The sequence below is a fragment of the Centroberyx affinis genome, unplaced genomic scaffold (genome assembly GCF_046629955.1).
Source record: "Centroberyx affinis isolate AG114_WGS23_722 - 3 ecotype Tasmania unplaced genomic scaffold, CSIRO-AGI_Caff_v1 ptg002853l_1, whole genome shotgun sequence".
Classification (NCBI taxonomy): Eukaryota; Metazoa; Chordata; class Actinopteri; order Beryciformes; family Berycidae; genus Centroberyx; species Centroberyx affinis.
Window position 1 is genome coordinate 526,019 of NW_027280989.1, and position 71,469 is coordinate 597,487.

At 40.6% G+C, this 71,469-nt stretch overlaps 4 protein-coding genes across 7 annotated transcripts; 3 read left to right on the top strand and 1 right to left on the bottom strand.

Annotated features, from left to right (window-relative positions):
* Nucleotides 1-9,813: 9,813 nt before the first annotated feature.
* smad3b (SMAD family member 3b) lies at nt 9,814-22,999 on the top strand. 4 transcript variants are annotated; one of them, XM_071536255.1, is made up of 9 exons: nt 9,814-10,193; nt 15,070-15,263; nt 15,367-15,501; nt 16,205-16,279; nt 16,386-16,436; nt 17,707-17,919; nt 18,043-18,224; nt 18,308-18,474; nt 20,979-22,999. In XM_071536255.1, the coding sequence occupies exons 1-9, from the start codon at nt 9,991-9,993 to the stop codon at nt 21,100-21,102; spliced, it is 1,344 nt and encodes a 447-aa protein (XP_071392356.1). In that variant the 5' UTR covers nt 9,814-9,990; the 3' UTR covers nt 21,103-22,999. The 4 variants fall into 4 exon arrangements, with proteins under 4 accessions (XP_071392356.1, XP_071392357.1, XP_071392359.1 ...); XM_071536256.1 differs by having other exon boundaries at nt 18,043-18,180; nt 18,330-18,474; XM_071536258.1 differs by lacking the exon at nt 18,043-18,224 and having other exon boundaries at nt 18,330-18,474.
* Nucleotides 23,000-23,186: 187 nt separating this feature from the next.
* On the bottom strand, nt 23,187-26,831 carry aagab (alpha and gamma adaptin binding protein). Its single transcript, XM_071536294.1, has 10 exons — nt 26,683-26,831; nt 26,145-26,335; nt 25,957-26,053; nt 25,760-25,849; nt 25,554-25,637; nt 25,374-25,453; nt 25,120-25,216; nt 24,804-24,908; nt 24,555-24,604; nt 23,187-24,122 (listed from the first exon to the last, which is right to left on the bottom strand). The coding sequence occupies exons 1-10, from the start codon at nt 26,774-26,776 to the stop codon at nt 24,045-24,047; spliced, it is 966 nt and encodes a 321-aa protein (XP_071392395.1). The 5' UTR covers nt 26,777-26,831; the 3' UTR covers nt 23,187-24,044.
* Nucleotides 26,832-27,214: 383 nt separating this feature from the next.
* Nucleotides 27,215-52,007, top strand: iqch (IQ motif containing H). Its single transcript, XM_071536307.1, has 20 exons — nt 27,215-27,265; nt 27,677-27,799; nt 27,924-28,021; nt 28,197-28,272; nt 28,420-28,539; nt 31,913-32,006; nt 33,135-33,337; nt 33,504-34,049; nt 36,915-36,981; nt 37,948-38,031; nt 38,161-38,342; nt 39,273-39,545; nt 39,706-39,894; nt 45,134-45,254; nt 45,577-45,863; nt 49,044-49,202; nt 50,558-50,680; nt 50,830-50,891; nt 51,581-51,689; nt 51,921-52,007. The coding sequence occupies exons 1-20, from the start codon at nt 27,215-27,217 to the stop codon at nt 52,005-52,007; spliced, it is 3,054 nt and encodes a 1,017-aa protein (XP_071392408.1).
* Nucleotides 52,008-54,200: 2,193 nt separating this feature from the next.
* Nucleotides 54,201-55,584, top strand: cunh15orf61 (chromosome unknown C15orf61 homolog). Its single transcript, XM_071536299.1, has 2 exons — nt 54,201-54,990; nt 55,116-55,584. The coding sequence occupies exons 1-2, from the start codon at nt 54,648-54,650 to the stop codon at nt 55,241-55,243; spliced, it is 471 nt and encodes a 156-aa protein (XP_071392400.1). The 5' UTR covers nt 54,201-54,647; the 3' UTR covers nt 55,244-55,584.
* Nucleotides 55,585-71,469: the final 15,885 nt, after the last annotated feature.

Below are 71,469 nucleotides of genomic sequence, written 5' to 3' on the forward strand. Positions count from 1 at the left end.
TCTTCAGTTTGTACAGATCCAAAAGTCAGATTTAAAAAGCTGTTTTAGTGTTCCAGTGCTCTCCATTGCAGCCAATTGATCCAAGACGTTTCGAGGGCCAGAGGTTGTACTGCAACAACAAGGATATACAGTGTAGACTTCATCCATGGTTATTCTTACTGTAATATACTGCTTTGCTGCTCAAGAAACATATTTGCGCATCTTGCTAAGGGGAGCCATTCAAGTAATGCAATGCCAGTTTTGTCTTCCTCTGATAATATTGTTTTAAAGTGTTTACAACAGTAGTATGTCCCCCTTTGTGTTTGAGGGTATAGATGGAGAAGATAGATAGGATAGGATAGGATAGCAGAGGATAGGATAGCGAGGATAGAGAGGAGAGGAGAGAGAGTTGAGTTGAGCGGCTGCTGGATGGATCTGTTGTCCCGTGTTTGGGATGAGCCAGCCTGCCTGCGCTCAGGAGAGCAGAGTAACTTTTGTGAGTGAGTTATTCCAGCTGAGGCTTCTTTGTAGCCTGCTGGGCTGTTTTTGATTTCACAGTCCATCCCCCTCCTCTCTCCTAGCCAGCTTCTCAGAATAGATCCACTCTATCCATTACCCCCCCCCCACCCCCCCCCCCCCCCCCCCCACACACCACACACACCTCCTGCCACCCCTATACTACACGCTGATACTCACTCACATTTACTCACACACGTTAAAATAGTGACACGCACCACAACAGGTGTTTACACTTGCTTGTCAGTTCACACAGGTTCCACGGTGATTTATGAGGGATGAGAGGAAATTAAGCATGAAGGATTACATTGTGTTTAAGACATTGGCAAGACCTGCGGTGTGTGTGGTGTTCTTTCTGAGAGGCTGGTAGCTGCTGTTGCGCACATTTGAGTCTTCTGATAGATTGATTCAGTCTGAACACTGATTGGAGCATGCACACACACAAGCACAAATATACACACAGTGACATGCATGTCTTTCAGAGGTAGGGGCAAAAAACCCAACATAAAAGCACATTCCCAAGGTGTTGTGGTGTCCAGGTGAACAAACCATGCTCTAGCAAGAAATGTTTTTCTTTTTATTTGAAAAACTGATTTAAATAATTTGAGTGAGTTAAAAGAGGGACGATGAATGTATGGATATGTCAGACTTAAATTTTAACCCTTACTCTCCCTTCCCCTAACTTTTCTCAATCTGACAGGGCACCAGAATTGGGGCGCTTGTATCAAAAAATCCAAGTGTCAGATAATGTGTGGTCCAGATTTATAAGAAAATATATCGGCTTGAGACCAAGGATTTGGCCGGAAGAACAAACAAATCTTCCATTTCAAACTGAGAAGTCTACAGCGCATTCTCTAGAGAGGCAAATAGCAGATACATCTCAGCTCTAAAATGTTTCCTTTTTTCCTCTCCTTCCTCCCGCTTGGCCTGCTCCCACTCTGCTTTTTAGTCCATCTTTCCCTCCTATCTCCTTCTCTCCTTCTCACTCACCCCCCCATTTTTTTTTTTTTATCTCTGTCTCTCCCTCTCTCTGAATGAGTTGCCCTCGGATTACTGGGGCTTGTGGAGGTCTATCAGAAACATGTGTGGAGGGTTGGAGGCGGTTGCTGGGAAGTCCTTCGTCAAACGGCTCGCCCTCATTTCTCCCAAAGAGCCCAAGCCAATGGAGAAGAAAAACTCTCATTGAGTTCAAAGACAGAAACTTATTGGCTTTTACAGGATATTATTTTCCACTGAATGGATAAACAGGAAAAAACTTCTCACCCCAAACCACTTTCTATAAAATACAGGAGCCAGTTGGAAAACTGGATCCTCCACCCCCTCCTTCGGTCGTCTCTGCTCCCCCTCTCAGCCTGTCCTTCTCCTGCCCTCTGCCTCTATCTCTGCCTGTCTACCTCCTGGATGTCATTGTGTGCATACAAAACATCACAGACATGACATCTTGGGATTTTGGAGTGTCATAAATGATCTTGGATGATCGAGGCGTACCAGTAAATATCAGCTACTTTAAAGATGCAACATAATCTCTGTCCGCCCTGACAGACTGTGTTGATGAACTCTCTCTGCTGATTCTAAATTTGTCATCATGATAATATTAATATGTGACTATGACAGAGGCAGCACTTGAAGGAAATTACTCTTTCATATTTTGGAGAGCATTCAAACCCGTGTCGCACTGCCACCTTGTGGTTCCTAATCTGTATTGCCACAGCAGATGTACTCTTAGAAGGTCCATTTTATGTTTTCAAAAGGAAATACATACAGAAAGTAAGCTTTGTGAACAGTATGTGTGCAGTGTGTTGTCTATGTGTGTGTTTTCTTTGTGTGTGCAGTCTGTGTGCCCCAGTGTGTGTGTGTGTGTGTGTGTGTGCCCAGCCTAAGTGTGGGTGATGAGAGTGAGAGGGTTGGGTGGCAAGGCGTCCACAGCGGTTGGCACTATGAGCCCAGGCTTTGTCTTGGGTCCCAGGAAGCCCCTCATTAGGCCCAGGCAGCCAGGCATCCTGTCCGCCCCCCTCAGCCTGGGGGACGGGTGCACAGAATGGCTCACGGAGGCAGGGTTACAGGGGACCAGCTAGCCTGCACTGGGGGAGAGGAGAGGAGAGGAGAGGAGAGGAGAGGAGAGGAGAGGAGGAGACTGGAGGCAGGTTGTCACCTTGCTTTTATACTTTTTCTGAAAGGCTGCTGTTTAATCATGTCACTTTGAACATGTACCATTATACCTGCCATGCTTATCATAGCCTTATCAAGTGATACTGTTTTTTTAGGCATTATATTTTTGGTATTTCTGCGTGACAGTCTACAGAGAGGGGATGACATGCAAAAAAGGTCAAAGGTTGGATTTGAACCAAGGACATCACCCTTAACTAAATGAGCCACCAGGACACTCTTTTTGGTTTAAATTCACAACAAATGGAGTGCAATGCATTACAAAGCTTAAGACCAAGTGTTAGGGCTTAAGCATAAAAGCTGCAACCACAGCGGAGGAATGCTGCTTAAGCAAGAAAATGTCCTCATGGGCGCTCTTTTAGCTACTGAGCACAGTCTTAGCCTGTGAGTGGGCCAGAAAGGGAATGGAAAAATCCACGGCATTTAGGTAAAGCCATGTCATAAAGGCAACACTAATGAGCCGGAGGTTTTAAGACTGGGAGAGGAGGAGGGAGGAAATGGTTTACATATGGATTTGAAAGAGCACAGGCATCAGAGCTATGTTGTGTATTTAATGAAGCAGTGATCCTGGTCCACATGCCTCTCTCCACTGCTACTCCACCGCTCCACTTTCACACTCGCTTCTGTCTCTGTCTTATGCTAATGTTATCATGCCATTCACATAGATAACAGTTTTATACGCATACATATACATTTGTTGTGGAAAAGTCATCTTATACTCCGGTATTAAACTGATAATGATACCATACTTTGAAGAAGCTGGTGTGGGGAAAGAATGTCACTGTTGTTACACATTACATTTTATTATCGGTTGGTCAGTGTTTGTTGGCATTCATTAGAAAATAAAATCACGTCTTTCCCCTGGAGCTATTCACAGTGGTGAGGTAAAAAAAAATCCTGCACCATTGGGCTCTATAGTGAATTCTGGGCCCCCTGACAACATGTGATATAGGGTCCTCTACTTATGATCGTACTGTCTCTAACTCACAGTTCAGTAGAAACTCACCTACCTGTGCCAAAATGAATCTATTTTGTGCCTCTGTATGGACTGACCAGAAGCTATGTGCCGATGCACAATAGATAAATGTAGACTATTGTTGAGGACTCCAGCGATCCTGATTGCTTTCTTTTCCTGAAGCCACATTAAATCATCTTCCAAGCCACATCAAACTCCATCCTCATCACAAAGATAATAATGAGATTGCATTTTTAATGAGTGATGGGTAGTACCTGCTAGGGAGAAGGCAATCCCCATAGACATTATAGATGGTTTAGGTTTATTCAATTGATTCATCTACACATAAAATACAAGAAAAGAAAAACCCCTATTCACCCCTATTAAAATTAATAGGGGTGAAAATAAAGATAACCTTCATATAGTTGTGGCACCTTGAAATGAGTACACCCTCTACTTAAAGTGCTGTAGATCAAATATGAATGAAATAGACAAAAATTAAAGCTGACTATGTGTACATTAATCTCATAATCATACAGTATTCATACGATCCAAATGGATAAGAGTACTTTGCCAAAAACACCAAACTAGTGTCACTGTCCAAATATTTTTGGAGTTTGCAATACATGTCTTGCTCAAGCACACTCTGACAGGAATGGCCTTGGGCTGTCCCAGGGACGTACGGCCAGTCACAGCGTCTAGGAAAATGTCTGTAAGCCAAAGATCTCCCTGCCAACCCCAGAAGTATGTTTGGTCAAATAATTGACAGGTTTTTGGTTAGACACAAATGTACAGTAGCCTTTAGTACAATTTTGATCAGAGGGTTGGGAGCTGGAATTTTGTTTTCATAAAGACTAGCTTCATCTCAATTCATTTTTAAAAAATGCCGAGAGTTTTATGTGGCACATAATTCTAGGATGTTAGGAAAGCCGTTTGGATCCCCATCTGGTTGCGCCCCCCTAGATTAAATCCCATCTCAGCCCCCATGCACTTCTGGAGCCCCAGTATGCATCCATTATTGAGTCTGACAAAGAGTCCAAGTACATATTTGACAGATAACTAAAGCTTATGCAGCAATTACATTACTTTAGTTGTAGTCTTTCATCCAGTGCTTACTGTCATGCCTGTACACATATTTTTATTCTTTCCCAAACCACAGTCCAAACACAGTCATGTCAGCATTTTCTCAAACCATATCCTAATTCCTCATGCTAACCACACACCTGCTGCTGCCCCCAGCACTCTCCCTCATAGGCAATGTGACTGTGTAACAGTGTGTGACTGTCTCTGACCTTGCTACCCGTGCTCATCTCGGCTCAGCGGTGCAGGCCCGCAGGTACAGTATGATGTGCTATTAACCCCCTGTGGGGCGGATGGTAGGCAGAGACTAGGACTGCTGGAGCAGAGGAGAAAAATGATGCAGAGGAGGTTTACCCAAACACAACAGCGGAGGGAGAGGACTGGTCTCTCCTGTCATCGTCCAACGCTGTGTTGGTATGTGTTTATTTACTTCCCTGAAACATGGCCTCCCATCGCTAATGCAGGTCAGCCAGCTCAGATGGAGCGCCTGAAGGTTAGTTTGCACCAGCTTCTCATTCCTCAGAATAACAAAAAATATGGGTTGGATATAGAAATAGTCTCTGTGCAAGACTGTCTCTTGCCTTAAATATTTTGTTAACAGTGATTTGTTACCTAATATTATACAAACATGTATAAACAAAATACAAACAAACAAAATAATAAGACACTCGGATTCCACTTATAAAATATCCACACCCAATGATCATGGTAAAATATTTTTCTTAATAGTTAGTTAATTAGTTTCTTAATATTTCATCATATTGACTGGAGGATCAGAGGACCATAAAAGAGAACACAATAAAAAGCCATACAATGAATATACTAATATATTTTTTCATCTTTAGGCGATATTAAATATCACTGAATTCCTAAATAATAAAAAAAAAAAATACAATCATTTTAGTCAGGTGCCAAAGGCAGATTGATTGAAGCTAGGACAGTATCAGCATATAGTACCTTTGTGTAGAATTGGAATATGGGCTACTGAATGGCATAATAAAAAAAAATCTAAAAGTTTACAATTGCTAGAATACTCATACTAATGAAAACACATTATCAGGATTCAATAACGGCGATCAAAAAGTTTACAATTGCTGGAATACTAATACTAATGAGAACACATTATGAGGAAAGACTAACACCTAAAATAGTGCTGTAGTCCAATGAGAGACCTCCACTGCCTGCAGCTCTCTGAAATAAGCAAGTTTTAATGTTCAAGAGTAATGCTTAATTATCCATACATGGCCATTTACAAGCATATTGCCACAGGGCTCCAGCTTCACAACAGTCCCCAATCTAATAGAAAATAGCATTATTGCGTGCAGTCAGAATTATTCACTGCATTACCCACGATTCATAGCATGTATTAACAGAAGCAATTTCATGCATATGGATACAGTGGGTCTTAGCAGGGGAGCTCCTGATTGCGCTGAAACTAATTTCACAATCATTAGTTTTGGTGGTGGTGTGAGTGACAGAGTGTATTTACCAGATTTTAAAAAATGACAAGTAAGATTTGCGGAGGAAGTAATAAAAATGATCAAGTCTGATCGATGGTAAGCTAAATGTTATTAATGTTATGTACGACTGCAACATTGTCAATAAAAGGCAACATACTTTCATTATCAAAACTTTCCCAGTCTGTCTTCAATAAAATGCTATTTCAATGTGTCTCTTTTTCTAAGAGACTTTGCATAGCCTGCCAAATTGATAAAAGGATGAATAATAATAATAATAAAAAAACAACAACAATATTTCCTTTGTGTCCATCATTGATGATGACAATGCCCACTCCTGAAATAAATATTAATAAAGGAGTCAAGGAGGGGGATTACCTTCGCAAATACAGGGCCAAGTGCTTGAGGTACAGGCCCAGTACAAAGCCATTTAGCCTGGAGGTAAAGTTAATGAATCATGGCCAAGTGCTGAATTCCATCCATATGTAAGATGAGGAGATATTTTGCAAAGCCTCTGAATCACGTAAATGCTGTTATGGGCCATTATTCACAATAAACATGTAAATTGTGTTTATGGAATAGCCTATAAATCTATGGTGTTGATTCCCTAATAAATTATACTTACAGTGAGTGTTATCCCTACTTGGGAGGAGACATTCAATGTAGATGAATGCTGCTTGCACTGACTAAGTTTGAATTGTATAAGGAAAGGAGGATATGGAAATAGAAAAAAAAACAGGATTTTGGGAATTACTTTTTTTACACAAAGCCAAACTTGACCTATTTCTGTTAGTTAAGATTTGTGAGTGTTACATTTAAGAGTTGGGACATTCAATATTTATACAATGTAAAATATTAGCCTTAAGTCCACAAAAAGCTGCTGATTGTTGCCTCTGTGTATGAATGGAAATCATATTGAAATCATCAATATTGTAGTAATGGAAAGAAGCCACTAGGTGGTGATACATTATCTTAATTGTTGCTAGTTGCTGTATTTCATGTAGTGTACCAAATTGTGAATGTAATGGACTGTTCACAAAATGTGGCACATCAAACTTACCGGTATTATATGCCTCAAATTTATATTTAGAGTTTGCAACTTTGGACAACTTAACAGGATAAATGTACATAAATGATAGATAAATGTCATACATATTGCATGAAAACAGGATTGTAGTTCACATTCCCTGAAGCATCTTAATGGTATCATCGAGGAAAAGTAAACTTATATCAGCCTATCAGATGCGTGAGGGATCTGAGAAGCAGAAACTGAGGAAAGGGGATATGTGACCTAAAGGGAAGGGAATATACTGGACAGAGGGACACACAATGAGGAGGCAGGCAGGGAGGGAAGTCTGAGGCGAGAAGAAGAGGATTTGAGGGTGTTTTGGTTTAGGGCAGAGAGAAGGGGAGGGGGGGCTAGAGGTCACTGCTGCCCCAGATTTGGAGGTGTCACTGTCTGGGGAGAGATTGATGGCTGCAAGCAATAGATAACAGCTTGCAGTGTGAAGGCAGATTAAAACGGAGGCAGAGATTGTAGGGAGAACCTGACCCCACCCTGATTGGGCTGTGCAGTCTTTGGCTGAACAGCCACTTCTTATTCTAACACACTGCAATTAGCTTCTGGGGCAATTATAGTTTTCTAGAGGATAAATGTAAGCTGCCCTGAAACTTTTCATCATACAATATGCTGGCAAGCTATTATTCAGCACAGACTGTTGGTATTTATAGCAGAACCGGGGTTGTAACTGGACAAACAGTTTCAAATTTTATGTGCTTTGATTATGATAAGAATTTAGTGTTTGGTGTCCTGACGGCTCAGTGGCCTGAAGGATGTAACCACAACATCCTGGGTTTGAATCCGGCCCAGGACCTTTCTTCCAGTCTTTCCTGTCTCTGCCCACTTTCATGTATCCGATAAAGCCAAAAAAATCTTTACAAAAAAAATCAAGTGTTCTCACTCTAAGGTTTTCCCATATGGATACACAAAAGCCATACTTACTCTAATTGATACCCTTTCCCTGTGACAGCAGTCCAGCTGATCAGGCCCCTGCGACCCATCCTGCTTGTTTCCCATGTACCCCATGAGTGGTCTATCACAATGCCATTGTTATCCATCAGATTGTCTGCAGTCATTACCTATTCAGCCAGCCGTCGTGCCTTTTGTCCAAAATCATTCTTCACTCTGTCCCTAAGACCTTCCTCTGCCTGCTGCGGCCCATCTGCCCCCCGTCTGACACATTCTGCACGAGCCCCCCATTTCTCTCACACACTCTTTCTCACACACACTTACACACGCAAAAACACTCCACACCAGCTGTCCAGCTCATGTCCCTTGGGTGTAAAAAGGTGCCGGCCTGGAGCAGGCCCGCACATGGTCGCGGTGCACACCACTCTCCAACCTGTTCCAGAGGCTCTGTGGAGAAAGAAGCATCAACTTGCTGCTGTCATTCCCTTTTTGGCCTTCATCTTACTGCATCATGTTGTGTAATTTGTAATAATTTGTGTAAATCTATCATTTAGGAATTCAAGACAGCAAATGTAGTCTAAACAGACGGAGAGGATGTGTACAAGTAAATGGAGGGAAAAGGTCATATTTAGCTATAAAGGGGTGTTTATCAATGATTACTACTATGAATAGCATATCCATTTAGACATACATAGTTATCAACTGACTGTACTCCAGAGAATGATGCAAAATGCCCCTTAATATTACTTTTCAGATGTCACTGCCAAGATTGCTATAATATTTATTTAAGAAGAAGGAAGTAAGAAGCCATGCCAAATGCTTGCGTAAAAATAGACACTAGTAGTCATTGAGGGAGGTTATAAATAGGGAGAAGGAAAAGGGGCTGCTCCTGGGCAGAGATATTTATAGCACAGGCACACTGCTGTTCACCAGGAGGCGACAGCCAGGGGTGCACTTATCAATAACACCATAAAACCCAAACCACAAATAGCACTGAATGCCCGGTCACCTCGTCCATTTCTGGAAAGATGCATCCAAGGTGAAATTAAATCACTTTTATGAGGGGATCAAAAGGATTACTCTTAAGGGTGTTCTATTTATGGGCACAGTAAATGTAAAATTTGGATCACATTTCAGTGTTGACATATCTCTGATTGCAACATTTCATCCCTTTCCTGCCTCTGAAGTTCAATGTTAAATGAGTAGATGCATAAAGTGTAAAGAAAAAATAGGAATGTATTGTGTTATGACTAGGTGGAACAGATTTTCTATTCCTGGGCCGTCATAACTGTTAGGAGGTTTTTTTTTATGTACCATGACACACCATGTGCAGCTTAATAAATAATTTGAAGTTGTTGTAGAGTGTGTAGTCTATATAAATACTCACTCTGAAGGTGAGTTGTAGGCAAAAACTAATGATCAAAAGCAATTGTTTGTGTAAAATATTAGAAGCTACTTTGAACATGATCATTCAATGGTGATACTATCACCATTGAAAATAAAATATTACCTACACGTCTTACACTTATTTGCTTATACATTACTTTCAGTCAGTTTTTTCCGTGGAGGATAGTCCAACGACAGCATCCCACTCTCTGCTCCAGCTGGCTGAGGAGGAGGGGCAGAAGACAGACCTGCTGGCTGCTGGAGGAGCTCCTGCACTCCGAGAGCCATTCAACTTGAACGGAGTATCTGCGACGCAAGCCGCCGCTGAGCCCCGGCAGCGTCTAGCCATTTGTTTCTCTGGGAGTTTAGCTGGCCGGCTAGCTCACTTGGCTATTATTATAGGAAAATAATTTTATGATTTTGCAATTCTCGAACGTAGAGTTAAAAAGGAGTACTGTAAGTAGTTGTTTTAAAAGCATAAAATGTCTATATTACCATTCACTCCCCCAATCGTGAAGAGGCTTCTTGGCTGGAAGAAGGGAGAGCAGAACGGACAAGAGGAGAAATGGTGCGAAAAGGCTGTCAAAAGTCTTGTGAAGAAGTTGAAAAAGACGGGACAGTTGGACGAGTTGGAAAAAGCCATTACCACACAGAATATCAACACAAAATGCATAACCATACCCAGGTAACGCCATTACTAGGAGACAGAGCTGTCTCGCAGTTAGCCAGCTAATGCTAATGACAGCTAACGTTAGTCAAATAGTTAGCTAGCTAATATTAGCAAGCTCATATTTTGTCAGTGAACCAGCTTGCGTAGTTAATCAAAGTTATCTTGCTGACGTTAAAAAGTAAACGTTGCATAGCTGTGAAATTCAGTGGCGAGACAAACAGAGTTTAATGTTAAGCAGTGGGTTACAATTGCATTGTTGGTTGGTCAGCTTGCTAGCTGCCACAGCCATGTTTTAACAAGCCGACTAACGTTACAGCTAACGTTAGTTTATGGGCGCTAACTTCACCTGCTCTTCAGCTCAAATCTGTTATTTTGTTGTCCAAAGAGCTAACAATCAACTGACACTTTTTCCAGTTTGAAACATTGATGCGACGCAAACTATATGGGTGGTTGAGTGGTGTCTCAGTAACGTTAGCTACTGTATAAAACCTCCTTGACTGTAGCTTGAAGTGATGCGCCTCTGTGGCTGTCATCCCCTACTTTTAAGCCTGTTATGTCATAGCTTCCCATCCTTTGCACAACTAGCCAGGTTCTGTCGAGTTGATATGACTGGTAGACCAAACAGTAACTGATAACTGTGAATCAATGTGACGTAAAGTTGTAGTCTTTCAAAAATGTCAAGCAAGCAAGTTTCTTCCGCTGCTTTGTTAGCTGTGGTGGGTCTCCTACTACCACACAGTACTGTAAATGTTGTCTACTCAGTTCACGCATGTGGTTGGGCGAAGAAGGGGTGGTTGGATGAAGCAGAGCTCTGACTCACAGAGGGCTGGGACAATGTTTAGACTAGAGAGTGTGTGTACTCAGGGAAAGTTGGAATGAATGCTTTCTGTGGGATTCCCCAGATGGGATAGCTATCTAACACCAATACCGTTTGTCTGAAAAGTAGTTTTTTCAGGTACTGTGCAGGAGTGTTTGTGCATGCACATATTCTGTGTTCTGAATGAGTGTATAAATGTGCTTGGACGTTTGGCCAAAATGCCTCGTAATTTGTTTACTGTATTGCTGCTGTTGGTACCATTTATCTGCCTCATTTTTTCCTATTGTTAGTTTACTGTCTCTCCCCCCTTTGCTACTGCATAAAACGAGACAGGCCCATATCTTGGCCCGGCGAATGTGTAATGCACTAGAAGGAGCTTGAACACTGCCCAGTTATTCCTTAGATCTTCAAAGATCCTGCATCTGTAGTAGTTTTATTTATTCAAAGGAGACACAATTCAGACAACTTGTAGGCCTAATTGCTAATGAGAGAGAGAGAGACTCTCCCATCATGGTGTGTGTGTATAGCAGTCTGAACATGGGTGGCAACCTACATTGAAAGGTTGTTGCTCAGTGCTTGGGAATGTGCTCCGGGCCCAAGGGAGGGCGTGGGCCACTGTTTAGTTTGTGGTCTAATTCCAGTGGGGCCAGAGGCTGTAGGTTTACAGAGTAACGGCTGCCTTGCTATCTGTGGGGGATAATAGTGATTCTGTACTTAAACAACAAGCCTACTGTATGCTGTACTGTCATCACCTCCTCTAATGTGGCACAGGGAGAAAGAAGTTCTCAGCATTTGAAGTGGCTCAGTGGTGCTTGCTTCTAGAAGGGAGCCAACCAACAGGAAATCTATGTAATAAAAGTTTGCACTGTGTTCACTGAAGGCAGATCAGTTCTGTGCTTCCTTCCTGCACTGTTTGGATTATTTAGTGTAGAGAGTTTGTAATAGCAATGACATTATCTTCCTTTTTGATTAGTTTCTTTTAAAGGGAAGCCATGTAGATTTTCTCCATATGTATCAGTCAAATGAACAACTATCGGCACAACATTCTGTAGCCTCCCTCAATTTGCTTTCTATTGGGTTATTTTGTCATTTCCCATACAAGTAGATAATATCCTAACAGTCTGCCAGCTACGGGAAATGATTTTTGTTGTTTGGTGTTTCCATTAGGTCATACTCAGTAGTCTGGAATTTTGTCAGGATTAACTATTTGAAATGTGCCTAGGTTGCTTTTTGTCCTTTGAGCACACTGCAGTGAAGGAGGCAGTTAAGGTATCTCCTTTTGTAAGATATTATATAAACTCAATGTTGTCATGTTGTCATTTGCCATAGCATCACTACACCTCTGAGCAAACCATACTATAGGAGAAAGTGGACAATATTGATAAACATACTACTTACTAATACTCTGCTTTTTCAGTTTCCACATGTTGTATTTGGGCTACATTCCATACAGGCCTTTTTTTTTTCTTTTTTTTTTTTTTATAAAAGTTCCACTTATTCTGTATACGTACTTATTATATGTTTTTTATTGTGTGTTGGTAGTGTTGGCTCTGGAACCAAACTCCTTGATAAGGATAGTCTCTGTCCTACTCAGGAGTTGCCTGGGGTTAAAGGTGCTGGGCGGATGTGGGGATACTCACGGGTCCCTGCCTGGCTGCTGTGCAGTTGGAGTTTCTCTCGATGGATGAGAGGATTCCACTTCAATGCGACTGTGTTGTAGAGAGGAAAACTCTGATTGTTGTTTGCGCGTAAGCACCTAACAGCAGATCAGAGTACTCTGATCTCTTCTTGGGACAAATGGCCTTCCTGATCTGAACCCGAGCGGTGTGTTGTTAGTGGCCTTTTTTTATGTATGTATTTATTTTTTTATGTACCCATTTTTCTCTCTGTTTTGTAAAGCACTTTGTAACTGCGCTTTGATAAATGCTATATAAATAATGTTTATTGTTATTGTTATTAGGCTATTATTCTTTTCTAGTTATGGATCGTCGATTAGGGAATACCATGTTCAGGCATAAGGAGGTGAAGTGTACATGGTACCAGAGCACCTTGGGCCAAAAGTTAATAATCGACTGTCTAGTTGTTTTGTCAGACCTGAGACCAAATGTTCTGGACACTCAGGTGAATCTTTCGCTTTGTGTTTTTAGGCTGTGTTTTAGCCTACATTTTTTTTGTCAGCTTTGTGCCTATAAATGAATACATAGCCTAAAGTAACCCTTTTATTGTGCCAGGAGTTCAGTTTCCTTATCCAAGCCACAGACTGAAACAGAAAAATGTGAGGTGATGCTAAGCCTTCTCAAAGCACCAAACTGGTTACAGCTAATCATCTTCGAATTATTACTTTTACACATACTTTTCAAACATAGAAAAGTGGAGCAGAGCTGACAATGAGATCCCTAAGCATTCACATTCAGAATCAGTGAACGCTTCATTCATGAAAACAATAAATGTACCAGAGTCTTCCATCATGTAATGATGGTGGGTGGTGGAGGTAGGGCTGAAAATGCAGTAAGAAAGCATTTAATAATGGTAATGGTGCCCCTGGTTGAGTAGTCTAAGTTCAAGTCTTGGTGTGATTCCGGGGAAGGCCAAGTCATGGTGAAGAATGAGAACCATATGTTGCTTGTCTGACAGGTCAACAATGAGCTGAACTGTTGTGGAGTTCAGCTGGGATAGAGTCGTCACCACCCTGGGCTTTAGGAGTATGTGAGGGGGAGGGGGGGGGGGGTATCAAGGGACCTGGACAGCCTTTCCTTGACCTTTTTTAGTTAGCCTAGGTGTGTGGATATTTGAGTTCCATGGCACTGCCTTTGGTCCTGCACCTCACAGCTACATCAGCCATGTGGAAAACCTGTTATGATATGAGGTTTCATCACTCTCTTTAGATAGGCCATATACAGTCACAGCAATTTTAGCTACTTTTCAGTAGGTCTGCATCATATTATCATGGTTAACACCCTTTGGCCTGTCTGCTAACCATTGCTTCACTAAAAAGACCTTTTCCATTTGAATATTAGTAACACCCATTTCAGTAGTTTTTGGGCCTAGCCTTTAGGCATAGGCCTACTTTTGTTTGTATTCCAAATTACCTTATTAGTTGGCATGTGGTGTTTGCATTTGAGGATGGTTCACATGTAAGCTAATGTTGCCCTGGCCTGACTGGTGCTCCTGTGTGGGAAAGGCTGAGGTACGGCTTGGCATAGAATACTCTCTTTCATACTTTCAAAAAGTGAACATTACGGAAAAAGCATTATATTGAACTGGTCTGAGGTGAATAAAACACCTTGGTGTGTTCTGCCCTCTGTTAATGTTGATCTTCCTTATTGGAGATCACTGATACATTATGAACATGAATGTAGATCAAAACACCAGCACAACTTTCTCCTCTGAGCCAGTTTATATAAAAGAAAACTAAACCACAGCAATCATTTCTAAACATCCCTTCCTCTTCTCTGTCAAGTGTGACTCAGCTTTAAAGGTAGTTGCACATCAGACATGATTTCATAAGGTGAACAGTTTGCCTCCAAAGTTGAAGTTATTTTCAGTTACACTGATGCTGGCCGTATTTACCAACTTCACCAAGAATGATGGTCGTTTTTGACCATGTTGGTTAAGGGGTGATTTCAACAAACACTATTCTGCCGAAACAGCATTGAAAAACAGTTGCACGAACGGTTCAAACTTTAGTCCCGCCCACAAAGGAGCTGATTGGCTCAAATGTTTCTCCGAGCTAGAACATGCCGTTGACTAGAGCAACACAAGACTCTCTGAATTGCTCGACCAAATCTGAAGAGTGGGCAGCACAATTGAGGAGTCTGGAACCAGCCGACTAAAATACATTAGCTGCCATGAATTATAGCTATTTGGGCAAATTGAAATAAAGAAAATGATAAAATACAAAACGGGTCTCCATAAACAAATGATATTAAACATACTGTGAATTTGCTCAGATGCTTGTCCCCAAAATACACCCAAAATCCCTACAAGCGATAACTTTTGATAGAGTGAAGCGACGCAAGCGAAGAAGTCTTGATCTGCATGTACCATAACTGTCCTGTTGGTGGTTTCCCTCAGGTCTCTAGATGGGCGTCTACAGGTCTCCCACAGAAAAGGTCTTCCCCATGTGATCTACTGCCGCTTGTGGCGCTGGCCAGACCTGCAATCCCACCATGAGCTGAGGGCGGTCGACCTCTGTGAGTTTGCCTTCCACACCAAGAAGGATGAAGTGTGTGTCAACCCATACCACTACCAGAGAGTGGAGACACCAAGTGAGTGCAGTAGCTTGCCACATGACCCAAGTTGTTTTACTCAATATGCTTTTGCCATATCGGGAACTGAGCTTGACCTTAATGATTGTCTGTGTGTCTCCAGTTTTGCCTCCTGTCCTAGTACCACGGCACACAGATATCCCCACAGAGTTTCCACCGTTGGATGACTACAGCCATTCCATCCCTGAAAACACCAACTTCCCAGCTGGCATTGAGCCCCAGAGTAACTATATCCCTGGTGAGAGAAACCGTACCACTAATTCTGAACGCAGAACTAATAAGGATGTGCACAAGTAAATTTTCTCATGGTCAACTATTCAGTGCGTGGTCTAAATGAATATTTAGATACAGCAGATTATGGACAAAAACAATCACATCACTTTCTGTTCTCTACAGTACTGATTGGTTGCATATCTAAAAAAAAAACAAAATTACAAAAGTTAATGTCGATCCCGTGAACAAATATTTGGGTAGTTGGTTTTTATCAGCTAGCCATAACAAATAACATATCTCCTAGGTTTCTAGGAAATTGTTTATTACAGCAATAATACCAGAAAGCGCTGTGTACTGTGGTTATGAGTGTGACAGTGATGCAATAGGTACGAGGTACTGCACTGAATCACCAAAGTTCCCATTTTCACAGTTAAGAACATCAAGTGTATTATTGCTTTTATACAACAGTTACCAAAGCACAGTTCAAACATGTGCAGTATAAACTCATAGGATTAAAAAACAGGAGAAAACAAGAAAGATCATTAAAACACTCCTTAAACCACAAACCATAGCTAGCTGTGCTTAATGGGAATTATCAACTTGCCTCAGCAAGGTTTGTGCTGAGTGTAAAGCACATGACCAACCTGTGGTCTGCTGAGATTAGGAGTGTGTGTGTGTGTGTGTGTGTGTGTGTGTGTTATATCTGTGTGTGTATGTGTGTGTTTCAGAAACTCCTCCACCTGGGTATCTGAGTGAGGATGGAGAGACAAGTGACCACCAGCTCAACCACAGCATGGACACAAGTGAGACACGCATGAATGTACACACATCACAAGCTGGTCCTGTTCCAATTATGCCTTGTCCTGACCCTGAACCTGACCCAATCCTCTATTTCTCTTCTATTTCAAGGTTCACCCAGCCTGTCGCCCAATCCTGTCTCACCAGCAAACAGTAACCTCGGTAAGCAAAAACAAGGGGGGGCAGCTTTATCTACCAAGAGAGCATATTATTTATTATGCGCACTCATATGGTTGGAAGCCATGACACTTTATTTAAAAACTAATTTAGGTAGCGTCATGGTGGCTCAGTTGGCTAAAGGTTAGAAATCGGCCTGGGACCTTTGTTACATGTTATCCCCCCTCTCTCTTCCCCAGTCTTTCCTGTCTCTCTCTACTTTCAGCTGTCTAATAAAAGCAAAATGCCCAAAAATAATATAAAAAATAATAATGACCATTATTGAACAGCATTGAACTACAGGTATAGTTAGATTATGCTATAGATGTTACAGTAAAAACATAAGGCCAATCCTGTACCAGGCCTTTTAACCTGAATCATCCTGGAACAATGGACTCCCCTGCCCTGCGCTGTACCTGATGACCCATTGCCTGTCCTCTTAACACATGTTCAGTCCTGCCACATCTCCTTGTCATCGCTATAAATGCCTCCTGCAAATGGATCATCCTCCCCCGCCTGGATGGATTTTAATCTGCAGCAGGATTATATCTGACATGTTCTCTGCATAACTTCAGTCTACTAGCTCTGCTGTACTCAAGGACATTACAGCTCACCAGCATGGTGATGGTGCCTTCTCCCATTGCTGAAGCCACTGAATAGATTAACAGGCAAAATATCACTGACTTCTAGCCATGGTGTTGTTCACATGAAGTCCACACGCTATGTATTTAGCTAGGGGTGAGTGGGTGTATGAGTGCGTGAGCAATGTGTGTGTGAAAGGGAAAAAGAGAGAGAGAGACAGATGAGCAATATACAAGAGCAGTGGACTGGGTCTGGGAGGCTTAGCCTCGGGGCAGTAACAGAGGAAGTATGGTATGAATGGAGTCTTTGTCTATGGCCTATCGTAGTCCTGTGGCAGGGCCAGCTACAGACAGCTCCAGGTAATGTAATAATAATAATATCCTGTTGCCTGGTTATTCTATCTATGTGGAAAGCCACCAGGGGGGTCATTGTTGAAAAAATAAATAGGCACGTCACATGTCTTGCCCATTCCTGGCTGGAGCCATGTGGGTCATGGGAAAGAGCCAATGGAAAAGGTTCAAAGGGAGCTCTTATCAACATTGTGGATCTTCACAGTCAACTGATTGTTTGTCCACAGACCAGATTACCTGTTTTCATGAACTTCTTAATTCCTTTTTCAAAGACCTCACTGTAGCTTTCATCTCTGTTATTGTCTCTCTATCGAACCCCCTCCCCTCCTCCCCCGCTCCCTCAGACTTGCAACCTGTGACGTACTGCGAGTCTGCCTTCTGGTGTTCTATCTCCTATTATGAGCTGAACCAACGGGTAGGAGAGACCTTCCACGCCTCACAGCCCTCGCTCACAGTAGATGGATTCACAGATCCCTCCAACTCTGAACGCTTCTGTCTGGGCTTGCTGTCCAACGTCAACCGCAACTCAGCAGTAGAGCTGACACGCAGACATATAGGTACTGGCTTTATTTCATTGGGATCACATGAACCCTATATTTAATATGGCTTTTGTATTTGCACTTAACATATACAGCAGCTGGAAATGCACTGAGCTGGACTATTCTCTCTTCCCCCTCCAGGACGGGGCGTGAGGTTGTACTACATTGGGGGAGAGGTGTTTGCAGAGTGTCTCAGTGACAGTGCCATCTTTGTCCAGAGTCCCAACTGCAACCAGCGCTATGGCTGGCATCCTGCCACTGTCTGCAAAATCCCTCCAGGTCAGCATGAGAGGATACACCCATGTACAAACACACGTGCACTCGTAAGAGGCAGAATGACATGGGTATTATTGCGTGCCAATGACCCATTTGCACTGACATTATTTTGACATGGTAATCTGAAGAGTGGATCTGTTATTGTTTCTCAGGCTGCAATCTGAAGATCTTTAACAACCAGGAGTTTGCTGCCCTGTTGGCCCAGTCAGTCAACCAGGGCTTTGAGGCAGTCTACCAGCTCACTAGGATGTGCACCATTCGCATGAGTTTTGTCAAAGGTTGGGGAGCAGAGTACAGGTAAATATACTTTTTAAACAAATTCAACTGCTTATGGCAACAAGATGAAGATAATATAGTTATTTGGTACATTTAAACTTTAAAAAAAACTTGACTTTTTGACTAAATATGCGCTTATTTCCTTAACAGTTTAAAGATAAAAAAAAAGAAGATAAAAAGACTACGAATCATCTAGAGGCTATTTTGGTGTGCCAAGTCACACATAAATAATACACAGCTTGCTGTGTTTTATGATATGCTGTAAAACATGGCATTTTCCAAGTGAAATGAAACAAGAGAAACAATGCAGAAGAAATGATGCAAGTTCAAAAAAATCTTTGCATTTGTACCCAAGGGGACACAGTGCAGACCTGCCAGACACAGCATTTCATTTTGAAAGAAATTTGTATTTGTGTACCCTTTGATATTCTATTCAAGCAAGGAACACCTCACCAAATCCCATTAATAATGACATAGTAAACCATAGAAAAGACCTAAACATTTTCAATGTTTTTCCATCCAATAAAACATTTAGTTTTTTCCGTTTTGTAGCAACATTTGCAAAAATTATCCATCACCAGGTTTTTGAAAATTAAGCCTGCAGTGTCTGTCTTGTTTATGTATGCAAGCTGTTGGTCGTTTACCAGGTTTTAGGAATGACCGCATACATTTTCACCGTTCTTGGCTCAGGACTGAGAGCAAAAGACTTGAGTAGGACATTGCCTGACTCAAGCAGTCCCATTGCTGTTTTCTCTCTCTCTCTCTCACACTACTTAGATAAACACAGAGTGGATGTTGAGGCAAGCTGTCAGGCCTGAGTAATCCCCTGGGTGTGGGTGGGGGGCAGGGGGTCTAAGGGGGTCTGAAGTGGGCCCTCTGTGAACCTGCCCTTCTCTGCCCAGGGCTCTCCTCTTGAGAGAAGCCGTCATTCTGCAGACACCACAGCATGTGGAGCCACTTACAGCCTGGCTCTGATTACACCAGACACCCACTCTACCTTTCTCACGCCTACATCATATCTTCTCACTTATATTCTGTCTTTCCATGTCTTTCCAAACACCCTATCCACCGTGAACTCTGCCCAGTCAGCTTTTCTTATCCTTCTCTTCAAACATTTACCTTTATTCCTTTATCCATACTTAAACATACCTATTTATGCCCATAGCCTTTTTGATAGCCCGCTTTCATCTTTTCAAGGTAGGATAAAGCACCTGCCTTAACATCCTGGCATGTTTACACACAGGCCATATACTTTTGTCTTTGTCCCAGCCTGCTTGAACTTCTCCAGGGTCCAGACCCTCCCTTTGTTTCATTTGAGAAGAAAGTGCATTCACCCTCAGCACTGGTAGTCTGGGGCAGTCCCTGCTAGTAAAGTAAATACAGAGACATTACTGGTGTGAACATATTGGGATGTGTTTTTTTTTTCTGATAATGGATCATATCAAGACATAAACATGGCTTTGAATCAAATTTATAAGTACCTTTCACTGAAGGTGAGGAGTAGTTGGCTGCTGTGGATGTGTTTGTGGAGTTCGCTGCACTGCAGTAAAGATGGTGGGAACATGGCTTCATTGAGCTGTGGACCCCAAGTTTGGCCAGAGAGGGTGAGGGGGCTTTGATGTTTATGGTCAGAAGGACAATTAAATCCAATTTGGGGGTGAAAGAGGGAAAGAGGACAAAGAGTGAAAGGGTATTGTGCACAGGCGGCCAGCAGACTTGGAAAGGGAGAGAGGAAGATGATGGGGGGAGGGTGCAGCAGTGGGACGGCTGGAGAGAGTTGAGTAACAGAGGAAGAATGCAGGAGGCATGCAGTGGTGTGGGGGACGGAGTGGGAGGTGAACACATTCAGACACCCTGTACATGGGGGATTCCCACCGGACTGTGAGTCGTCCGTGTTATGTTTCTGCCACCAAATACCTTGTAGAAAAACATTGCTGGTAGAGATTTAAATGATTTTAGAAACAGCCTGTGAAGTTGGCTTCATTATGCACCCCATTGGTGGTGCCAATTAAACGAAAAGACACGAAAATACTGGATCACACTGGGTCATATTGGGTTTATTTGGATTGTCCAATGTTGATACTCGGCTTTCTATAAAGTGTCACAAGTCATACACATAATTGTGTGAAAAGTAGTCTATAGATATTCAATGTCTGGGCTAGGGTTAAGGTTTGGGTTGGGGTTAATGTTAGAAATAGGGTCGGGTTAGGGTTGGGTTTAGATTTAAAAATGGGGTTGGGGTTAGACTAATGTCAGGGTTAGGTTTACATAGTCTGGGACTATATACTTTCTGTATAATAGTCTGAGACTTAGCTGAGTATCAACATTAGACTATCCAAATCAAGTATTACCAAATACAGAGTAGCCAGCATTTTTACAGTGACAGAATAAAAAATACAATGAGGTTACATGTAATAGAGTAACATTTGTCAGCAAGTGATATCCAGTTTATGGGGCCATGATGTATTATAATTGTCACAGTAATGACATGCTGTATCTCCCCCTCTGTCCGCTGTCCTCTGCAGACGTCAAACGGTGACCAGCACCCCCTGCTGGATTGAGCTGCACCTCAACGGCCCTTTGCAGTGGCTGGACAAGGTGCTCACACAGATGGGCTCCCCCAGCATCCGCTGCTCCAGTGTGTCCTAGGAGCAGCACACACATCCAAGCAGCCCCGATCCTATCCACACATTTATACACAACCCACATAGGAAAGCAGGAGCTTCTCTCAATGATAAGGAAAAAGATGTGGTTCATCAAATCACTCTCCTCCCTCAACAGTCTCTAACATTTCACCTCACACACTGTAAAGCACTTTCCTTAGTAGCATTTAGTGTCTCCATTTGATGGTTGTTTTATGACTTGTATGTTGTTTTGTCGTCTTGTGCTCAACAGTCAGCCATAGCATATTTGCAGTAGGTTTCAAAAGACTGAACACATTTTAGTTTTCTTCATTATACATTCAGACAGTGTCATGTCTGTGCTTTTTTTTAGTGTTGTCAGTATCATATTTTGATAAAGAAGATTGAAATGTTTGTTTTTCCAAGTTTAGGTCATAGAACAGTTTCAGCTCTGTCATCTCTCACATGTTTGAAAACATGTTTTCCTCTTCTAAATTATATTTGGCTTACAACTAAACCTTTGAGTATTTGGCGCTGCAGATGCTGGTGTTTCAGTGTGTCCCACTACCACTATCTTTGTCATCATTGTGAATTGTGAGTGAATATTTATCAGTTAAGCCTGATTTAGGAGAATTAACATGAAAAACAACATCATTGTGAGTAGTGATGAAATAACTTATATATTTAATTATATTTGAAGTACAAGGTACTTTGCCCATACTGCTTTCTGTCTATATTGATGAAATTGTGAAATATCTAATGAATCCTTCAATTGGGATTTTAACTATTTTTAAGCAAGGAAATAGACATTAGTGCCATTGTTTCTTGAAAAGAATCCTTGTATGAAAACTATTTTGCTCAATGAAAGAGACATTTTATAAGTTATTTTTGCATACTGTCCTGCATGGGGAATATATTTTTTATTATCGCCTCAATATGATCATTGTACATAAATATTTATAGCTTGTGATTTATTGTAGTCATGCATTGCTTGATACAGTGGACCTGACTGACCCCTGGCATGTACACATTCACCAACGTAATGTACGATTGGGCTGTTACACTTAGGGGACGAGATTTTGAGTTTAGTAATCCAACCTATAGTCTGTTTATATGAGGTGTGCCACAGCAGGCATGTGAGATATATTTTTGTGCAGAAAAACAAAGAAGGAAGCTCAATGGTAGCCCATACAGCCCATCTGCTTAACTATGGGCCTTTCTAACCCAAGTTGATTAGGTCTGTCTGTTATTACGTGTTAGACATAGGATGAATTTATTTGAATCATACAATTACTGTACCAACTGTTATTGGAAAAGTTATTCCATAATAAGAACATTTTGACACAGAATGAGCGACTGTAGTGATTGTATTTAGGCTTTAGCACTGTGTGACTCCAATGGCTAGAGTACTCACCAGCAGCGACCATAGAAGTGGCACTTAGAGTGGAAAAAAAGTCTTTTCACCTCTTACCAACTATTAGCCAGCAGCACACTATATGCTCCTCAAGGGTAAATGATGCACCTCCAATTTACTGTAATGATCAGTGTAAAGCTTTGGTGGTAGTGGTATTTTGCTTGTCAAGTAAATACTGTATATCTCACATGTGCATTGCTACAATATAAGGTGTGTGTAATATGCTCGATGTCCTTGATTAGTGTCTATGAAATCGCCATGTTAATCCTGCACTTACAGTACAGAAGACTGAGTCATCGTTTAATCTATTTAAAACAGTTACACGGTGCTAAACGGAAATACTGTGTATCTGTGTCAGTACTTATATTCCTTTGTACTCTTACGTTGTTTCTTAGTTGGTGGTTTCTGTTCCAAGTCTTATGTACATGTTTTTTCATGTTTGTTATATTTGTTCTAAAATGACCATTGTTTTGTTATCTGTGAAAATTTAATAAAATGCAACTGAAGAAAATTAATGTCAAGTCATTACTGGTAAATAATTGTTTTTCTCAAAGCCGATGATTGTTGATATTGCTTAGATTAAGGATCAGAACTGTATTCATCCAAGCAGTGCGACAATCTCATGTTCAAATTAATTTAAAAGCAAAACAACAGCCTCAGTAAACGGCAGAAGAAATTAAAATCATTTGAGTCTTTATTTATGTTGATTCAACAGAATGTGCACTAAATGTCTTACAAATGCTTCTGATGGTAAGGCACATTATGTCACTTAAAAAATGTGACAACTGTACCTAAACACAAAGGACACACACATATATATGTGTGTGTGTGTGTATATATATCTATCTATATATATCTATATATCTATATATCTATATATCTATATATCTATATATCTATATCTATATCTATATCTATATCTATATCTATATATATATATATATATACACACACACACACACACACACACATATACATATATACATACATACACACACACACACATATATCCATAGTGAGCATACAAGTGCTCGAGTCCACCCTCGCTGACTTCTCTCCCCTAGTGTGTTGGCTCAGGCGGATCCCAGTAGGCTATACATATGTGTATATATGTATATATGTATATATGGATATAGATATATAAAGGTTTGAAAACAAACCCCACACAATTCTATTAGATGTTTTTTTCCTCCTGTATTACCATCAAGTCTTCAAATTCACTCAGGGCTTAAAGTGCAGCCAGGGACCCAGGGAAGAGGAGACTGAATTTAGGGTCAGAGCTGTCTGTTGGCTCCCGTAACAGTGCCTTTCCTTTCCGCCAAATGGCTTTCTGCCCCTAATAAGGAAATCCAACTGCTTTTCATTATACAGCAGCATTGCATTAATTTCATTTGAAGAGACAAGGGTTCATAAACATTAATATGCCTATACCATCGTTCAGTGTCTCCACTCTCCCGGTGCTAGAAGCAGGTCAAAGGGCGCTGGATCTTGAAGGAGCCCCAGGATAGGTAAGAGGGATCAGGAGAAAGGATGACTCAGTCACTGGTATTTATTGCTTAGCTTTCCTCCCCTGATGACAACCCCTCTATCTCATCTTCATCACCACCGATGGCCATCCAAAATGCTTTTGCTACCTGGAAAGCAGATTTAGCATAATGTAATCAGATATGCAATATAATCTCAAATTGCATAAACAGGTTTCTTGTTTACCAACACAATGGGCTGAGCCAATCAATGATTCCCACTGAAACATAACCAAGTCACTCATGCTGTTGCTCCAAAAATGTCATTGTCAGATAATTGTAACGTTTTAATCTGCCACATCATTAACTTGGGCATGGATTGAATAAACTGCTAGAAGTGTGACGATACTGTAGTCTATATATATTTTCTGTTTTGTGTCACCCTGTTTTAAACAGTATAGCTAGCTTTCTACTCCACTGATGCACACACAGACATTATCAGGATACTCAGATATACATCTCCAAGTCACAAACTATGAAAATCAACAGGTCCAATTACTACTCAACATCTCTGTCTTGTATCAGGGGTGGATGCAGTCCTACCTTTTCTGCATGAACTTTTCTCTGCTCATGAGGTAATGATGAGGCTTTGTCTGCAGATTGAAATCAGAGAAGTTTTCCATATTAATGAACAAAACAACATAAGGGACACCAGCTGTACAAGTATTTGACTTCCTCCACACCAACAATAAAAGCCAGGTGTCAAGATACCGGTAATCCTGCCAGTCCCCCCACCCCGTCTTCGCTGGCAGACTTGTGTGTATGTGTGTTTGTTCTTCATTCCCTGATTACCTTTCATCTCTTTTAATTTAGTGAAGAGGCGCTCAAAGTTCTCCACGTCTGCATCTCCAGCAGTGAGATTAGCGAGTTCCTGAATGTCCAAGTCAGTCATTGGATCTGAGAAGATAAAACACAACTGGTGAATCTTTATGACTTAACATCTAATGCCATAATGTCTATAATCATCAAGATAGTCATGTTTCAGGTGAATATACTGATTCAAATCTGCCAGAAGCAAGATTTATCTAAATTTTGAAATAAAATATTTGCATTTCTTCAGATTTTTAGCAAGAAGTCGGTTACATTGGACCAACAATCATTCACTCACCAACTGTTGTGTCCGCCTGCGTGCCTGTATTGCCACCACTTTCTGTACTGTTGGCCTCCTCACTGTCAAGTGCGCCCTCTATTGGCAAACTGGAAGACTGACACACAAAAGGGAACCAAGTAAGCATGCCTCCATGAAAATTGATGGATTTAAAATCACATATAAATGAAGGATGGATATAACATAAAAGATAATTACATGAAAATATAATTAAATTAGCAAATGATAACAATAACAACAAAAATGTCACTCACCGGTGGGTCTTGGCAACTGCGGGGGTTGTTGTGTCTAGAAGCCACCAGACTACTCATCAAGCCAAAGCCCTGATTGTGTTCTAGGAGACAGAGAGAAAGTCAGATCTCTACACATTGCCAAATAAAAATAGTCTGTAGGAAGTGTACTGGAGAAATGTACTATATGTAATGTCATCTCACCATCCTTCATCTCCACACTAGACCACACATTGGCATTGAGAGCTTGGACAATCCTCTTTACTCCTGTGGACTCCGGAAAGTCATCTGACAAATGAGAGGATGTAAATGTAAGTACACATACCAGTAATGTTCAAAGTATGGAAATATACAGTACGTGCACGTAATGTTATTATAATTTCTATTATGCTTGTAAATCCCAAACTCACCATCTTCATCTGGCAGATCTTGAGGATTGAGCTCCACCAGCTCAAAGGCATGAGCCAAACACCACTGCTGTGCTTCATGTCTGCTGACACCTAGAATAAAATGGCAATTTCTAATGTCATATACTGCTGCTGAAAACAATATTCTGTGACCGTTCAGCAAACCAACAGATAATATACAGTGATGAAATACTACTAACCATTTTCACAGACTCTGTCACACACCAGAATGAGCACCTCTGGAGCGAGATCTTCCACCACTGATATCCAGGGATGTAGCTTTTCCAAACCATCCTTCTGCAAATACCATGCACACATATTTCACGTAACATGTCATAAAATAAGCTGTTTAAATTTATGAATTAGCTCTCCTGATTCACACACATACCACTGTGCTGTCAAAATAAGCTATGAAAGCCTGCATGGACTGGGCAATCTCTGAAGTCATCTGGAATGTGCTTGGTACGACGCATAGCCTGACGTCTGCCGTGTAGTATTTGTTGTTGATGATCCATGGATACCAGACTACTGTTTCTTCCCGCTTGGACGGCTCTGGCAAAGTATTCGTACCCAGGATCTCTAAAACAAAAAATCACGATCATTTGTTAGACGTCAGACAAGGCAATTGAGACATCAGTCTAGTTCACATATTTAGCTTTGGTGACAGTAACTAGCTAAAGTACTGAAAAGACATCTGATTTATGAATCAGCAGCCTTCCCGTTAGCGTTATTTAGTCAGCCCATCACAGATACATTAGCTAACGAGTCAAATGCAGTCAAATGGGTTAACAAAATGAAATGATATCTGTAGACGCTAACAAATGTTCGCAGCTGTGCTAATGAATTTAATAAGCTATGTTAGCTTAGCTTACCCTGTTTACCATAGCATGTACATTTCTTGAGCAGTTAATCCTTGTTAAACTTACGTTTTATCAGGTCCTCTTCTTTGAAAACACTGTCACAGCTTGTGATGAGTACAGATGGAACAGTCGTTTCTGTAGTGTCTTCACACACTGACATTTTTGCAATGTTTGGGGCGAGCTAGACGTAAGCTGCTAGCTAACCTGAACTAGTTAACCTTTCAACTCTGACTAGATGCGACAATCTCTTCCGGTGCAACGTTTTGCTACAGAGTCCTAAAACAATCACCTTTTGTTTCAGTCAGCAGAAAAACTATGATTACACTTATGTACATTCTGACTGTGCACTTTATTCATAAGATTTAGCTACTAAAAGCTGTAACTTGTAACTTGTATTAGGCAACATGGGCAACATCGGCATTTACAAACAAAATGCTTCCTGTGCTGGAGGATTTGGCGTCTCGTTGCCATAGCTACGAGGAATGTTTCGAAAATGACAAGATATTCAGTAAAGATGGTTAGCAAACTGGTCTGACATGAGTCTTCATCATGGAATTCTGATACTTGTTTCAGTTATATAAATCCGCAATTCAAAGAAATGTCTGACACGCCTAAAAACGAAGATACGCTGGGAACAGTATTAGTTCAGGTAATGTTTGGATAATTAGGAACGGATGAGACACCGTTCCTGGATCGAAGTTATATTAGCGCCAAGCTCATTTTCGACAGATAACCTAACGTTAGCTTTAGAAGTTAGATTAACGTTAGCTAAATTGGCTAAACTATGACAGTATAACCATAACACAGTCTAGCTAAGTTAATTAATTAATGAGTTAATTAAGGCAACTAAATCTAAGACAAATTGTCATAACTTTAGCCTACGTTTAAACTCCAGACATAAATTTAAAATAACGTTACGTATAACTAACCTATGTAAGAACTAGCAGTAAGTAGCTAGTAAGAACTAGCTAAGGTAAAAGTTAGATAAATTGTGTTGATTGGTGCTTGTCTGTTGTTGAAGGCCAGCAAGCTAGAGACCATTTCATAATGTAAATTACAGGTTCAAGATGATTTGAGACAACTGAAACACAGTCTGGGGAAAATCACTATCAGTGAGAAGGGAGAAACATTGGACATTCAAGCCTTGGACACTGCTATTCGCAGGACAGAAAGAGGCATTAGGGTGAGGATGCTTTCCACAATTGAGAATAAGCACTGATAACAATGTCGTTACAATATCATAAGACAAATGTAACTGACTGCTGAGGAGAAAGTGAGAATTACTATGTTCTCTTGGTTGTAAATAGAAGCGTGCAGAGGAGTATCTGAAAACAGTGAATAAGCAGTTGCTGATTCTTCCCAGCATTGAAGACTTACAAAAAAAGACAATTCAGCTTCCCAAATGGTAAGTAAGAAGAAGCCTAATTTTGTTGGTACTGAATTATAGCATGCAGTGAAGAGACTTGCCTACAGTAGAGAGACTTCACCATCTCACTGTTATACATTATCAATGCTGTGATTAGAATTGTAATTAATTGTGGTGGTGGGTATTGTGAGCCTGAAAAGGATATTTTACACAGGAACCCTACTCTGGAGAGTTTTACAGACACATGTCCACAAAGGGGAGAACTTCCAGGACCTTCACCTGGGGAAAAGGTAAACAACTACTCATGTTCAGAAATGTATACTTCTCCACTTGGCAGTAATATACTACATCATTTTGATATTTTGATATTGCTGTCTCTACATGTTACCATATATAACTACAGTTTTGAATCTTTTTCTTTTCTTTGTCTCATTCAGCACAAGTCAGCGTTAACAATGCGCTTACTGTGTAATCCTGCTCACCCAAAGAACAGAGCCATTATGCACCAGAAATTTGGAATTCCTCTTCCTGATTTGCACAAGAAGAGCGCAAATTCAGTGAGTAATCTGTGTATGAATGTGAATTAGTTTATCTTTAATTGTAGTTTGGGAATACCAGTAGTTTTTACACCATGCATGTATGCTTCCAGTAGAAATTACACTTTGCAGAGACCTTTGATGACCTCATTCTTGTTTTAAATTCTTGTTTTTTGCGCCATCAGAATCATTTTAATTGTTATCGTCAAAGCATAGCAATGAATCTCTGTCTGTGTGTGTGTCCTTCGCATATCTCGAGATCCGTTCGTCCGATCTACTTCACACTTGGCGGGTGCATTGCTGGGGACCCAAGGACGTGCAGTGTCGGATTGGACACGCGACACGTTCAATAGTCTATTAATAAACTTTGAATAAACAAGCGAACAGCGCTCTTTGCAGCAGCGGGGCTCAGAGCAAGCGACTGATAGCCTACGCCTATTTTGAACGGCACTAGTATTTATTGATGCTAGAAATTTGCTGTGGTGAGTTGGTGCACATAACATTAATACAGCAAAATACACAGACATTAAATCAAGTTCATCTTTGTTATCCATTAGAGGGAAATTCTGTTAATAAGCTTACAATACCATACAAAAAGATTTCTCAAAAAAAGTGTTGACAGTGCAAGTGCAAGGAGGGCTACTTCAGGTTGTTATTATGTCGTTTCATAGTTGCTGGAATATAAGAACTACCGAAACGTTTAATGCAGATTATCCCATAGCAAATGTCTGCTCCCTCTCCTACGATACATGCGAAGACAGCCATTCTAGAGTCTGCTGTTTTTCTTTTTGTTTGATTTTTGTGCTCATTTGCTGATATTAAACGACAGCAGACAATGTACAGACTAGTCTCCGCTATATTTTTAGTATACCAAGACAGCTAAGTGTAGGCACACTTAATATGCAAAAGTGATTGATGGGTGAAATGATGGGTAGTCTTTAATGTGTCTCTATACGTTTAGTGGGGTGACAGGCTGCTGTCCTTTGAGTAATGGATGCATGGGGAAGAAGAAACTTTTCTGGTAGTGTGTTGATTTAGTCATGATTGAGTCATACTGTTTGCACATCCTACATTTATGAAACAAGTGGTGGCCAGGATCAGTGTTGATCTTTTCTGTGCACTATGTCATCCTTGAGCAGAACTGGCTGAAATAATATTTGCAAATACTATTTAGCCTTTGTTTTAACCTGTTTGGAGTAACAGATGTGTGTTGGTTTTTTCCCCGCATCATTTACCACAGCAGTTTTGATTGTGTCAGGTAAATTGTCAATTACAGAAAAGTAAATACTTTTTGACGTTCACATGCTTACCTGTGATTTTCCTAACTTTGTGGTATTCACTGTAATGTCCTATGTACTCCAAGCAGGTTCAAGAAAACACTAAAAACTTGCAAATGCTATTTAACCCAGGTCTGCCCTGGAGCCAGACAGGCTCTTTATGGAGGGGAGGTGACAATCGATTCTGCTTCCCAGATGATGTACTGCAGTTTGTTGTTAGATCAGGCAGATGGAGCAGTCTACAAGACAATAATGTAGGAGGTGACGGTTAATTAGACTGGGGCTATGTAAAACTGAACCAATACTACCCAGGAGAAGTTGAACTTCTTTAGTTGCTGGAGAAAGTAGGCTACTGTTCGGCCTTGTTAGTAATGGAGGTGATGTTCTCATCCCACTTCAGTCTCATTACTGGAGATGATATCTATGAGTGCATCAGGTCTTAAACTATAATCAGAATGATCTTATGGCTTCTCATTTTTTTCTCTGTACAGTGAGAAATCAATTGCTTGTGTCCTGAGCCTTTATTGATATCAATTGTAGCATACAGCACAAGCCTCAGGGAAGATTTGATTAGGAAATATTGCAAGAATTTCTGCAACAACTAAGACGAATTGGGCATCATTGTTCCTGTCCCTGATATTCCCTTAATCCTAAGAATAGACAGTTTATGCTGGAGTGAAGAGTGATGGGACAGGTCTGTATTAATAGATGATTCAAGTCTCCATGCTCAGAGAGAGACAGTGACATAAAGGTCACTTGGCTTAGTGATGACAGCCTGCACCTATCACAGCAAACAAATTAATCTTTGCAAAGGTCGGCATTAGTTTTAGATATATTTTACACACTTTTCTCTCCAACATTTTTTGGCCATCTATACTTGACATGAGAAATAGAGGCCAAGACTGTCACTCTGATACAGGAGAGGATAGAAGTACTGGCTGCAAAAAGCGGAAAGCAGCAGATTGCAGCACATCAGCATTCTTCTAAAGAAACTGGCGCCTGATTGCTGTGCTATGGGCTACTGGTTTACAGCTGTCTCAGGACAGAAGTGGGTACCTGCTCCAGCATGCCAATAAGACAGCCGTAGCTTACCCAACTGCTAACCACTGGCTCTCTGCCTGCTGCCTCCTCCTGCAGCTCAGGCCAGCTCTTCTCCACTCTACTCATGCCAGGGAAACAGCTTTTGCATTTTAGCAATTTTACAAAGGTGCCACCTTTTCCCAACCCCATCTGAAACAGATGTGTGCCTTTGAGGGGAGGTTCTCTCAGCACCTGGCTGCTACCTGTGGTCTGTCAGAGAGCTCAGTGGTCTGAGGAGAAATAAGGAGGAGGACATCAGGTGACAGGTCTGGAGGATCAGCAGCACAAACTTTATACGTGTTTTCTGACCAATGAGACATGTGAATCTGTCCCTGAATAAGGAAATTGAGGCTACTCCATATAAGCATTGTCTTGTGTATCTTAAATCAAGCCATGAAATCTAATTTTAGTTTCAGTATGATATGTAGTTTGGTCTGTTCTTTTTTCAGAATGTGTTTTAAATATGAGCAGAAGAGAGGAATGAATAATTCTAAGTTGTAGTGTTTTTTTACATTAACCTGTAATCTTTGCCAATTTTTGATTAATTGCTGCAGGAAGTGGGTTATTGGCCAGTTTACAACTTTGTCAATGTCTGTGTGATGGCTCTCCCACTTCTTAATGAATGCAGAAAATCTATTGTTTGTAATCATGTACACTACCCCCCCCCCCCCCCTCCTTCACACCTATTCTGCCAGATAGTCATATTTTCTGACATCAACAAGCTGGCACGGGTCTGATTAATGGTTGGTCGCTTCCTAGTCTTTTACAAAGTTCCCTCTTGAAGAAAGTCTAGCTACTGACCCAAAAAATAACATTCAAATTTAACAAGCTCTAGCTACTAAACTTGTAGTTTTTGTGTTTTCTTTGGTGAAGCTGGGGCCAGGCTTTTGCTTAAATGTTGGCAATGACTTTTCAGGACTGGTTCAAGAGCTACTTGATCCCTATAGAGAGCATATCCTCACAGTCAAATGTCATGCCTCTGTCACAGATCTGTCACACATCTACCAGTTTAGATCTTATGACTGTGTTCTATTTAGGAAACACATCACAGAGTAATCACAGGTCCCACAATGTCCATTGTGCCAGGGGGACATCGCAACCTGGCAAGGCCTGAGGAAGACATGAGAGCAGGTAAACAGACATTTCTCCACCTCTCTGTTATGCTCCACATCCTCATTGCTTTGGCCTGGCTGTTTGATATCACTCAAACCATTATATTGCCAGGCTACTGAGTTGTGATTTGCATTAGTCTTTATTTTGATCTTATTTTCAATTTGACTTTAATTTCTATTTAATTGTGGTTTTGAGATGTGTTTGGTAGTCATAATTGGGCTTCTATTTAAAGGTTTGATGATCACAGAAAAGAATAATGTGTTGAAAGTTGCTATTGTATTTGTAAAATAATAGAAAAAAGAAATGCACAAATCCACCTTGATGGAGAAAGCACCATTGGATGTACGTAGTGTGTATTAATGTACTGATACTAGTTACTGGCCTTATTCTGGAACAAATAACAAGCTTATCTTATAATAACTTCTTCTTCTTCTTCTTCTTACATTAATATGCATTTTTTTTTATATTTAAGGGATTTCAAGTCTTTTGGAGAAGAGGCTTCCCTCATCAGTGCCAGATGCACATATGCTTCATTCTTTGATCCAGCACAAGGCCGCTTCTCTTCACCGCAGAGAGGATTCCTGTTCCTCCAAGATGGGTCAGTGCTTCTCCTGGGATTCCACAGCAGATAATACATTTTACCTGATTCTATTCCCGCAACTTTTGTTTTATAAATTCAAGATAATTATTTTCAATATGTTAGACATGAACACGTTCCTATGAGTAGGTTGAACTGGCCCACGAGTGATTTTCATTTGCCTGGTCATGAAGAATATTGCTTGGATATTGCTTGAATATGCTTGGATAGGTAAGAGTGATGTGAGTAATGTGCTTGGAAATTATCCTGAATTTAGGAAGCTTGTCATGGGAACCTGACAACAAAAGCCCTGCCTCTGTGGCAATCCAGCATTTTGTGAGAGCTTATTGGTAAACCACTGGCTATTATTCATCCTCTCCTCTGCTCTGCTCTCTTCTGCTATTTCTCTCGTTTTCTGGAACAGTTTTAGTGCAAATCCCTCACTGAGTCATCTGTAGTTAAAAATATAGGGACAGCTGCCAGTCAGATTTGACAGTGATGGCTGGTTGCACCTGATTAACCACAGGCATTGATAGAGTACAGTTGAGCCTGTCTGTTTGTGACTTCAGGCCTGACAGACTGGAAGTCCAGGTGTCATAAGCAGCTGACATGGGGAAAGGAACCTGGACCCACCCATGAAAGAACTGGCAGAGAATGCACGCCCACCTGGACCACCAAAGCACCTGCACCTCCTCCCTCCGCAACATCCAAGAGCACAGGCTACAGGAGTATGATGCAAGGCTCCAACTGTCTTACCCCTGAAAGCCATCAGGTATACACAATGAACTAGTGGCAAGTAGATGTTAAATTAAATCAAGAAAGAGGTGATCAAAGACAGGATTTAATTCTTTGTAACTGATTTCTGATTTCCCACAGTTATCATTGTTTTATCAAACTCTAGGGTGGTTGCTTCTCACCTAGTTCCCTGTGTTCTGCAGAATGTCCCTGTGCTAGTTCCTATAGCCATCAGCAAATTCCCCTTCACCATCACAGAGGGACGGACTGACCCAATGGCTGCAGATTTCTGTCGCTTCAAGCAGCACTATTGCTTGTGCTGGGGTAACCTGGTAGATGCTCTGGAGGCCCTGGAAAAGCTGCTCAGGGAGTTTGCTGTGCCTCTGGCCAAGGTGTGCGGGGAGCGACTGGCAGACTTTGGCCTGGGTTGGGATATTGGCTGGAGGAGGGCTCCTCCATTGATGGGCCTTCTCTCAGTGCTTGAAAACAGGGAGCAGGTGTTGGACCTGGTGTTACGCCCAGGTCAGCGCTACACGGGAGAGGGAGGCATCGAGGCGGCTGCCATCCGGATCCAGTCCTGCTGGAGGCGCTACTTAGCCCGGACAACCTACCTGCGCCATTGCCGGCGCAAGTGGGCGGCAGGGACCATCGCCATCTCATGGTTGATGCACGCTCAGATGCGTCGTGTCAGGAAGGCCCTGCAGGCCAGGCGTTTCAGACAGCTGGAGAATTACCGCAACAGAGCCCAGGTGAGGCTGCTTATATCCAACTCTCTGCCTGCCTTTGTTTCTCTTTCTCTCTCTTTCTCACACTTTGACTCCATGGAAATCCAACAATGCAGCCTTGCACTACACATGTAGACATACCTTGATTTAAAACTTCTAAATCAATTTAAATTAGACAAATTGTGAGCTGGAATTATATGGTTCTATCTGAAATCTTTATTTATCCACATTTTCAGATATTCATGATCTTTGAAAGTTACTTTATGTTTGTGTAGTGTTATTTTTTTTGTGTTTAAATATTTTAAAAGATCTATCTCAGAAAGTACATCAGATTGGTACTATAAGGTTATAGTTCCCATCCAATCTACGGTGACCAGACGTCCCGGTTTGTCCGGGATTGTCCCGGTTTCAAGATGGGTGTCCAGAGTCCCGACAAATATCTGTAAAACACTAAAATGTCCCAGTTTTCAACATTCACTACCAAATTGTCCCGGTTTTCACCACAATAGTATTATACTGGTTTTCAGTGCTTACATAGACGTTTATCATGTTCTGTCCCGCTCATTATTACCTAACCCAATCAAAAAATATAAACAGTTTTCAAATGAACTATGTTTTGGTGGATTTTTGGAGACAAAACATCTTTTTCTGTTTGCTGAGGCGCTGTCCATGGTGTTGAAAGGTGCAGTCACTAGGTGTGCTAAGCGCTGAAATAATTGTCCCCCTTCCTGATGAAAATGCCTCTGGTGCGTGCATAAGTGCATACATGTGCGCGTGCATGAACGTGCGGTACACTTAAGGGTTCCGGTTTGGGGGTTTGAAAATGTGGTCACCCTAATCCAATCCCAAACTTCAGTGTTTCAGTGAGGACCAATCAAAAGATAACTTTCAGCCACGTCCTGTCAGAGGCTTGCTAGTGTAGCCTGAAAGGGTAGTAATAATGGCAAGCAAGCCAGAAAACAGTAATGTTTTTAAAATTAATAACAATTTGACCTCACTTTTTCATAATAATACTGAAGGGTAGCCTAAGTGGGGCTTTTAGGCTTAATAGAGGCTAATTGCTGGTTTACCAACTAAATTCTTAGCTTTCTGATGTAATGACTAGCTTTAGCTAGCTAAGTCTAGCTACATAGTCTTAACATCAGATGGCCTAGAATGGCCATTGTTTTTTACTAACAGGTTTTTTGTCTTTATCATCTGATGAATCTACAGTATGTGGATATAGGCCTAACATCAACTCCTGTCCTGTGGAAAACATCCTATTTTATGTACCTCCAAAGATGGTTACAATCCACGATTTGTGCTTGAATGCACCCTCTCACATCTGTGCAGGGAATTACAACAATATATATACAACCAGAATGTAATTTTTTTCTGCAGTCCAGTATTTCATTCATTTCATTTCATCATCATTTCAGCTTGAGAATTTGGAAAAAAACATTCTCTGAATAAGTACTGTATGTTATAGTATTTTCTTTGGTCTCAGCTGTACTGGAGGCATGGCTGTTTGTTTTAGTTAGCTCCACCACTCTCTCCAACACAGTCTTTTCAAAACAAGCACAGAAGTGGGCCGATGCAATGTGATTGTTGCTTTAACCAAAATGTGTAGCTTAATTGATTTAGTATTTTTTTTATCGCATGTTGAGAGCAGCAGAAACACAGAACAGCAGAGAGAAGCAGATAGACAGATAAAGAGACGAGAATAGCAGCAACATCAGTAAAAAAGGAAGACAAAGGGAGAATTAGGGTTGGGGATTCAGGGTAAAAACAGGCCAGGAAGAGGGTGTCCAATCCATCCTCGTGGAATACTAGAAGAGGGGTGTCATGGGAAATTTTTTAAATCAACATGAAAAAGCATTATAGCTTGTTGTGATATCACATGAAATTTTGTTTACAAAAGACCTGAAAAAATATGAATAGAGAGTAAATGCAATTTTACACAATGGTGTCTTGCTGGGCTCTATAGAAAATACAATACCAAATTGTATTTAATTTGATTCCATCTAATCTTAATATGCTTCAAAACTGATAATTACATTTTACCATTAAATCATATTCATTCCCATTAATTCCCATTGATTGTCTCATAAACCTTATATAGAACCTTATAGAGCCAAACCCAGATTGACCTTACAGAATTTTAAAGCTCTATCTCTGTTGGGGCCCTCTTAAAAATCCAATTGTCTAACAATTGTCCCAACTGTCTCTAATTGTCCTATGATTTTGATATTTTGCATTTTAAGTACCACAGGGGTGCAGGTCTTGTTGAGCTATAAAGACAGATTTGATTACATAACTGCTTTGCCAGCTAGGACATCAAAACCTTTATGCTCAATATCTCAGAACTGAAATTTTAAGATCACAAAATTAAATGTTTATTTCTGATTAGCTCTTCAAAAGAGCAGTATGACAGCACAATCTTCCTAGATGTATAATGCTAAGTAATTTTTTTTTTCCATTCAGTGCAGATGTCATGTCTGCGCTGTCATCTTGGCTGAACATCTTTGAGAACACTGACAGTATATTAATTAGTACCTACAAGTTCATTTAGTTTTACCATCACTGTGTGTGTATACATGCACTAAATGTATGTTCTCATCCTTTAAACATTCATACCCTGTTAATTAAGCCTGCTAATCTTCCCCTGGCAGTAGCATCATGTACCTTGCTGATTGAATTAATTGGGAGAAGATGTTTCTAAGTAAGCGCTTAATTTAATTAAGGTGGTATTTTATGCTTGGTTTGCTTCTGTTAGGCCCAGAGAGAGACTGGCTTGATGTGTTTTAGCTATGCAGTGATGTGATGATTTGTGTGTGTGTGTGTGTGTGTGTGGGTGGGTGTGCACTCAGGCAGTCCCCTCTCTGATCACTCCTTTTCCTCCATCCCCAGCATCTGGCAACCAACTGGAAACACATCCAGTCCTCCAAGAGGACCATTATCCACATCCCGTCATTAGGTAGCTCTCTCTGCCTGCTGCCCACACACACATCTGATCTAGCAGCAGTCATCCCATACCCCGACACTCTGCTGCCCCAGTCTGTGGCACTGGTGGAGCCGCCCTGTCTCATTCAAATGGCTCTCTGCAGGAAAGCACTCAGAGGATGATGACAGTCCCCATGCCAGGGAACTGAACAATTTAGCCTCAATCGCCATTTAATTTGCAGATTAAGCAAATGAAAAGCCATTATGCTGAATATTTTCAAAGAGGCACAAAGGTCTTGCTCTACTGCTGAGCGAAAATAAAAAAACAAAAACAAAAAAAAAAATCAAATAGCAAAAAGATTAAAAAGCTACTCTGTTTTTGCGCTAAACATAGAGTGCAAGCTACAGTATGATCGTTTCTTGTCCTAATTTCACTGTGGCGCTCACATTTAGACTGTAATCAGGCATGTGCGTTGTAAATCATTGAGCGATTGTCTAAAATTATTAAGCCTAATTACTAGCAGATGGAATGCTTTATTTGCACTTGGGGTGGCTACGGAGAGTGCTGTGTGAGCAAGGATAATTAGAAAGTTGAACCCCATTGTTGTTAATTAGCATGAATCCAATCATTTAATTACCTTGATTCATTTGAGGATTCTCTCTCAGGCAGAAATCCAGACACACATAGAGTGAATTCCTGGAAGTATCACTGGATGTAACTCGGTGGTGGCTGGACATGGCACAACAGGGCTCCTAGAACACCACAGACACTGTACCTGCTAGTTATTAAGTTAAATTAATCATCTGATTGCAGTACTGCATGACTAGACTTAACCGCCCCACCCCCAAGCCTACCTGCTTTCCTAGTAGCTTACAGAATTGAGGATAGTTTTACAAAGCTCCAGATTTTGACTAAAGCCAGTTAGAGAAGATATGAATCTTTCTGAATGTATCATGTTGTGTTGTAGGTGTAAGTTTGTGACCCTGTTCTTTGTGGCAGGCTACTCCCAGAGCCAGCGCTTAAGCTTGAAGGGGTTTGACGTCCTACAGAACATCCAAATAAGCAGACTGTGTGATGTTAGAGGTAGGAGCTTTGCATTGCCTCAGCACCATACACACACATCAACTCTCCACACACACTTTACCATAACCTTTCAATAAGTTGAACCCATAATATCATAATATTTGATGTAGTCCATGTCTGTGTGTTTAGATGAAAATGTGGAGGTGATCTATGTCTCTCCCCGGCATCTGGGGGACGACATCCTGCACTATTACAGCAGCCTGCTGAAGCTTCATGGAGCCTCGGAGGTGGGAGACGCAGAACTCACTCAGTCCTCTTCCTGCATCAAACGCTTTACCATCCTCACACCTGATGCTGTAGAGTATTTCCCGGTAAGGACAATCACACACATTCTTTTTGTGAAATGTGAAACTTTTGTTGTATAAATGTGAATGTACATATTTCCAACAATATCTTAGAATCTGCTGTTGCTTAGAAATCAACTGTTTGGCATGAGCATCTGTAGTTTGTGTACTGTCCTGTAGAGGGTACCAGAGGAGATTGTTACTAAAGAGTTGTGCTGTGACAGTTACACTGTGTTTGTCTGTTTTAATATTTTTCATTTCCTTTTAGTAGTTTTTAAATGGAACATCTACATTAGGTCAAGGTAAACATACTCAACTTATATTAAGTTAAACTTAATTAAAATATATTTCATGGTTTCTAGCTGGTGTTCAATGAATAATTAAAATGCATTTTAATTAACCCAATATTTATTCTATTGAAATGCTGTGTTCTTTCGCAATTCTGCATTGTTTTGATTATTTCAATATAATAAAATTAGGGGTCTTACTATGTTGTGTTTTTACATCCTACGCTTTCGTGCTAGATTAAATGTACAACATGGCATGGTCTTCTTCATTTCTCCCTATTGATTTTCCTGCTGTTTTGTTGTTAAACTGTGCCAGACGTGTTGCTGAGATGAATCACTGCTACCCATGGCTGGCAGCGCATTCTGCCAGTGACAGAAGGGATAATTCCATGTGGATCAAATAAATACAGATGTGAAGTAATTAGTTGTATTCCCAAGGAGCTCATTGCTAGCACACATTAAAGATGTGAAGGATAGGGGAGGCCTCCCACCGGCAGCTTTTATCAATTCAACCTGCTGGAATACAGGAGAGGTCAAAACCCTGCTGGCTATTACAATAATAGATCTGTTGTGTGTACACAGTGATAAATCAGGTCAAGGAACAACCCTTGGAAGAGACACAGAGAACTCCTAGCTCTTGCAGTAATCTTTCTCCCCTTCTCTTTCACAGACCCATAACATGTGCCTGTCCACGCTACTAAAGTACAGCCCACGCACCCTGCAGCGTATCAGGAACCTGATCCAGGGCAAGGAGGCCTATATCGTGGGCGGAGTGGCCCATGTGGATGACCTGGCAGTGGCTGATGAGCTGGGAGTGCCAATCCTGGGCCCAGAGCCGGTCGTAGCGCAGCTCTACGGCACCAAGTCTGGAGGGAGGAGGATCTTCGCGGGGGCAGAGGTTGATGTAACCCCTGGGCAGGGAGACATCTACTCCCTTAACCAGGTCAGAGACCAAAAACACACATGCACAAATGCACACACAGACTCCGCCACAGCATGGGGTCCCTCAGCAGTGCCAGATAACATGGAAGATTTACATAACTTTTCAGTTGTAATTATATTTGTCATTTAGTTTGTAATTCGCGTCTGTTCTTTTGGTTTAGCTTCATGAAACACTGGCCAGGCTGATGACTCAGAACATGGATGTGCAGCGCTGGCTTTTCAAGGTGGACTCTGAGCAGGGCGGCCGCGGCACAGCATACTGTGATGTGTGCCATCTAAGCTGCTATAACTGGGCCCTGCAGGAGTACCGTCGTCATGGTCCTGATCTGTGGAACACAGAATGGGTTCAGGTATAGATATGCCCGAAAGGATTACATCATTCCATCACTATCACAAACTGTGGGATCACTTCTTAAAGCACATTTTTATAGACATGCTTTTATGTCATATTTTATTGAATTTACTTGCCTTTGATTCTTGTCTTTTTTTTATTTTCCTTCTCTTTTATTTATTTCCCTTATTTCTTCTACTTAAAGTTATGTTTTTACTATTATGCCTTGTTTTTATGGCTGCCTACAAAGCACTTTGTAGACTCTGGTTTTAGAGAAGTGCTACACACATAGTTTATTGCTATTATTATTACATCCATACCAATGAGGAATCAGCCATTTAAATTTAAGCTCTTATAATAACATGTAGATATTCAAATGGAGTTTGTGCTCCTGGTTGAGACTAGACTAAGACTAGACAGGTCACAAATGGGTTAGATTCATGCCTCTCAATGAATGAATCAAAGCATAGGTCACAGTGGGGTCAGAGAGACACCATCATTCAGCTCGGAGTAGGTACCTTAACATAACACACAGCGCTGGTCCCTGTGGTACAGTACTTTCAGCATCATCCCTAAAGCCACAGAGCATTAAATCAATACCTAAAATATCTGAGTATACACACAGCCATTATCTATCCTCTGAGGCACACCCATTAGTTAGTGTTGGTGTGTTAGAGAGGACCGTAAACTGCCCAGCGGTATTAATCCCCTCACTCACCTGGCAGTGACAATTAAAACACAGTACAATAATTCTGGTCGCAGATTACTCCTTTCATTACTCTGTACATTGGTGTATATGCTAATGAACTCATGGCTTAGATCAATGAGACATAATTTCACATGTATTACGTGTCTTCAGAGTAGACTGAAGTGCCAGGGGGACTAAAAACTTTAATCCTTAATTGCAGCTGATAGTATTTCTAGCATTATTGCATTGCGTTTTTTAATTCTGTGTCCATCCATAGCACTCATTCAATGCTAGGGATGTGCAAAAGTCAATTTTTTCAAGCTTGACTAGTTGGGGGGTTGGCAGAACGATTAGTTGACTAGTTAGTGTCAAGAAAGGCCAATATTTAAATGAGGCTGTACTGTGGGTAGGCCTAAGAACAAGTTTCTTGGCTATCTTAATAATAAAAAGCATGAACTGTGCATTTTTTGAGGTAGAATGCTTAACAATTTCTTCTTAATTTAATTAAGAAAAAGGTCTATTTCCTCTTTTGTACTCGTGTTGAACACGGACCTGCAGCCTCGGTCTAGTTTAGAATTTCTATGTGATGACATATTCTAGAGGAATCATGAGACTTTAGTAGGGCATATTTTTAAGACAGTTTTCCACAACTTTTATAAAATTGGTGGGATTAGGAACTTTGGCGTCATATAACAAAAGATCAAAATATAGATCTAGGCCTTATTGGCTTATATAAAATTAGTAGACATGAAAACACTAGTAACATAGTGCACAGTGTACAACAATAGAGTTGACTGTCTTAGCCCATCCCTATTTGATGGATTATAAATCTTATTATTATGATTATTCCATAAAAAAAATCAACATTCACTTTCTTCTCCAAAGAATATATTCAGATTTTATCTGAAACTTATTCAAAACAAATAATATGTACTTAATCATTAGTAAAGTATTCAGTTAGTATGGTTGAAATCTGTACACAGCTTCTGAGCCTCTGGCGCTTATTTCTCATATGCTTACAAAGTAGCCTTTGATTTTCTGTCATGTGTTAATTACCGTATTTTGCCATTTAACAGGGAGCTTTGTGTAAACTAATTACAGGCTAATCATTGTGGGCTTTGAGCACAATGATTTTACTTTTTATTCTATTCCAAAGAGCAGCAGCCATCTCAAGCTTCTTATGCCTCGCTCTGTTTTGCTCCTATTAGCTCCTTCTTTGATTCATAGTGTATGTGTGGTGCAGGGCTGTAATTGTTGTGGCATTGGTGCTGTTAATTATGGTAGAGAGCGGCTGAGCCACAGCCAAGGTCCATAATGGTGGCTGAGGCAGCGCAGGAAAGTAAATGGGGTTTGTTTCACCAGCTGGGGTCCCATGGAGAGGGAAGAGTGCCGAGGCCCCCAGTGTAGGCCGACAGCCTCAGGGCTTCTGGGCCATATGGACACAACACTTTAACTGGCCTTTATTCTACACCTTGCTCTTTTAATCAAAGGCAAGCCCACATCCTGTGCTCCTCATAGGATGAGGTTTTTTTTGTTATGACATTGTTTTCCCTCAAAATGTATTAGCCCCCTAATGTTATTATACCGTCATTCTCCTGTTATGCTTATGCTTATGTATATTAAAGTTGGCAATTTAAACTTTATGAGTTCTATAGAGTGCTGAAAGCCTATAGAACTATGTTGTTGCATAGACTCAAACATATGAATATTTTATATCAATGTATCTCCTTGCTATCCTCTCCTCACAGCAGAAACTGTAGATAGATGCTCAAGCATGGCAGCATATTTTGAGATATAGCACTCATTACTGTAGCACTTGGCTGAAAGGAAATAGACCTAATTGCAATAGCAATGACACCTAGTGAATAGGATAGATACTCGCAATTCTGAATATTTGCAAACATTTAAGCATAAGGTTTATAGATGTGTAAAGCCATGTTCATTAAAATAGTAGCAATTTAATTAATTATTAATGAAACACAAATGATTAAACAAAGCATTTCAAATATCAATTCATAATTTAACACCAAGATCATTGTTTACCAAAAAATAAGCAAATAAGTGCTGATTAAACTACAGTATATATTATAAAAATATTTTCTGTACTTCAGTGTGGTGTCCTGTACCATTGATGATCACTGTAAAAAGACTGAGGGCATAAGAGAGTGGACTTGGCCTTACTTTAAACAGACTGTGTGCATATTTTTTAATTATTGCTTGTTCTGGGGGGCTCAGCATGAAGAATAGCGGACTGACACACAGAGAAGAATACAAGAATGCCATGTGGTCTTTAGAATAATACCAACCCTCCGATCCCTTTTGGCCATGGCAACGGAAGGCTGGAGGGTTAGAAAGAGGAGGAGGAAAGGGCCATTCTACACTATAGGAGCTTCACAGAGGTCTAGAGGATAGTGTGCTCCTCTAAATGTTGTGAGGCCCATGGCCTCCAGCACAATGTTTCAGCCTGCAGAAAGCCCCCAGGCCTCTTTCAGCATTTACACAGAGAGAGGTTAAAGATGTGTAGATCTGCACCCATGCAATGCCTGAAGGGGGCCATACAGACACTTAAGCACTCAAACACACAGCTTGCGTATGGATCATTAGGCACAAGAGGGTAAAAATTACACCTAATAGCGTCAACAGATGGAGTATTTCTTTTTGTCATGCTGTGTACAAACAGATCTTGAGCAACACCTTATTTAGGTTAAGTTTGTCAACGAAATGGGTCATTTGATAATCACCACCACTAAAGAGTTAGAGGGACTTTTATACAGATGTTTTCTGTCTAAATATTGTGCAGCCTCTCTGTTTGCACAGACGACTTCCAATATCTACTGTTCTGCCTGAACATAATTAATCCCTAAGAATTTTAACCATTTTCTTGTGGTCCATTTTTGATAAGTGTTTGTTTTTCTTTTGCTTTCACTTAAGGTCACAACTCGATGCAACTGCAATGTTTTTGCAGAGGGCATTTTGTTACCCTGCTACTAAGATGTTAAATTCAACCAAGGATGCAAAATTATGGAAGTGAAATATGTTATATTATATGTTGTATTTAATATTAGTATATTAGTAACCCATATGTTTTATTTATTATTACATGTGAAATTAATCATGAACTGTAGGTGGTTGAGGTTGAAGCTCTGTCCCTCTGGTAGCGGTGGGACAGTGTTATAGTAAATGAATGTGCATACAAAGTGTATGGCAAGTCAGATTTTGCCCCGTCTCTTCTCAATACATAGTGTCTCAGTTGTTTCATTGTGTAATGGAGAGATTAAATGGCAATCAAAGAGGCAGGGCTACATCTATTTTATTTATGACCAGATTGCTTGGCTTTATGTGGACACCAAGCAAAGCTTGAATCCTATCACAGGGTACTGCTCGCAGTTTAAGTCCAAATAATTTATTGCAAAATACCTCTCTTTCTTTTCTTCCTGTCCTGCTGTTTCTCTGAACTGCATAGGCAAAGTCCCGGGGTGAGCTTGCTCTTCCGTTGAAAATGGCAACCGTTCCCTTACACTTTTTGCCGCACCATTGTGTGCTTTATGGTTTGTGTAGGGAGAATCACTGTGTAGCATTTGACCTCGCATCTTACAGTACTTGAATATGATGATGGCTGTTACATGACTGGAATATCAACAGCATAATCTCCAGTTCCATCTCCAATGAAGCCAGACAGAATATACTCAAAACAAAGTAACGCTCTAGATAGAATGATAAAAGAACACAGACATTATTTCCATTCAGAATTTAGTCATTTTTTGACAGGTAAGAAGGTGGTTCAGTTTCACAGATTTTATTGTGTGTGACCAAAATAATTCCCCTTCTATGCAATTAAAAGAATATTCAGGAATCAACTCATCCATTTCATTTGGGCAATTTATGCAGTCAACATAAGGATTTAATTGCAATTTTATAGTATATAGCAAAATGACAGATTAACATTTAGTTGAGCCATTGTTGTTACTTGAATCATTACATTACAGCATGGTCAGATGAGAGAATGTACTTAAGTTGCCAAACTGTTTACGGGACACCTAAAGCGAAAGTTGGCAATTAACAGCATAATTAAGTGGTGAAACCATTATGGCGTTTCCTAGTTACAGAAACAAGAGTGATATCGATCCCAGTCAAGCCCTGATTGATCCCCAGATAGATGGGGTTAGCTTAGGTATTCATCAGCCGCCCAGTGGAGGGAGTTGTTATTGAGGGCAGGTGCTGTCTCCATGGCTGTGAGTTAAAGCCATTAGACTCCTGAGGCCTTCTGATAATAGGCTGTCACTCACAGATAGACCCTCTCGCAGTATCCATCAGACACTCACAGAGAAATTGAAGCAGCCACCAAAGGTCTCAAGGATAACAGCTAGTCACTGGAGTCATCCGGATAATACAAGGGCATTTCCAGCAATGTGGTGGACACCTGGAATGCTATGATAATGGGACAAAATAAAGTAACCAAGATTTGCTCTCATGTGATTGAATGAACAAACGTACATAATGCCCTCAGATCTGCCTCCAACTCGGATCCAGTAGATCCCTGATGTATACACTTTAACTTTACTTTTCGCAGGAGCCTGTTCTGCTCAGATATCTAGATGAGGTCCCAGAGTGGCTGGCCCATCACGCCCAGCCTGCTAAAACCTCCTGCTATCCCAACTGGGCCTGCTTCCTGAAGACCTTCCTCAGGCAAGGTCAGACGCCTATTGTCAAGCACTGAATGCTATTCACCAGGAAATACTCCCATTTAGAATATGCCAACTCGAATTTCCTATGTCCCTTTTTAGTGCCCAAATGTTGCCTATGTGAACTGACAAATGAATTCATTCTCCTATTACTCTTGTTGGTTATTAAACAGCTGCTACTGCCACGTTTTAAACGTTTCAATGAAAAAAAGTGCTAACATCAAAAGAGAGCTCAGGTGCTGTTTTATGGGTAACCTTTGCTCTCTGACTCAATCAACCTTGTTTGTATTGTAGCCATCTCTCTCTCCTCACCGTGCGTCTGTGTGTCCAGGTGGGGTGGTGGAGGCCTACCCCCCGTCAGACAGCGTGACCTGTCTGACAGTAGATCTGCTGCTGGAGCCTGGGGGTGTGGTGACCATGCTGTCCTGTGGAGACCAGCTCCATGGCTCCTGTCAGCTGGAGACTGTGGGCTCCTCTGTCCCTCAGACCTCTGTCTGCCCAGACACGCTGCACTCCATCTGCATGCGTGTGGGCCGGGCCTGTCTGCAGCGTCTCATCATAGGTTATGTCTCCCTGGACCTGGCCACCTTCCTGAACCACAGCACCTTGGAACAGAAGGTAAGACACAGCCAGAGCAAATGGAAGCCTTAGCTTATGCTACCCGGATAAATATGTCAGGCTGTTGCAACACACGGTGTCAAAGCTCTCCATTTCACCATACTGGTCACAGAGATCAATTTTTAGGCAGGATCAGGGATCTATATGAGCAGATAGATGCTGCCCCTACTGCTCCCCTGGGAGCTGCGAAACAGGCAAGGCAAACAGTGGGCACAGGGACCAAATGTTTCACAAGGCCATCTAATAAACTGTCAGGTCTTATTGTGTCAATACACTGATTCCACCATTTAAGGTTTGCCCTTTAACCTTACAACATCGAGAAAGTCAGAGGCACCTATCTTTCAGACAATAGGTCATTCTAAAGTGATTTGACTGCTTCATGGGGATGTCCTGTCAGTGTTTAACCCCTGACTGGTAACTTGCAGCGCTCTCTGAAATTTGTCTACTTATTAAAACAAGACATCTTGGAAATCTGATCTCATTTGTCAGGATTTAGTTTAGCTGAAACCTGCTTGATTTATGATATTGGAAATGGACTGGTTTATGATGGTTTAACCTCTGCTCCTAACATGTGGCTACATTGACTGTCTATTGATCCAGAGCTGTAAAATGAAATACTTTGTTTATAATATGGCCTATAAAATACTGAACATGCAATACAGTGGAGGAAGTACTGGACCTACTTCACAGTTTTACAAAGGGGTATGAATAACACTGAAAATGTTATGGGGTTTTGTTTTTGTTTTTTTCCTGAAACAATCCATCACAAAGCAATACACCTGCTATCTTCCTCCATGTAGTGGATTTTATTCAGGACATTTCAACATTTTAGTAAATCTCTCCCTATGTATTTTTTTTTCTTTTCCTTGCCGATGCTGTATTTATTTTAGCATTCATAAGTGATTCCCAATTAGAAATGGATTTAGAGTAGATGCAGCTGAGGACATTTTTGCCACTAGAGGGTAGTATCTTATGAATTGGACACTAGCAGGGTTACACAATGCACAATTTGTGTCTTGAAACTTCAAATATTTGCGATTGAGTTTTCATAGTAGTGCAGCGCTATTTCTGATTCTTTTGATATATAAAATCCTGCTAAAAACATTTTTGTCAGACAAACTATGCTATAACTGTGGACTTTCACTTCATTACACCTAATAGTAATTGTTACATTTCAAGATTTCATATAGACAAACTAAGGTGTCTTTGCAGTGATAAAGCATTGTAATACTATCTCATATCACAAAATATGCTATTTCTCAAATTTATCATAGTAACCGAAGCTGCTCTTTCTTTAAGAATGATAGAATGACAGCCCAAAAATGAATCTCAGCTGTGATGTTACCAGAAATTGAATGGGTTTCACTGACAGCGTAATTAAGAATAGATCATAAACAGTATGTGCTTCAATAGAAGCAGGAACATTGAAGACAGATTCTTACTCGTCTCGCCACATACAGAGCCCAGACAGAGGAGAGCCACATGGGCAAACCTGTCTGGATTTAAACATCAATTTAGATTCAAACCTGTTGCTAAAAGCCGCCTACTTTATTTGATGGGAAGAAGTGGGTCACATATGTTTGCCCTTGCAGTCTTTCCCCACATTGTGGAATGGTGGAGCCCCAGCTGCAGCATCAGGGTTTTTAATGAAAATGCAAGGCTATAGAAAACAGGTACAATCCAGGCTTACATTTCCCACGGCTCTGTTAAGAGCGACAATGGGACATCGGGGTATGATTTTTAGTGAGTCGAGTGAATGGTTCTGTGGAGTGTGCCCATCACCCAGTCCCAGGTATCAACCTGATGCATACAGACTCGCATCTATCCACTGGTAGCTACCTCCTGCAGTACAGGATGCTGAGTGCAATACATACTGCTGAACTGTTGTTAGACATGTATGCACACAGTCTGCAATTTCGTTTGATGCTTTGCCGAGGTCTACTTACAATACTGAATGTGTATATATTCTCTTTATGTTCACCTGATTTAACGTGTATGTGTTTTAAAGATTAGGGCTACGCTGTTAGTAAACAAAAATCAGATTGCAAAATTTACTTATGCAATTTGCAAAAAAGCTCTTCTAGATCACCACCTACAACAAACATTCTAGTGCTATGCACAACCCCCGGCCTACAAATAAGATTATTGCTGAAAATTATATTTACACAGAGAAAATCCTAAGCATTAACACCCATTTTTAATCACCAAAAATATTTTGGAGTATTTCTTGAAGTGCTGAAAAATACATTTTTTTGCCACAGCCTTTTTAAAGATGCAAATGTCAATTTTTCTTTTAACTACAATGTACAATATTGATAATTTATGATCTTAACTATGCCATGCTACTATTGAAACTCACTTTGAAAGGAATTGTTAGCCTTATCTTGGATTATAGCAGACACTTTTGTTTCTGAATCAGTATTGCAAGCATATGTAGCCTCTAGCTAAGTCACTCCTTATCTGAATCACAATATTTTAGAATTGAATAAAAAAAATATGTGAGAGAATTACTGTGTAGTATGGTCAGATGTCCGTGTACTGGTGGAGATGAAGCGCTCAGGTTGCAGACAGTGTGGGGTTCACAAGGCAGGCAGCTATTTGCATTCAGTGGCAGGAGCGTTTACTTTGACAAATAGGAACAGCAAAGGGAGGCAGCCGACTGCCACTTAGTTATTAACAACTCCTTCACTGGTGATTTATTTGCCACTTTTGAAGAGAGGGCATAGCTATTAGGTTATTATCGGGAAAATTAGCCCTGTTTAAGCGGAAGGCTATGACCATACCTGACCCCTTAATATACTTATAATGATGCCATTTACCATACATATCTGAAGTTAGCTCCTCATCGGACATAAGCCAAACAAACTAGCCCAGGGCAGAATGGACCCAAATACTCAAGAAAGGATCTACTTTGTGCATGTGTCATTCCACAGCTGAAATACCTAGCACATAAACCATTAACAGTGTTTTCCTTTCTCCTGCCTCTCAACATGGATAATATTTTAAGGACTAAAAGGTATTGGCCCTGTTTTATCTATCTGTTTATAATGCTGCGTGGGTGAAATGCCTTGATGTTCCATTTTTTCCATTCAAATTAGAATAATCAAATGATCTATATGTTTTATATTCATTTTGCATCACATATGCTTTGACATAGGTTTCATGATGTGCTGTCTGCAGGTGTGGGCTATTGATGTGGACCTGAGATACAGTAACCAGCTGGCCATGACCCAGATGCTTCTGATCTTGACTGGTGGAACGCTGGATTGCCGCACATGCCGTTTAGAAGTGCCAGTACCAATCAAAGAGAAATCCTCTGCACGGCAGATAGCAGCCAAAGTACCATTTTATGTCTGCTTATAGTGGCAGTATTGATTATTTTACATTTATGTGAAATGTGAAAAGCATTATTTAACAATTTAACCTAATGTATTTTGATGTTATATACTTTTACAGCTGTTTTTGCTAATTATATAGTTAATTTTTCACCTCAACAAGACTGAAACTAGCTGGTCTAAAACAAGCAGAGCTTCAAAACTAATTATTTTACCACCACAGTAATCACTAAGATAGATCAGTGTTTTGCTCTTCATTTTTGTTAAATACAACTAAATACTGTAATTACGCACTGAGCTCTATTGGTGTTTAGGTGCTGAATTCATTATCATTTTGATAGATGAGCCTAAATAATCAACACATTAATAATTCATACCGTATTCATTATGCATGTGTATGCATGCTTGAACACCTCATCAACCTGGTGCCAGGCCTTAAACAATAGAGTTCTTTTATTAGCAGCATGCCTGAGTTTACGCTTGTTAATCCGCGACTTGTATTATTTTATCAAACATTCATTTAGTTGGTGGCCTGGTGCTTCAGTGCAGCATTTGAGCCACTGCAATGGTTAATGGCTTTAGCAGTGGCCATCATTAGGGGCCTGCATATTACAAACACAATTAAATCCCTGCTGGACACTTTTATTGTTGTGTGAGGGTCCAGTGTTTGACAACTGCAAACACACGGCCATCGCAGCGAGTTATGGTAGTTATGTTATCTCCTGTGCTCACAGGGGCTTAATCCTACTGTTTTTGTCTCCCAAAGGTGCCTGTGAACCAGGCACATTTTTATCTTCTTGAGCCCTGACACTTTTAAGTAATCAACCCCTCTAGTGTTGCTTATATTCTCAGAATCAATTGTATTTTTTCTTTTATTTTTATGGTGATATGTATCATATTATTGTGCATTCAGTAGTGCTTTTGTCTTATGATGAATGCAAAAATTTATAGTCCCAAAACTGTAGTTCCTTTGATTGGCATCATACAATTAAGTTCATCGTGTATTTGGCATGTCTTCCAAACATTAATTGTTCCTCCCCGCAGTTAATTAAGAAAGGCCCAACAGTTTACCACATGTGCCCCACACTCATCATGTTCACTAATCACACTTACTCCCTAAACTCAACACTGACCCTAAGGACATGTGTACAGGGTTCAGCCATCTCTACTGTAGCCGTGTCACTGCTTCATGCACCATGGCACCACCGCTTATGCTTTAACCCCGAATATAATTCAACATAAAAATGATTTTGCCACAGTGAGGATTGATAAAAAGGACAAATGCCAGCAATCACACACCCCATTACATTTTTTTCCATGTCTCTGTTTCTCTTTCTTGCTTTTTGTTTTTTTTCACAGCCTCCTGCAGCTAATCGCTATGCGGTTATTGGGAGCCGCTTGTTTCACACAAACCTTTCCATGGTGTACCCCACTGTGTTCTTTAAGATGTGCAAGGCTCAAGGCATAGGATTTGACATGAAGGTAAAACACTGTCATGATGAACCTATTGGCCTTTTCATCAACATTACATCTTGTTCATTTTTGACACACATCATATAATTGATTTAATCTACACTATATGACGATAGAGCTCCTCTTTTATCAGTGTTCTTGTGACTGTTTAATTCCAGAGGAAGGAAGGCACTGTTTTTGCTCTCCATGACAGCAGTGAGAGAGGCAGTCTTGGAATGGTGTAAGTATTTCTTTACATATCACATTACACTCATATACACACAGTTATATTTCCTTATCAAATTAGAAAAGTAAACTGCTTCCTTTCAGTTTATTCTGACATGTAATAGCTTTAGGGTTAACTCTCAGAAAACCCCCCCAGCAAAATGGCCTAAAAAAAGGTACAAACTGTTGACACTGAAGCACACCCTATAGTTATTTCCATCATGCCCTCACTGTGGGTCATAAGCATACAGTATCTGTTCATTTACTGATAAAAAGGTAAATATCACCTATTATACACAAGGTCGTACTGTACAGCAAAAATTATATTCTCACAGAGGGAGGTAAAGCAAACATACTCAGAAAAGAGGATGCATGCACATAAAATGACAATAGAGTATTAAGTGGATGAAAGAGTTCTAGAGACACTTCCTTCAGAGGATTAAGATGTCAGACCTCTGGCTTTGTAAATCCCTAGCAGCTGTTAAGAGGAAGGTTATTTAACATATTTATCACCCAAATCCTTTATCTTACACAGCACTGTAACGGTTAAATCAAGCTCTGCTCACATCTCCCCCTGAAGACTGAGGATGTTGTCAGCTGAAAGTTTTCATTTAACCAACACCACCAGATAAACAAGGTGATTGTTGCTTAGCTGGCAACATGGGGATCATTAGTAAACTTGTTTGTTTGGGGTGTCGTTAATAGAACCGTCTCAGAGGATCTCCAGGGAGCCCTAGTGACCTTTGCTCGGAATCTGTCAGTCATTCAACAGGAAATATCATCCCCGAAAATGCAAGGAGAGACTAATTTCAAGGTACCATGTCAATGGCCTAACGATCTTCCTCATCATCTACATCATGAGACTATACTGTATATTCAATCAAGCTGTAGTAAGCTGGAATGTTATTTTCAATGAAGAAAGGTGTGACCAGTTCATGAAAAAAAAAAAGTAGTGACATCAGAGCAAATGCTAGAAAGATCCTGCTCACGTGGAATGGGTAGTTAAATGTATTTAAATTTACTTTTCTTTTTGTGTTTATTTGAGGATCTGATCAAGGACATAGAAGATGTACTGCAGATGACTGTTCAGAACAATGCCCAAGCAGTGGAGGATAACAAAGCTGCTACCTAAACAGATGGGTCACTGATACAACTAACTGCTGTTAGCTGGGCTGAGGATCAAAGTTGATTTAACGCAGCAAACCAAATAAATACCTGAAATACTCTGTCAGTATCCATGATGGATATAACAGTAAATGGTCTGGTGGTCTCTTTGAGCAGGCTGAATAGACCTTAATGTTGGCAAAAGAAAATAAACATTATTGAACACCTACACTGTTTCATTATTCTAAACACTAGGTAAATTCCACTTGAAGGTGTCATTTAGGGAGCCATTAAATATTCATTCATTCAAATAATTTAAAGCAGACTCACCCTGTGTTCGAAGCCGCCTGCTACCCATACTGAAAAATAAGTGTGACGTAAAATATCTAGTGTATTTCCACTGCACAAAAAAATGCCCGGATATATACTACAATTGGCAAGAATTTCTGAGTATGCTGCCCAGTATTACTAGACATACTGAGATGCCCCATAATGCATCGCTGCTGGTGGCCGTGCGTCACTTTTAGCAGCTGACAAGAAAATGATTCTAAAGGACTACAAATGTAAGTAGACAATATTTATTTCACTAACATGGTTCATGTGCCATCAAATATTATTATATTATAGTGTTTTTATAAGTATTTTGTATTTCATTAGTATCGTTCATAAGTATTTTGTTGTTGAAAATACACTTATTGCTGCACAGGCTTGCTAGCTTTTTAGTCTGCTTGTGGTTTATCAAGAGATTAGCAATTAGTTTGCCTCCCTTTTCTTATAGTATCTCATTTTAGCTGCTAATGTTGAAGTTGCAAACAAGTATTTCGGAATAAATATAGATGTATGGTTAGCTGTATAACCTTATTACTTTACCACTATGGTGTATATGTTTGTTTCTTTCATGCAGGGACAGATGACCTTGTGTGCCTCTCCAGTCTGCCTAGAAGGCCCCTGCACCTCTCCTCATGCAGAGGAAAGGACATCACTTAATTTTTCATTTTACTAATTGTTTATAATATGCTTTTGTTCAAATCTATCTATCTGTATATTTGTTTTCTGGATTCAAGTTGTGGATTTTAATCCGATCATGCAATGAGGTCTTCACAAAAGACCTGTGTTGAGAGACATGGAACAGAGAGTTTAGAACATTTAAAGCTGTAGGCTACATAAGGGAAGTTTGTTTGGTTTAGACTTGAGGCTGTGGTGGTTGGAGGTCTGCTGTCCATGGTGCTGACCACTGGTTACCGTTTGGGATGTGAGAGGTGGTGCAGTGGACCTTTTGGTAGTGACAGTTTTGCAGTTGTCTGCTCTGTGATAAATATGCCTGCTAATATGTATGCTATAGAGAGGGTTGTAGTGTGCGTGTGTGCATGTGGGGAAGGGCCAAACAAGAACATTTGCACTGGGGCTATCACTATCGCCACTGGTAAGCGATAAGCTGTACAGTTAAAAAATAAGAGGAAATTTATCTGTAGCGGTGGTGAGTCAGTAGCTGATAAATGGGTTAACCATATTTGTTTTGATGGCAAATAAAGGAGGGGGAAATTTGTAACAGCATCATGCAAAAGAGGAACAATTATTTAATCAGGAATTGACATGTCAAATGTATTAAGTATTGAAAAACTAAACTGAGATTTAAATGAAGGTTTAAATTTAACCCTGCTTTTAAACTAGTTTTACAGTTTGGTACATAATTAACTGCTAAACTGTGATTTAATCCAGTTTAAATTTTAACCCCTGTTGATGCAATTCACCCATAATATAGGCTAACAGCCAAAATAACTAAGGCTTCTAGAATTGTGAATAATTTATACAATTCTAAATGATATATCTTATTACTGTATAAAAATATGCTGTTGTTTTATAACTTGGCCTGGTTAAGTGATATTCTATTGTTTGAGTATAGCTAGGCTACTGCAGTCTGAATGGTCCGCTGGTGAATCGTCACTTCAGTGTACAGTATGCAGCCTACATAGTTATTATTATGTAGCATTTTGTAGATTAGTATTAAGTTTCGAAAACAAAGTCGGTCTCCGTTGAGTAGTCTAAGTCTACAAGTTGAGTAATGTTAAAGAGGAACAAGGGCGGTAATAAGCTGGATGCCAACCGCCGTAAAACAAGAAGAAGAAGAAGAAGAAAGAGGAACAAGTACGCTTTGCTGCGTTTCCAACCGGATGAGTATAGTGGATGTACCCGGTAAGAGCATTCAATTCAGTACAGCACCCACCCAGAAGAAAGTAGATATTTTCACAAGTCTGTGGGCTGAATAAGATTAAGTTATGACGATATGTGTATCAGGACATGCAGCTCTGTGTAGCTGAATATATCTTAAGGAAGATATCATTTCTGTTTAGTTGACAAGCTGGGGATATCTTGTTAACCTTAGCTTGCTACGTTAGCGGAGCTATGCTACATCTGAAAGAGTACTTGCCTTGTATTTCGTAACACTGTTTGGCTAGAGTTAGTCACCGGCGGTGTGCGGCGTGCTTCTCTCCCCACTGCTCAGCCTTTGAAGGGACGGGCAGCTGGTTTTGTTCTGCCGCATCCATTCATTTGGTTTTGCGTCTGTGGCTAGAAAGGGCTGTACCTGAATTAAAGTATATGCATGCAGTCCAGGTCTTAGAAATACCAATAACAGCAAAGGGAGACTGGTCTACTTTTCGAATAAGTTATGAGGGGCGTTCTGCAGAGGATACACAGCATCTTTGTAAAGTTTGCGCTGTTACCAAGCACATTTGGGAAGAAGGCGCTGCGCCCCGCAGCCTCGGAGGTGTTGACTTGCCACCTGCTGCAGCGAAAACTACCGCCCTGGACCTCCTACTGTGTCCGCTACAGTGCCGTCCACAACGACCAGTTTGGACTGTCCAACTTTAACTGGACAGTTCAGGGAGCCAACTACCAAATACTGAGAACAGGCTGCTTCCCCTTCATTAAGTATCACTGTACTAAAGCGCCTCCACAGAACCTGGACTTTGAGGACAAGTTTTTCACCATGTTGAAAGTCATCAATCTAGGTCAGTGTGAGAGATACATTTAGTGTTCCACCTTATTCTTACAAGATGCAGCCCGTTGTAATATGATTTTATTTTCAAATGGAATATGATGGCATACATGAACACAGTGTATCCACTTGTTGCAGGTATCCCCTGTTTAGCCTATGGCATCGGCTGCTGGCTGGTGGTGGGGGCGGCTGAAACGGTGCAGACGAGTGCCGGACCGGTCACAGTCTATTTCGCCTACAAAGAGGATGAAGGCGCACAGTATTGAACTAAAACAAATCATTGAATGCCTCTCCAAGAGAGTGTTGTACGACCTACCTCTTCACAACAGACTGTGTTCTGGTGGGCCAGTTGACAGAAGTGCCATCCCATGTCACTATAACAGTCCTGCTATATAATGTACAAATCCATTAGTTTTCAGTTATTAAATACTATTTAAGTTGCATTGGTGGAGTCATTTATGCATGTTACTACATTGACATGCAATACTGACAGTGGTATACAGGAAGCTATAGGCTAGATATTAAAATTTAAGGGAAAGTTCAGGATGTTTACTAGCATGGCCTGTTAATCACTAATCAATGTTTCCTAGAATATTCACAAAGTTTTCAGAGCTGTAAAATAATAAAATAATTACATTCTGAAAATACATTTGTGTACTTTCACTATAGATATGAAATTGTATGGAATGGCTTGTACAGTATATGATTTTACAGTAATGGTTTTCATACCACACTGACTAACAAATCTAACACTAGGCTGGTGCCTGTTAATCAGAATCCACTCTTCTTATGAGGGGCTTTAAAGTGAAGTAGCGTCCACTCTCTCATTGCACTTGTGGGAATTTAAATAACTACAGCTCATTTATTTAAAGTGAAATTAGTGATCACGCTCCATGCAACAGATAGTCAATAGTGTTAGAGAAAAACTGGTGACAAGACAGGTCTGATAAAATGGGTTTTAATTACCAAAGTGTGGCCTTTGTGTAGGGGCATCTGCATCCCCTCCTTCAGGCCTTCTTTGGCCTTTGATTTCTGGTAATGTGCTTTGCTGACGGGGCACACTTACTGCTGCAGAGACTCCTGCTCCCTCTGAGAGGCAGGTTGACAAACTGCCATATTGATTTCCTCACCCCCTCAGCATCTCCTACTAATAGCATTTATCAGCGACCTCAATTTTCTGGCCTTGGCCTCTTCTTTTTTAGCAACAATGAAACTGAAGGAATAATTTCTTGTTGTACATGTAAATCAATGGACCTTTTGCCCCTCTTTGCTCTTGAAGGCTGAGATATCGGCCTACATGCTGTTCATGTTGTACAAGCTCCTCTTGGTTGTCCTTTGTAAAACTTGATTGTGTTACATACAAGCAAACAACTGGTTTAATTTAATTTAGTGTCAAAAATTGTAAATTGTTATGCCTTAGACTATCCAGCTGTAGGCCTAAGACCCACCCCAAAAATATCTTTATAGGAGGATCAGATATTTAACATCCCTGGAAGTAATTTGCATAGCACAATGAATCCACATTGAAATCCACATTTGAGAATTTTAGCCTGAAGACACTCATATGAGACAATTTTGACATAATTTCAAAATTTTATTAAGTTCAGAATGGCATATTGATGTGATAAAGAGGGATGAAGGAAAACAATGAATAGCTTTGTCTCAAGACAATAAATTACAATCAAGATATTCAGCACTTTTCTGAGAACCCTTCAAGTACACCTCTATGGAACAAATAACTGACAAAAATAACATTTTTATATTAATGGTTCCAACTTTATGTGTACAATATTATATCCTCATATAGTATTCATGTGCAAAATCCTCTTAAACATAGTGATGATGCCACATTATCTCTTAATCATACTAATTGCCTTTAACAAGGAACATTTAGACACACTTATGGAAATCTGATCCGTAGTATCAGGCTGCACTTAAATCCCCCCTTCTTTCATCTCCAACCTTTCGTCAAGGCTGAAAGTGTGCATGGGGAATGCTCAGGCAACCATGTCTTAATTACTCATTGACCCTTTGACCCATGCACTGCATTGATACTGCAGTACAGCGAGACATAATTGCATGGGGTTGCAACTGACTGCAGCTTTGTGTCTGGCTATTACAGGATGATGTGAGTCAGTGAAATCCAAGCTGTGGAGCCTGTGAGTACATTGTATTTGTTTTCAGGGCTGCACCTTTTGAGCCACTCTAAACTGCAGGGGAGGGCTCCCCTCCAGCCCAGGCGGAGGCTTAGCGTTACACATCGTACCTCGGTCACCACCAGTGCAGGTCTAGGATATCTAGACTGCAAATGGACTACTGTAAATTAACGGAAAATATAGCTGCACTTTGGTGAAAGATTGATGCCTTTTAATAGCCATGGTAGTCTAGTCCTGTATTGAAGCGGCTAAATTACCCCACACACAACTAATGTGGTAATGAACAAAGAATTAATGCCTGTTTGGCATGTTTAATTGCATGCTGAAGCTAGTAATAAGTTTTGTCAAGGTGAAATCTTTAAATACTTTAAATACTTTAAATACTATTTAGAATTTAGGTAAGTAAAGCAAAACAAGTGCTGAAATTGAGTGTAGTGTTGCTGTAAATTGTTAATGTGCAACAGTGAAATTGCTAATCAACTTGCGAGGTCTTGTAATTATCTTCTAATTAGCTTATAAGTTCTCAGTTTCTTCTGTGTAAAAAAAATAGCACTAAGCATGTTCATTTCCTTGAAGTGGTTGATGCGGCCAATTCTGAAATCAATTATTTAGCAGGAAAAATCACATTCTTTTTTCCTCTGTCATATAGATATATGGCTTGGCAGAAACAATTATTGTATGAACAACCCCTGCAGCTAATGCTGGCGAGGTTATCATTAAGCCTCTAGATCGGCCACCAGCACCGTCTCCATGCTTGCTCCACTAGCAGCAGGGGGACCAGAGCCATCACTCAGATCACTGTAAGGAGGATCGCCCTGAAATTACATCTTAATTCAGAGGTGTCAACCAACATTGTCACAATATTCATAGTGAATAGGCACTTTTTGAATTCTAATGTGACAACTCAAACATAAAGCTCATTACTTTTCTGGTAGATATATCGCCAGTTGCAGACATATATTCATGGTGATCAGCTTTGAGAGACCCATTTTTCAGTGTACAGGTAATAATGACCATATACATTAGAAGTGAATGAAGGTGAAATATGTAAAGTGAGCAGACCATAATGCTTTGAAGATATAGTTTTATAATTGTTGCTGGATTTGCCATTGAGACTTGAATCACTACCTTTTTCATGTGCTGTTGGGTGAGGAAGTGTTTTTCTTTTGGAGGGGGGTTGGAGTAGTGGAGCCATTAAAAATCTATTATGGTGTATCTCTTGACCCAAGGGATGACAAGGGGCACCATATTTCTTTTTTACATCCTCCCATCCTTCTTTTTCTTTTTGAGGTTTAGAGAGGGGGGGGCTGTTGAAAGACTATGCCTGCTGTGCCAATCAGTGTTGCCAAAGACACTGACAGTGGGTGGCTGAAATGTCTGTCAGTCATCGTGTCTGGCGTAGTCTTTTCAAGACTGGTCCCAACTGAAAGTAGGACTGGAAGGTGCAGTGAATAAAAACACTGGACATTTCCATCAAGGTCCCATAAATTTTACTCCACATTGATGAAAAATTCACTAATTATTATTCTTAGAGTTGTTCTGAAATGTATATAGTTTAATACATCATTGTCATTGCTTTATAATGGGTTTAGTTCAATGCACTTAAGCTTGTGCACTTAACCTTATGCCAAATGCCTTTTTTCTTCCAGTGCAAGTTGATTATTGTTTTGTTTTTCTCTCTTGGTGTTGATGTGGTATCATGTTCACTTCATTCATACTTAATGCTTACTCTGTTGACATTAAGAGTAATGGATTTTAATAGTTTTTCCACGACTTATCGGGAGAGTTAAATGAACTATCCATTTTTATTATATATTATGCAGTATTTAAAGTTTCAGCTCATTAAAAAACAGACGCCCTCCATGCCCCCCCGGGCTGTCTTTTACCCCCCACCAGCATGCAGTCAGGCTCCTCTAGCCACAGGCTCTGCTTGATCTGTTTTTCTTAAGTCAAAATTGAAATACTCAGAAATATTTATTTATTTGTTTGTTCATTTTCTTTTACCAAAGAACAGCCTAATGTCTTTGTAGCATAAACAAGTGGCATCCATGGATCAGACAGAGGGGATAAGGCATTGTTTTGTTTGTTTATTTGTTACTTTGCTTGCATTTTTATCATTGGAGATCAGGGCCAAATAGCCTATATCAAGATGTACTGTATGTACCTTAATTTTGCACCAGAATAGGCCCCTTGTGTTGTTTGATTGCCTTCCTCCTTACTTGCACAATAAGCAGCACACACACACTACACACACAGCAACTCAATACCAGACTGGGGATTTACATTAAATACACTGATACTGTTGCTGCATACAAACATAGAAGTGGAATAAATCAATTTTGTTCTCAGAAATGCTTCACATACTTTTTGATGCAGCGTGATCTCCAATCTTTCTGCAAATGAGCTGCAGTCCCCTGTAATGGTTTCTGCTCCTCGTGGGAGGTCGGTGTCTCAGAAAAGCTGCTGATTGAAGGAGAAATGTAATACAGGTGTAAAGCAGACTTGATAGGGGTCTTACACGAGGGTTATGCATTTTAACAGTGATATACATACTGTTACATATTTATCAAAGAATATGGAATTTGCTGGGTTGACTGTTCCCAACCCGCTGAGACTTGTGGGTTTCTGCTAGGGTGCTGTTAATTCTGCCAGAGAGGGTAGCTATTATGTTGAATTAATAGGAATTAAGGGGTCTAAATTGGTTAAGTAAGCACTCCATTAATTGTGAGTGGATTGCTGTAGCTGTGTGTGAGAGGTTTATAGGCGTTAGAGGCCACTGGTACATAGCTGAAAGAAATGGACTGAATGACTGGCCAGTGCACAGCATTTGTAGAAAAAAACCCCAAATGAACTATGCATATGTTACAGTATATCTGGGAAAATGGTAAATGTTCATATTTACCACAGGATTTGTAAATGTACACATTTCCCAAGGTAAATATTGTAAATATGTACATTTCCTGGTTAATGTGAGTGGAAAATGTGATTCACAGTAGTGCAAGGCTCACATAATCAACATATAGGGGAAAAAATAAAACAGCACAATGAACATATAGGGGAAAAATTTGAGAGGTAAGCATGTTTTGCGCATCCACACTTTTTTACATGTGGATGAAAATTTGTTGTATATTCTAGTGCAAACTACATCTACATTGAATACATAGACTATTAACACAGCAATGTCTTATCTGCCTAACAAAAGTAACGAGTAAAGAGTTTGGCAAAAAAACTGTTGGCCTCAGATGCGCTCCATCTTCACTTTGTGATGCAGCTCAACTGGGAGGGCATGCATGAAAACTTAGCAAACACTGAAGCAGGGTCTGCCTTTGCCAATTTCTTTGACATGGTAGAGTTACATGACCTCACGTCCCACACCTCACAATCTCACCACAATCTGGACACATGGTACAAAAACGTGAGACCTGAGAGAGAACCTGTGACTAGCGTTTTCCACTCACATTAACTGCCAAATGTACACATTTACCAGATTTACCTTGGGAAATGTTTATATTTACCACCTTGCTGGTAAAAGTGCACATATACTGGTAAATGTAATTTTCCCACATATACTCTAACACATACACTGTGAAAAGGTAGTGATTTAATTGAATTGAAGGCTGACCTTGAATGAGTTTGTTCTGAAAACATTTAAGCAATATGTGTGACTGTTGGATAATGTTTGATTTTTGGGGCCTATGAGTCTGGACATGGAGTGAGCTGCTGTAAGTCAAGGTGTGGCAAGGGTCAGAAGGAAGCATCTGCCTTAACTTGATGTGCCTCCCCTAGCAGAGGTGGACTAATTGAGGTGTGTTTTTATCTGGGCTTGCTAATGATGATGAGAGTGCAGGAGAAGTAGACTGTCCCCTTAGGCTGAGGGATAGCATGGCTTAGCCAACCTTCTGTACTTATTGTCCAACAAAGGGGGAATTCACTTAATACAGTGCTTCAGAAAAGTGGATAATTGTGGCCACAATCAATAAAGTAGCAGAGCGGAAAATGAAAGGTGTTTGTGTGTGCAGTGCAGCTCTGTTGTAGATATTTGACACAAATCGAGAGCAGCGAGGTTCCTGTTTTTGTGTTTATTGTTTTTACCCAAGTGATCGTCCGTGCAGGAAATTCCAGTTTATGCATGCAGTATACATATGCATTCAGGTTAAGCTATAACTATATACTTTGTTTAAGTGTGCATATGTAGGTGTGACCGCGTGCACATATGCATGTGCTTGCATGTGTTTGTATATATACGATAGAGGGGGTAGGTTTGGTTGGATGAGCCACATTGTTCCTGTGCGGCCTAGTGACATCGCTGGAGGGCAGAGAGGGATAGAACCTGAGAGGGGTGACAGTGATAAATAGCCCTTTTAATAACAGCTGCCCCACTTGGCCAGCTAGTCCCAGTCAGTGTCCTCTGTGTATTTATGCCTATGTTTATTTATGCATCCATAGCATGCAGGAAATCACCACCGCAGGGGTACAATCATTCTTTTTTGTGGTGGGGGGATTGCATTGGTTTAACTTTGGGAAGAGGTAAGCTAGCTAGTCTTAAACCTAACATATTCATTTGAGCCTGCCGTTGATCTGTTTTTATGTCTATGCTGAACTCCTCTCTGTACCTTCTTATTAACTCATATGGCTCTGTTTTGGGACCTCGCTATTGAGTGGTGGCAATAGCACTGAAGCCCAAAGAGAAGAAGCCAGAAGTCAATTTATAAATGCATTAACAGAGCCTGCAGGTGTTGTATTATAATTTATTCCAAGGACAGATTAGACGTACTAAGTATGTTATACATTTTCTAAAGAATCCAAATACACTAGCACTGTGAGCACCAATGGTTTATCTAATGCTTTATACAGCCTTGAGTCTGCATGGCTTTTGACTACTTGGGCTTATTGTTGCTGTATGACTGAAGGAAAAATCCTTTTGTCTGCTGAAATATGACCCGGGGCCCGAGCCTGTGAATAGGGAGAGGGGAGGCTGTAGATCAGAGGTGTCAAAGCCTCTTCCCGGAGGGCGATGCCGGGGCTGTTCTCACTCAAACCAGTTCCCTCCCTTTAATTGGTTCAATTAGTTAAGTATCCATATACATTATCATGTATGCATTTTTCATGACTCCTCTTAACGCTCTGTTTAAACAGAACAACTTCCGGCTATGATTTGCCATTTGGATGAATGTCAAGGAGACTAAATGATTGCGCTAATTGAGTAATTAAAAGCAGATGTTGGAGCAAGAGCCAACAGCATACACTTTAAACACTTTGCCCTCCAGAAAACCTACAGTGTTTTTGACACCCCTGTTATGTATGGATATCCCAGAGGTGCCTCTGTAATAGTTACAGTTTCACCCTTGTGATTATTCAGTTGAAGTCTTTGCTATTGAGCCAAAATGGTGTTTTTATGCTATTTTGACCATGGGAAATGGTCTGGAAAAGAAAAGCCCATCATGCTGCCTAATGGCCAGAGTCAGTGGTGCACGGATTCAACACAAGCTCTAGACAGGCAAAGCATGATATCTCCGCACTCACCCTATCACTCTTACCCCCCACTGTCCTCTGGTGGGACACTAGTGGCCTGTATGAGACTCTTTCAAGGGAGATGATGTTATGTCGAAGGTAATTAACATTGGAAATGTGCCAGAAATGGGAATCAGTGTGCCATCAAATCACAAAGGAGCGGAGAGTATTTCCATGGTTCTGACAGCTGTAGTGATTGGAGCATAGCTGGAAGGCATTACAAAGTGCAGATCAATAAGTAACAATTTTCCTATTAAAGAAAAATTACTTGGACATTGCCCTAAGATAGCTTGTGGCTCCTTCATTTCGAGACCAACTGTGGAGGAAAAGTCTCTTGTTGAGGGAAAGTTTGTGTAATATTGCTTTCACCGTGATGTTGTTTCCTATTCTGTCACCCTGCACTTTTAGCAGCGTTAGCATTTGGCAGTAACTTTGTAATTCTATTAGAGTATTTTCAAGTGGACTTTCATAGTCATCCTATTTTCCCAAATAATCTATCATGGCTATTTCACCTGTAAAGCATATTTTTATGTTGTATGGCCAAAGTAATGATTACATACTTGAATGCAAAATGCAGACAGTTCATATATTCAAAAGCAATGGAGAGAGTTAATGACAAATCTTCTTTTAATAAATCTCTAGGCCACTAGCGTGGCTAATGAACTTAGTAATTACTCTTCATTGGTTGGAAGAGTTTAGCCTGGGTGAGATGAAAGCAGTGGCTGCTGGGAGCCACAGGAATGGCACAACAGGCAACAATCAACACAGTGTCTGCACAACAATCAATCAAAACTGTCAGGCCCTTAACAGTCAGAGTAATTTGTTGGTGTTCTTCAGAAATGAGTACACCATGTAAAATGTAGCTAAGATCACTTTCCCAAACACCTTGCAGCACAATATGTTTAAACCAATGAGATTTGTGTCATATGATTTATCACACTGCTCTTAAAAAAATATTCTTTTTAGCTGAGAAACTGTTCCATGAGCTCAAATTACACTATCCAGTATTGAAGTCCGTTCTTATTACAATATAATGTAAAGCCTGATGTTAGTTTTTGGCTTAGTGTTTACAGCTTTGGGTTTTTTGTTGCTGTAGTTTGTTTTGTTTTGTTTTGCTTTTAACTTAAATGTCTAGTTGACAGTTAATTTGGTGTCACGAGTTTAAGATGATACATTTTGGACATATGATCTTTATTATACATAATGCTATATATATTTAGTATGTTGCATATACCTTCAAATATACTACATACTAGGCAATAGAATCTACAAGATGTAATATACATCAGACAGACAACCTTCAATAACCTGCAAATGACATCAGTGGTCCAGATTGGATAGACTATACCTTATTTAGGTAGACAGTATTGAAAGTTAGCCATTATATTTAAATATGAATTGCAGTGTTTTATTGAACATCTGTTAAACCACAGTGATATTTAAATACGAGTCAGAGCAGGGTGGTGTGTAATACTGGACTATTCACAGATGCTCCTTTCTGCAGAGCTCTAAATCATGTTTCTTAATTCCCAGAGCCACATCTCAATCATATTCCTTGCTAATTTGAGAGTCACCCTCATTTCATTTTAAACGATTCATTTTCGGCAAATTTGTAAATGGCCCTGATGTGTTCTACAATTTAGTCAATTACTGTTTCAGCCAGCAGGACTCCGGGGACCAGGAACATACATCGCCTGGAGGTACCATCTCAATAATTGTTTCAGAAAAGTTGGGAATGGATTGCTAACGCTCTGTTCCACTTATTGAAATGTCAATTGGAGCCACGACCCTTTTACTTCTGTTCTCCTCACTCTTACCATCAGTACAGTGCAACTGCCTTGCTGCCCCTTCCTTTCCGAGTCCTAACCAGTACTAAAAGGATAAAACAGTTTGATATTTCCTCATCTTTCATCTACTGCTCTATTTATGCTTGCAGTGGACTGTTCTCATAGAGATTATTTTACCAGGAACTCAACAGGATAGCACCAATTTAGACTCGTTTCAGAATGTTTGACTTTATTGCTGTAATTATGCTGCTTTGGACTAATCCATGACTTGTATGATTTGTAAAATAAAAATGTATTGTAGCTGATAATTTTGAACTTTACACTGAAATTGTAATTAATTATCAATTAGCTGGATAAAATTAAGAGATGATAATAATCCAAATTAGGTCTTAATGGGTACTAATTAAGAGGCGAATCCTGCTTTATGGAACCAAACAGAGTGACCTGTAGACCCCAATTAATGAAGTTATTATTAGCCATTTCTCTGTGTTTGGCTGATCTGGATCTCATTCATCTGAAGATAAAATACGTTACGAAACTCTCAACACTGTGGAAAGTGTGTTTCTGTTTGTTTTGCCACAAGGACCCTCACCCATTCTCCGAGCCAATTAACCTGTGATGAGCCTGCTAGTACAGCTGATTAATTAGAGCAGGAAGGGTTCCACATGATGGTGTGGAGAAGCCCTCAGGTGAGCACACGTTAATACTTGGCCTTTATCTGTCTCCTTTGTCCCCCCCATGTGCGCCCTGAAACACAAGGTCTGGAACGGACCTGCACAGTCAACTACATAAGAGGCGTTTTTATTTTTTTATTTATTGTTTTTATGTGGTGAACAATATCAGATTTGGTCAGTGTTACAGGCTGTTGAATAATTGACATATTTGTAGCAATAGGTGTTCTCTTCTATAAATCACTGTCATACACACAAACATAAAACAAATTAAAAAAAAACAAATATAAAACAAAAGTGGATCAGAACCACAGCCAGGTTTTTGAAAAAACGTTTCATAACTTTGTGTGTGTGTGTTTCAAGTGTTTGCGAAACATTTCAAAATGCAGATAAAATGTATTAACACTTGTGTTTAGGAAAGCCAAATATGTTGAAGTCAAAAAACATATATGAGTGGATTATCTCAATGTGTGTATTTAAATGCAATATAATATTTTCCTGCACATGCAATTAAGGGTAGCGCCATACATGGAGTCTATTCTAAAACATTCCCTTATAAAGCTCTTTTACATTTGGTCAGGTTAAGATGTATGGAGAAAAATGTGTGAGTTCAGTTCTTAATTGGAAAAAAAGATGTTTTCACACTTTGATGTCTAAAAGTTTCCACTACAAAAATGCTCATGGTTGATGTTTTTTATTACCTTAATTATTGTCTGTACTTCAGGAAATTACTTGGGGTAAATAGGGTGAATTAACTGAACTAAATTAACAAGCGTAAAGTTTGAATTTAGAATGTGGCAGTGGATGAGGATGAGGCCTATGCTTATATCATTGAAGGAAGCATTTATTTACATTGTATTATCTGACTTTTTTTCCTTTTTGATTCTCCAATAACACCTCCCTATCAATGTATTATTGGTACAAAAACACCTCTCAAAACCTCTGCAATTTGATGAAAATTAAAAAGGTTTTATAACACTAACACTAACTAACCAAATGACTGCTTTGAAACACTAACTGCCAGCCTCGACAAACTTTGTTTCACAGTGTATATATTACAGTCACTGTTCATAATACAGACTGACCGTGCGGGGTGTAGGCTAGTCTGTATTGTGGGTCAGCTACATATGTCTGTTGCGATTACTGGATGGGTAATTCGGTAGTTCTGTGTAGAAGACCTTCAGCTCTATTCTATAATTAACTTTTGCCTGCGCCATCAGGTTCCATTCCAGACTTGATGTGTCCATAGTGACTGTTACATGCAACCAGCTTGCCATTCAGTATGTATTAAGCTGTCAGAGTGGGCTGCTCTCCCCAGCCGCCTGTCTTCTCTGAACAACCCAGCCTATTAACTCCTATTGACTGTGACACACATGTCCCTCCAAAATGAGTGGTTCCGTATTGATTTTTCCTGAGCGCTGCTCACTTCCCCTTTCATGCCGCCAAGGGTGAGATCTTTATCCTGACTGATTGTATATGTTCATCGTCTCAGAGTACTGTTGTGCAATTGCCATTTCAAACCCGTTCACCACCCTCTCCCCTCCCCCTCCTGCGTATCATGACTACTTGTATGCAGGCGTATCTCAAAGAGACAATTAAAAGGCTTGACTCCCCTGTGTCCCCCTGTAACGCAACGGTCAAATGGAGCTGCAGACCTTCCACACGCTCCGCAGCGTCCCTCCAGCATACAGCATATAGCATAAGACATGACAGCCAGCTCTTCTACCCCCACCAACACACTACCGCCCAATCAATGGACCTGAATAGTAGGGTGCCATATCCTCTAAGTGACGGTCTTTCTAACTGCTACCGCCAAAATGAACTCTGACAGCACGTATCGACTTCATATCAAGCTCCACCATGGAGAGAAAAATGATTATCTGCTGGTGAAATCCGCTATTGACATGCTGTGGAATAGCCTCCTCTCCCCAAGGGATTTATTGATACAGTTTATGGCATATAAATATTTATCTAATATGTGTCTGAAATGTATTCCTCTAATTTAGCCGTAGGATGTGTGTGCAGTCTGGTCCATGGTTAGTCCATAGAGGACTATCAACACTTCACTCTCTCTTTCACCACTCAACCATGACTTTGCCTTTTCTTCTTGCTAGATACTGTTTTCAGAGGCAGCATGAAATTGCTTTGGCTGTTGCGATTCTGTCTCGAAGTTAACAGTAAAAAACATGTTGTAATTACATTTTATTGCCTCTCCCCTTGCAGAATCTGAATGGCTCTACTGTGGCCACCATATTGTAAATGCATTTAGACGTGCTATGTGTCGCAACCACTGCTGATCCTGATATGGCCATCATATAATATCATACTGTTGACAAATTATTTTCATGCATACACAGCCATGGAATGCTGGTGGGAAATGGGTGTTTATCATTAGTGCTCATGGTGTCTTTCTTCTTCATGCCTGGACAAAATATTTGCGAGTACATGCATCATAATGTGCTTTTCATAAAGAGTGACTTCGCTTTTCACGTCCAGCTTTCCATTCAATAAATAGATGTTTGTCTCACTCATTCCCTGTGAGACTGGCTACAACTTTTAAACACATTTGACTCAGAAATATCTCTTGTTATCACTTTGTCTTTTCTTTATGCTATATCTAAAACAGTATTGCAGTTGGGTGTATTATGACCAGAGAGACTGAAACTCACTATTGACACCCTTTTTGGTGATAGACGTAAAGGTGTCTATGGTGTAGTGACTTTGATATACAGGAAATCAGGAGGACTCTATCACCAGGCTATTTCAAACTATTCCTCTTGTCCCCTAATGCCACTAGGGACCTTGTTCTCCCAATTCTCTTCTGACAGCTTTTATCAAAATCAAATGAAACAATTCCAGCCAAACAAATTTGTCATTAGATCTTCCATCACTTTCTCCTCTCTGGTATTATGCTTTTATTGTACAGCAAATGTTATATTGATCTTTCCCCTCTTGCAGCAGCTGAACTTGAGGTGACCTGCTTTTCTGCTGTATTGTTTATAGGTAGAGAGATACGTCCTTGGCATCCCAATCATACAACATGGCCTTTAGAAGTTTGCTTTGTTATTTCGTTACATCCAAATGAATGTGTGATTTATTTAAAAGGTCGATGTACGTGATAGGGTCTCTGTCTAGAAAAAGAAAAGCAGAATATTCATAGGACCTCTTGCCGATCGAGATATCGTAGGAAACACATGACATACAGTGTTGTTGTGTGATATTGATTTTGCCGACAAGCGCATGGCAGGCTGACTTTTTCTCTAGGATGATGCATGACCGCAGCCATGTGAACGTGACAGGTAGTCTCAGGTCAAACACCTCTGTCTCCCATCCTCTGCTATGTCTCTATTACAGTCTGTTGGCTCTGCGGCTGACTTATTGACCGGCTCTCATGCTCGTTACTCAACAGAGGAGTAGTTTGCTGTGATTGATACCATGACTACTCTAAGACCTCTCTCTTTACCCCTCTCCTCTTTCCTCTCCAAATCCTATCTGCGGTTTTAAAGCCATGAGTGGGTTTCATTAATGGTCTCTCCTATTTATGACACCATAATTAGAGTTGAGGAAAGGCACCTAACTACCCCGGTTCCGCCATACTGGGAAAGTCAATAATGCAAGCCCAACAACTTCTCACACAATTGAGCCCCGCAGAAAATCTATACACTCTGCTTCTCTGGGTCTTTATGGTGCTGTTTTAGAAGAAGCCGCCTGATTTGTTTGTGTTTTGTCCTCCACTTTTAACTAATCCCACAAAATTGATTATTAACAGCAGCCATATCATTTAGCCTCCCAGTACAGCAGCTTCCACAGAATAGAGGTTGCGTGGGATGTATCCTCTGTGTGCAGTCAGTGTGCAACATTGTGTTCAGTACAGCGAGCGAGGCCGAGCCTTGTGGCCATTTACCTGCTTTATAATTTGTTTTGTGCTCCACCTCATGTACATGCAACATCTCCTGTAAAAACCCAACCAGGCTGACCGCTACGCCTGGGTTATTTGTGTGGAGCAGGTCATGGGGGATATTACATTAGATTGCTTTCCCAGGAAATAATTCTGCCAGGTGCTCTATTGGGCTTTTCTCCTTGTATCTGTCAGCCAGGATAGTGTGCAGTTACAGAGAGAAAGAGAATTGTATGTATACACACAAATACACTTTTTTTTAATCACCCATCTGTCTTTTTAATTAAAACAACAACAAAAAACAGCTAAGGGAATGCTTGTGCTTGCAACAGAATATGTACTGGTTGTGAGCTGCACCTTAGTAGTATGGAAGAAAAAAGTTGCAGTATTTTACAAACCAGTTTCAAGTTAATATTATATCATGTTAATGTAAATTCAGTCATTCAGGAACCATATTTCTACTTGAGACACTTTTTCAGTGTAGCACCTGTATCATGTTTTATATAAGGATGTATTCTGCTGTCTTTCTCACAGAATAGTTTTCGACAAGAGCTTTCAGAGGAGTGGTATTGAACAGAACAGTGTGTTTGGTTTGTAAATGCCTAGTGGACAGTGTTCCTTTCCTTTCCCCTGTGAGGTGGGGCCTCAGTGTGTGTAACACAGCCCCTTGTTCTCACTGGGGCCACGATTGTCATCTGATGGGTGCTTTAGAAAGCACCATGAATAGTTGATGTCAAAGCGTTCACCGCAGCCCAGACTTGAGTGTAAATAAGATGCAGGTGACTGGGACACAGTTTCAAGGGTCAGACTTACTGGAGCTTTGGCTCACGTGGCTTTGGTATTACACTTCTCCCCCTAGGCTCATAGAGAAACACTCTTTATAAAAAAAAAAAAAAAAAGGCAAAAGTTCTTAATGGCAAAGGAAACCACTCCTACCAGTTTTAGCTTATAGGTAGCAGTCGCAGCGCATTATGAAAGCTGCGTTAATCAGGCCAGGAAAACATGTTGAGATGACAGCAGTCTAATGACTTCCATGACAGTATACAGGCACTGGTGTAATCACAACTAAATGTCAGACACCATAAGGCCTGGATGCATAATGGCTCTAAATTAATATCTCCCTCTTGCCTTAATTAAGAAATGCAATTTTTGCTTAAAAGGTATTGATTGCAGCTTAAAGGAGGAGCAAGCTATCAAACTAAAAAGTGGAGAGAGGACCCTGGAGTCATAATACAGAGAGAACAGTTGTGTGGGGAGAGATTTGCCGTGAGAAACGACAAGAAAACAATCACTAGCTGGTTGGCTTCACTGCTGTGTCTTATACATAAGCTGAAGTTAGAGGTTAATTAAGCACTGTACACCAAGATTGAGTTGAATATCAATTATGATAGTTACCACTCAGTATCAGGCTTTGGCCATTAATCAAAGCAGTCAGTCAGGCACCTCTGAAGCATTTGTCTGAGTAACTGAATCCCCCTGAGTGAGGTATGTTACTCACTTTGCCGGGCAGCAGATGAACTGGTGCAGGTAGCAAGACAGTGGATCGGCCATAGTTATCTATCATGAATAAACTAGGCCTCTGAGAGCAGAGCGACAGGCCTGGCTACACAGAGCTGGGTGGGACGCCAGGATGGGCCCGGCTCCCCCAGGGACCCCACCCTCCGGCTGGCCTTCCAGGGAGATTAAATGTGAGCTGCTCGGGATACGACATGTGCTTCTGTAAACGTAAACCAAACTTAGCTCATATCAGTTCACCCTTGACTGGAAACCTAACCTCGGTGACTGAATGAACCAGTATCATAATTAAATCATCACAGCTTCGCTTTTACTGTGACTGCAACCCTAACCACAGCAGGAGAGGGGTAAGAGGAGTAAGGCTATGCCGGTCTGTGATGACAGCATGACCAACAGCTGAGAGCCTCTCTGAATGGCCTGGTGTGGCTGAAGTTGGTGGGGAAACGGCTACCCACCTAACACCCGCTTAGACCTTATCTGGATATCTGTGCTATCAGCCGCTTAGTTACTCCTGCATTACTCTTACTTACCGCAGTCCCCTCTCCTTCTAAACATAGTACATTACCTTTGAGAGGAAAGATGCAAGTAAACCAATTATTAAACTGCAGTGGTATCTCCAAAAACGGATACTTTTATCAGCCTGTACGCTGCCGTCAGATATGGAATGATCTGGACTTTCCAACCTCCAACATACTGTACCTGGAGTCATGCAGCCATGTCTATTTTATTACCAGACTTGTGCCCCAAGTTGCCTTAATGCCTAGTGGCTTGTTGTACTGCATGTGTAATGACTGTGGACCTATCAGAGCTTATCCTGTTGAACAGAGGATATTAAAGAGGGTAGTTACAGAGGCCAGGCTTTAATTTGACCTCTGCCTGCCCTCTTCTCTAGTGAGGTGGCTCTGAGAAGCAGGCTGGTGGTTTGGGCAGTTGGTGATGAATGACTGTATTTGG

What these genes read in the sequence shown, in the direction of transcription:
- smad3b (XM_071536255.1), top strand. Translation starts at nt 9,991, where the DNA reads ATGTCTATATTACCATTCACTCCCCCAATCGTGAAGAGGCTTCTTGGC. An exon ending in CCAGAGAGTGGAGACACCAA is followed by an intron (nt 15,264 to 15,366) that starts GTGAGTGCAGTA and finishes GTGTGTCTCCAG; the next exon opens with TTTTGCCTCCTGTCCTAGTA. An exon ending in CCAGAGTAACTATATCCCTG is followed by an intron (nt 15,502 to 16,204) that starts GTGAGAGAAACC and finishes TGTGTGTTTCAG; the next exon opens with AAACTCCTCCACCTGGGTAT.
- aagab (XM_071536294.1), bottom strand. Translation starts at nt 26,776, where the DNA reads ATGTCAGTGTGTGAAGACACTACAGAAACGACTGTTCCATCTGTACTC. An exon ending in TGACAGAGTCTGTGAAAATG is followed by an intron (nt 25,850 to 25,956) that starts GTTAGTAGTATT and finishes ATTTTATTCTAG; the next exon opens with GTGTCAGCAGACATGAAGCA. An exon ending in TAAATTAAAAGAGATGAAAG is followed by an intron (nt 24,605 to 24,803) that starts GTAATCAGGGAA and finishes TTCAATCTGCAG; the next exon opens with ACAAAGCCTCATCATTACCT.
- iqch (XM_071536307.1), top strand. Translation starts at nt 27,215, where the DNA reads ATGTCTGACACGCCTAAAAACGAAGATACGCTGGGAACAGTATTAGTT. An exon ending in TGAGGAAGACATGAGAGCAG is followed by an intron (nt 32,007 to 33,134) that starts GTAAACAGACAT and finishes TTGTGACTTCAG; the next exon opens with GCCTGACAGACTGGAAGTCC. An exon ending in TATCCACATCCCGTCATTAG is followed by an intron (nt 36,982 to 37,947) that starts GTAGCTCTCTCT and finishes TCTTTGTGGCAG; the next exon opens with GCTACTCCCAGAGCCAGCGC.
- cunh15orf61 (XM_071536299.1), top strand. Translation starts at nt 54,648, where the DNA reads ATGAGGGGCGTTCTGCAGAGGATACACAGCATCTTTGTAAAGTTTGCG. An exon ending in GTTGAAAGTCATCAATCTAG is followed by an intron (nt 54,991 to 55,115) that starts GTCAGTGTGAGA and finishes CACTTGTTGCAG; the next exon opens with GTATCCCCTGTTTAGCCTAT.